The 72,089-nt window shown below is 37.6% G+C and overlaps 2 protein-coding genes, 1 long non-coding RNA gene and 1 other non-coding gene across 4 annotated transcripts in view; 2 read left to right on the forward strand and 2 right to left on the reverse strand.

Moving 5' to 3' along the window:
* WDR7 (WD repeat domain 7) overlaps positions 1–2,220 on the reverse strand; it is a 337,551-nt gene extending 335,331 nt beyond the window's left edge. The window contains exon 1 of the mRNA XM_040632480.1: positions 2,086–2,220. The gene's annotated coding sequence lies outside the window, so the exon portion shown is untranslated. The remainder of the gene's footprint in view (positions 1–2,085) is intronic.
* A 10,553-nt stretch (positions 2,221–12,773) lies between these two features.
* Positions 12,774–46,478, forward strand: TXNL1 (thioredoxin like 1). The gene is made up of 8 exons (XM_008692451.2): positions 12,774–13,021; positions 23,584–23,680; positions 25,579–25,752; positions 31,557–31,679; positions 35,330–35,399; positions 36,945–37,117; positions 39,657–39,761; positions 46,315–46,478. Exons 1-8 carry the CDS (start codon positions 12,924–12,926, stop codon positions 46,342–46,344), a joined length of 870 nt encoding a protein of 289 aa, XP_008690673.1. The 5' UTR covers positions 12,774–12,923; the 3' UTR covers positions 46,345–46,478.
* LOC121103292 lies at positions 15,216–15,320 on the reverse strand. Its single transcript, XR_005835450.1, has one exon. It is a non-coding gene; the product is annotated as a U6 spliceosomal RNA (small nuclear RNA).
* Positions 46,479–68,109: 21,631 nt separating the features above from the next.
* LOC121103222 lies at positions 68,110–70,348 on the forward strand. The gene is made up of 2 exons (XR_005835361.1): positions 68,110–68,477; positions 69,507–70,348. It is a non-coding gene; the product is annotated as an uncharacterized LOC121103222 (long non-coding RNA).
* The last annotated feature ends 1,741 nt before the right edge of the window (positions 70,349–72,089 follow it).

A 72,089-nucleotide genomic window follows, 5' to 3' on the forward strand; every position in this document is an offset into this window, starting at 1 on the left:
TATGAATGCCCTAAGATCCAGACATCACATTCCTGGATGTAAATCTCAAAGAAAGCATCATAGAGGTCTTGGAGGTATGTTCATTATAGAATTGTCTAGGTGGTAGGAAAATAAAGGTAAAATGGGCATCCACAAATAGGAGAGTAGATGGAAACCTGTAATGAATATACTCTCTGAAATACTGTGCAGCAGTCAGATGCAACGGACAGTGACACAGATAGATCTTTAAAATGTGGTAGGAAGAGAACAAAATTTCAATACACAGTATTATACAACATATGTGATATATAACATACAACATATAAAATATGCCATATCTCTAAAAATAAAAAATGTGGGCACCCAAAACAATATACATTTAGTAACACATACGAACAAAGGATACACATCACACATGTTAAAATGGTTTCCCATGGGTTGATGAGCAAGGGAATGGAGTGGGAATTGGAAATAAAACACAATGAATGGAAGGAAAAAAAAAAACAGGAGACAAACCTAGAACCGCCAAAGATGATCACTGAATTAAGAATAATTAATTCAATCCTCTTCACCTGAAGTCCAAAACAAACTTCAAGGACTCACACCTAACACACAGCACACTACTAAAGCTAAATGTTACCCGACTCTTCTCATGACAAAGGCACAAAAACTAGCCCACTACTTTTCAAGTGTTCACTGCTAAGCCTGTTACCTAGATAAACCACCCCACTCACTTTTCTTCAAACCAGAACTTATACCCAAGATAAAAATAAAAGGAAATTATAAGATACAAGACTCACTACTCAAAATGTAAGTTCCCACAATGATATTCAAATAAAGCAAAGCCTAGCCCCTTTGATTTATCTAATTATCAAGATCTTTTAAAATTTAGCTATGTACAGGTAGCAATAAGAAAAAGTGTATAGTCTAGTTTTAAGTAGAGCTCTGGCGTATCTTAAAAATAAAGATAGACATTTAAGCAAATAAATTCTCTATAATAATCTCTTGTTGAAATTAACAAGGCATTTACTATCTATTTACATTCTGCTTTCCCAATTTGAAATAACTAAGATCTGTTATTTTCAATGAAATCAAGGCAGTTTTGGATTCTTTATAAATAAAGAACTTTCAATACATTATTTTTACTTTTAAACTGCTCTCCACGTCCACTGTACAAGTAGCTTATAAAGCAAGAAAATCTGTGTTATACCAAAATTTCAAAAACTCAATTTCTCTTTTACACCCTGCGATTCTTGCCATCTTATCCAGAAAGTCCTAAGCAATAAGCATCCAGAAGAGTCATAGCCTGCCTTTTTTGGCTTATGTCAAATGTTACCATGAAAGCAAGCTGTTCCTCTCACTGAATTCTAAAATCCGCAGCATCAACATTGCCAATGCTAAGATGCAACTGTACCTAACATAATTTCGAACTCTAAGAACCAGCAAATTCTTCCCAGAGCCTAAGAAATTGACAAAGCACGTGAATCAAAACATAAAACGCAATTTTTGAATCAAGGGCAGGGTAATGCCTGCTCCAAACATATGGCTTCAGACGGCTGGGACGCAAAAGTAAGTAGGAGTACCAGGCATCCTTAGACCAAGTCCCTGGGCAAAGAGATGGAGGGCAGGCAGGTGGCACGCCAAAGATGAAACTCTAACAGACGTACCTTAGGCAAGGGCAAACTGGAGAGGAATACCAATAGGTAAGGAGAGACCATGCGTACCCCAAAAGCAAGCACATTATCCGAAAGCACTGTCAATAACCACACACTCATCATCACAAACCACCTCACTGTTTAAATTGCCACTGAGAGCAGGGCGCTCCCATCTCAAAACCAAGGCCAGTGTCACCTGAAGCAAATGTCATTCACCAGGCCAAGGAACCCCAAAGATCCCTGGCAGAACCCCCGCTCCAGGCAAAGGAGCCTAGCTGTGGGCCTGACCTGCAGGCTCGGCAAAGAACAGAATTTCCATCAGCAGGGCTCGAACAGCTGGCGCGGCCCCCGGCCAGAACGGGCTGTGACCCTTGAACCCCGGCCCCTGACCTCCACTGCGGGCACGTCCCACGCTGGGGTTCCCCCTGGGATAGCTCGAAATCCCCCTCACCTGTCACAGCTTCATCTCATGCCGCGATGTTGTCCGTCCCACCATCCGCGGGCGCCCCGTCAAAGGGGGACAAGGCGAGGACGTTATGTGAGGAAGATGTGGGGTGCTCAAATCCGGGTAGGCAAACCACAACCCGAGCCCAGCCGGCGTCTCCCCGCCGAGGTTGCAAGGTGCCGTTGCCGCCGCTGCCACTGCCGCCGCTGCAGTAAATCAGCTGACTCCCAACTGCCGTGACTTTCGCAGCAACTGTCGCAAAAATCAGGGGGAGGGAAACGATCATCATTTCCATACTTGCCTGGCGGAGGCTGGAGCCAGAGAAGCTGGCCATGTTACCAAGGAGACCGAAAGGAGGCTAGGGTGTCGCCTCTGGGCAAGAGTGCGCGGCCGCCATTTTTATTATGGGAAGTTCGGTCTAGGCTCTCGTCTCGCCTCCAATGCCCACCCTGGGATGACCAAGATGGAGGGAAGAATGAAATGGCAAGTCTAGGTGTTCCCGGGATGTTGCAAGTTTACTCTTCTGCCCTGCGACTCTGTCCAGACAGTAGAAAGTGTTAGCCCTGGAATTTGGTTACTGTTTCCCTTTCACCTCGAACTTACATGTTGCCCATGACACAGAGAGCCAAAGGAGGAACTCCGCTTCGGGACTAGAGGAAGTCTGACCTTGTGCAACATTCCTGTAGAGGAGAGTGAATGAATGTACACTCTGTGTGGGCGGCAGAGCCTGGTGGAGCGTGAGATCTGCATTCAGAGAGGCTTGTATTGGGATCCCGGGGCCTCCACTGTGCACTGTTATTGTCATCTGGGGCATGATGCTGCTTCTCTTCATTCTCCTCAAGTCCCCATAAGAAATAGGCATAATAACCTTATGGTTATCTAGGAGGCTAAACGAGCTCGAAAAAAATTACTTATTATGCTTGCCCATCTGCCTCCCAAATATTTGTTGAATGAATGAATAGTAGCCAAGGGCTATGGATGCAATGCTGGTAGACAATGGTCAGTTCTGTTAAAAAGATAAGCATTCCGTATCTTTGTTTTTCCTTCATAATCTCACTAATGGATTTATAGGAAAAGAATTCTATTGCAGTCCTCAAAAGTAAGCTGTGTAAACGAATCACCTGGGGAAGCTGTCAAAATGAAGTTTCTGATTCAGTAGGTCCAAAGTGGGTTTCTGAGATCCTCCACTTTTAAGGAGCTCCCAGGTAATGCCCTTTGCTGCTGGTCCTTGGACTGAGTCCTGGGTAGCAAAATCCTGGTGGATGGGTCTGAAGCAGGGGATTCACTAGGGGATTAGAACAGGGCAGAAACAACTCCTTGAGACACGATCATTTCCTTACTAATATGTCAAAAGAGACCTAAGAGTTGGTTTAGTTAAAAGGCTTCCTGTCAATTTACTATTCCTGCAAATGACAAACTTCTTCCTCCCCTTCTTTCCTGCTTAGACAGTCCTCCTCCCTGCAACACACTGCAGACCCATCAGCGTTCTGGGGGGCACACCCCCTTTTCCCTCACTAGGCCATTTAGCATCCTTTACGTCTCCAGTGTTGTTTCCTATATGCTGTTTATTTGTAGAGACCAGCTCTGCTGCCATGATGAGAAAAACTAAATCATAATGTTGACCAAGGAAGTCAATAGAACACTTGAAAATCAACAATTCCGAATTGTCTTATACAGCAAATTGGGATTCTACGATTTTCTTCAACTTTTGACTAACTGCCTTGCAATCGCATGGGGGCAGAGGAAGAACAGGGAAATTATGTTAAATAGAAGAAATTAATTCTTTGGACAGCTGGGTTCAATATAGTCGTTCATTCCATTGTGATGATGAATACATTTAAACCGTTAAGTTCATAATCCCCTTTACAATTTAGAAGAACTTTTTGGAAATAAAGGAAACACAGAGTGGTTACCATGGAATAATCTTAGGCTTTATTAAAGCTTGTTTGGTTTGTAAAGGAAATCTATAAAATATCCCTTCTAGATAAAGTTGACTTTTATTCAACAAATATTAATTGAACTTGCATGTTTCAAATACCTTCCTAGGAATACAAAGGTTAATAGGAAGATTAATGAGAAGCCTTCAGACTACTAACACTCTGGACCCTCTCTACCAAATTTACAAAACGTATTGCCGAAGTCTATATATAAATCATGCAATCTCCTGTTCCACAGGACTAAAATAAAGACTCAAATATTAATGAATAACACGCTTCTGTTTCAGAAAAACTCACACATTTTTATATGCACATATATGTTTTACATATGTAACCTTCCTGAAAATTAAGACTTGGACCTTCTTTATTTATTCCTGTCATCTAGAGGAATTATACAAAAATCTTAAAAGATTTACACAACCAAAAAAATTCAGTTCAATGTATATTTATTGAACCTTAACTGAAAGCAAAGCCAAGAAAGCAAGAATTTGGCACGTTCGGTTCTATAGAGGAAAGCAGGCTCTGCTTGAGTCGAACTACAATCTCATTTGGAGGCTCAACTAGAGAAGAATCTGAATCTGATTCCTGTCCTTGTGGATAAATGACTAAGGACCCTCACGTCCTACGGGCCACCTATAGTTCCTTGTCACCTGAGCCTTGCCAAAGACCTTTCACGTGTCACCTTACTTCTTCAAAGCAGAGCAAAGAGCATCTCTCTAGCGGGTGCAAGAAAGATAGAGTTAAATAGCTATAGATAGAGATAGATAAATCTGCAGATAATAACCTAACGAAGGGAGTGACAGCCCATCACTGGTGCCATATTCTACTGGTTAGAAGCAAGTGACAGATTCCACGTGCACTCAAGAAGAGAGGATTGTATAGAATGTGGCTCACTGGAGAATCCCTGGAGGGTGTGTCAGCCACAAAAAGTCAGTCCAGCTGCAATGCATCATGTACACTAGGTGGAAAAGACAGAGAGGCACGGAGACAAAGGAGAAGTTGTCATCATTGTTGTTTTAACCAAAAGTGTATAGTTGTTACCAGAAAAGAACCATAAACAGAACCCATGGTGTAAGGGTCAAAAACTTCAACATGCTATGTTTTAACGATACGAGCATTAAAAAAAAAAACTTAAGTATTACCCTGTCTTTAGAATTTACTGGCAATTACCCTACAACACACCAATACTTCCTGAACTTTGTAAGTTCCAAATTAGTTCTCCAAAAGGCAAGGAGATTTGCTCCTCCATTTTACAAATTTCTGCCTGGTGGTCTAACTGGCCTCATTATTACTGTCATGTCCAGATTGTTTCATGTGTGCTAGTATTTTTTCCTGTAGATTGTAAATCTGTGATTTGGTGTTCCCCCAGGGCCTAATACGTTGCTAATTCTGTCCCTTCCTTAGTGGACCCATTCGCCTAGAAGTCATGTCATGGTTGGGAGCTTCATGTTAGTACTAGGGGTCTTCACACTTTATCGTGTTGCCACAGAGTAGTTTAGTAAGTGTTCTTTGCATGGTTTTGTGTAATTATAATTCTTTAAGAGCTTCCCTTTGTTCTTTCTCATATGACATGAAAGTCAACTGGTGAGACTTCTCTTTTTTTCCTGTCTCATGACTTCTGCTAAATCAAACGATTTCTTCTAAGTAACAGGATGTCTTTTTCTAGAAATATCTCTATTTGCTCCATACTTACACCTTCTAGGAAAGAGTGAAGATGTTGAACTAGGGTGTGCCTGAGCTCCTCACAAATAAGGGTTTGGGGGCCCCTCAGCAAGCTACCAAGATCAGCAAGGAGAAATTAGGATAGTAAAGAAGGACGTGAGGGGTGTCTGGGTAGTGCAGTCGGTTGAACAGCTGACTCTTGGTTTTAGCTCTGGTTGTGATCTCAGGGTCCTGGGACCGAGCCCTGCATCAGGCTCTATGCTCATCAGTCTCTTGAAACTTTCTCCCTCTCACTCTGTGCCTCCCCCCTGCATGCGCACTCTCTCTCTCAAATAAATAAAAAAATATAAAAAAGAAGGGCATGTAACTTGTAAACCTGTCATGGGCTGTAGCAACAAAGGCTGTAGTTTGTCCTGCTAACCCCTCTCTTCTTTCTCCTGTCAGGATGAGAGGACCCCCCCAGAGCCCCAGGAGAGTTGTTCCTCAATCCTGTGCGAAGAAGAGGATCCATGTGTCACAAAGTGGACCATGGAAAATACAAAGATGCACTGCCCAGATTTTCCTTCCAGGAAATTCCACTTCCCAGCTCCGTGGAGAGGGTTTGCTTACTGCTCCTGCTACAAGCTTCTTCGGGGTCTCCTCAGCTTTCCAGCTGGAATTATCTAGTCTTGGGGGCAGCTCTGGCAAATATCTGAGCACAGCAAAGTGAGTCATGAGCACACTCTTCTTGGGGAGTCCCCAGTGAATGGCTACCAAGAAAGTGCACCCTCCTTCTCACCGTACCACCTTTTCCCTCTTCCTCCGTTTCTACTACTGCTACTTCTGTTGCTGCTGCAGCTTTTCTGTCCATTTGAATTGTTTCAAACAAAAATTCAGAAAAAAGAAATAAAGAAAGTTTTAATAAAAATGAGATGAGACAGGGTCACGTGGGTCGCTCAGTTGGTTAAGTGTCTGCCTTCGGCTCAGGTCATGATCCCAAAGTCCCAGGATCGAGCCCCCACATCAGGCTCCCCGCTCAGCAGGGAGTCTGCTTCTTCCTCTGCCCCTCACCTTGCTCATTCTTTCTATCTCTCAAATAAATAAATAAAATATTTTTTAAAAACCAGATGAGACAGATATCAACCAATGCGATGTATATACCTTATTTTGATAATGATTCAAATAAGTCATAAAATAAATTGGGGGAAAATGGAGAATTTTAACATTAAGTGGATATTTGATGATATTAAGGAAGCATTGTTAACATTTTAGGTGTGCTAATGGTATTTTGGTTATGAAGGTTATTTTTAAAGGAATCCTTATCTTCTAGACATGCAGGCTAAAATACTACAGATGAAATTCTATGATGCCTGGCATTTGCTCCACAATAATCTGGGTTGGGTGGCAGGGGGAGGGGGCAGTGTCTATGAGTACTTTAACTTTATTTCTATTTTCATGAAATAATACTTCTTTTACTTGTCTTAAATATAATTTGGCAAAGTGGAAAGTATCATTTATTCAACATCCAGTGGTATCAGGGGCTATGCTGAGCTGGACATTCAGGTAGTACAAAAACCTGGTTCTGTGGTCAAACTGCTCACAGTCTGGCAGGGAGACAGGTACATCTACCACGAGTGCAATGCAGTATGAAAGAGGTGTGCTTTGGTACTTTCTACCAGTTAGGTCTGATCCTCCTAATTTTCTTCTGATTCGAATATTCTGAATTTTGGTGGGAAATGTTGTTTTTACGTTGTGTAAGTAACCACTTCCTTACTGGAGAGAAGCTAACATACATTTTCTTTTCACTGAATGCCTGCGGTGCCTGGCCCTCCAAGGTACTGAGAGTGTGCACATGCTACCACTCAGAGCTGGGCTGATTGATGAGCTTGTGTATGCTTGGTGTATGTGTTTGCTCAAGGGCATGCCTGAGAGTGGGCTGTGGACACAGCAGAAGTCTTCACTGGGAGGCATTTCTTCTCCACCTGTACATTCTCATCAGACAACATCCACTACACTACCAGAAGCCAAAAAAGGGCTCTCTTTACGAGTAATTAAGTGAAAACATAGTTATGTGTACGCATGTGTAGTTTTTCAGTTTCAAAGAGTTAATTCTAACCCAGAACACACTCTTTAAAAAATTAAAATATAGATTTTTACCTCAGCGGCTGAAGTGATAGAAATATTTATCTATCTGGCTTTCTTAGTAGCAACTCTAGGCAGTTGAATGACTTCTGAACCTTAGATACAAATGTCAGAATAAAAAAACTATTTTACATTTCTGGCAAACACCCAAAGCTGACTCAGAATTGCTAGCAAGTTTCTTCAGTATGTTCTAGGAGGACGAGATTTATGACGGTGTTGGGTCACTCCATGATTTCCTAGAAAACTCTCTCCTCCAAGATACTGCCTAGCCTCCAAAACTAAGGAATATGGTGTTAGTGGGACAAATGGTCCATCTGGGGACTTGACAGCATTATTTAAAGAAGCATTTGATATCCAAAGGGAAATCTACGCCTTTGACTGAAAGACATTGTGCCACCTAGAGACAGCAATGGGAAATGGTATTCAATTTTCAAGGTCAATAGCGTACAACTAGAAAAGGTTTGGAAATCATGAAGCAGGATGTCCTTTCTATTTAATATTTATATTACACAAATTATATATTTTCCCCTCAAGACTTTAAGAATAAAACAAAGCTTATCTAAAATTAGTTTTTAAATAAATTACCCAGTTGATCAAATAATTTTTTTAAACTGATATAAAGTATTATGTTTTCCTCTTCTTCAGGAATAAGGTAACAGTAAGCTATTAAGTAAAAATTACTTTTTAAGGATTTATTTATTTATTTGAGAGAGAAGGAGAGAGAGAGAAAATGGGAGAGAGAGAGAGAGAGCGCGCACGAGGGTGAGGAGGGACAGAGGAGGAGATAGAGGGAGAGAAGCAGACTCCTCCCTGAGCCCAGAGCCCTGTACAGGGCTTGATCTCACATTCCTGAGATCATGACCTGAGCCGAAACCAACAGTCAGACGTTTAACCAACTAAGCCACCCAGGTACCCCAGGCAGAAGTTATTTGTATGTAGAATTTTGGAATAGTTGTAATTTTGATAAGTTAATGGGGGGATTTCATATAGTTTATGGAATTCATCAATAAATCTATATCCTTGGGCTTCTGCAAATACAAATTCAGTTATTTAAAGAGGTATATTATATCTCAGAGGAATTTATGAGGAATTTTTTTGTAGAATAAAAGTTCTCTCTACATTATATTCTTGCTATTGCTCTTCAAAAAATCAGAAAGTGACATTTCCTCCACTTTTTACAAGAGGACTACATTTAAAGAAAAACTTAGATCAGAGATTTTACGTTTATTGCATACTGCCACCCCAACAAACACTCACTATATATGAAACTGGAAAACTGTGCCTTTCTTTCCTATCATGAGAATACTTTTAAATTATTAGAATCAAATTGTCTCAAAAAAGGAGGATGGCAGATAAAATAAACGTAAAAGCTGGAACTATGAAACTCTTAATGAAAACGAGGGAAAATCCTTATGGAGGGGAGAAGGGAAGAAGTAAACACCCAGGGAGCAATGGCAGACTTATGCATCTAGGCAGATGGTTCCATAGGCAGCTTCAAACAAAGGGTCCCCATCCCTGAAGTAGTCACACAAAGCAGAAAGGGCTAGATTTCAAGATGATGTGTAGGAAGAGACAGTGCTCCTAGACATCTGCACTTCAAATCACCACCCCCACTCTGAACCCAGAAATGTGGTACAATTTCTGAAGCAGGTAGAGGAGGAGATAAGGTTGTTTTTGTTCTAGTTGAATTCAGAAGGAGGGTGAGAATTTAGAGTCAAAATGAAATTGAGTTATACAACAAAGTAATATTTCTTGTACTCTGTGGACTGTCATACTCATTATGCTTTCTAGCCATTCACTTATTCAACTAATACTTATTTTGTACCTACCATTGGCAAAGGGCTATGGGGGAGATAAAGCCACGGGTGATACATCTCTAACATATCTATTTGTAAAGTCAGCAAAGTGAACCCATGGCAGCTACGAGTCATGATAGAAAGCCTTCCTCTAAGTGACTGGCTGAGCTTGATAAAAGTGGGTGAGTCTAAAGTGTTGTATATTCTTGATGAGTTAAGAGGAAAGTCAGGAGTCATATCTGTGAATGAAGAAGCTTATGCATTTCTTATTTTTATCCAGGCCTGAATATTATAACATATTCTTTCATAAAGCATTCTCTGCTCATTCCAGCTGGCAATGTTCTTTTCCTTTTCTCAACCACTATGTTATGTTATCTATAGTTCTACCATGGCACTTACCACGTTTTACCTTGTATTATTAGCTTTTGTAGAAGTGTCTTATCTCCCCTTTGATGTCCCTGGAAGAAAGGTGTTTCAAAGCATTATCACAGTATCTTGTACATATTAAATGCATAGTAAATGCTCTGGGACAGTAGACAAGTAGTATCAATAATGGTTCTCAAAATATGGACTCCTTGCATCAGCTACTCTGGATGCCTGCTAAAATTCAGATTCCTGGGCCACGCACCAGCACTACTGAATCAGAATTTCTGGGTGCGACACCAGAAACTCAAATTTTAATGAGCTCTCTGCAGTTCAAGACCTATGGATTTCAAGATGTGACAGTTACAGTAAGATGTGAGATGATAAATAGGTTTCATCCTGACTGCTGACTCTGGTAGTGGGTGGAGCTGAATGGAATTCTGAGCCTGAGGCTAAATAGACCCTGGGAAACTGTGTCCTCTAAGAGTGATCCTCACCAAGTGAGGGATCGGGTGGAGAGAGTTTATGTACAGTGTATTCTGCATTTCTCATTATATTCATCTCAGGAATGGAGAAAGTGTATCATCCTTTTCAAAATAATCACAAGTCATCCTTGCAGAAATTTAATGTTAAGTTTTTTCCTAAAATTTTCATGGAAATTCCAGTAAATGGGATTTTCAGTGTGGTATATACAAACCAAGAAAAAAAAATAACATTTTTTTGGGAAAATTTCATCCACCAAAGGCTTATTTTACTTAATGATATTAAACATTACCTAAATTTATGCAAATATTAACTGTGAATATTAATTTTGTTTTAGTTACTACTAATAGGGTAAGGAAGAAACTTGGGCCTTCATTGTAGAATTTTTGTGTAGCACTTTTTCCCCCAGCCGAACCTTCTTTCTTTCTTCTTCTTCTTATATATACTATTTATAATTATCGAAGAGATTTGTAAAATATAGAGGAAAAAACACTCAGTAGAGCATCACCTTGCAATGACATCTGCTAAAAGTTTCTGTGCACATACATAAAGTCTGCTTCAATATAATGTTGGGTGCAATGTTGAGGGCTAAACAGCTGTACAATTGTATAACTGAAGAGTTACATGCTTCTTGAAAGTCAGCCTCTTCGTCAGAACAGGGACAACAATTGCCATCTGGCCTCCAAATTGTGTAATTGTGTTCCTGGGCTTCAGTTTTCACCCTTAAAACTAATGACTCTCAAATCTGCAACTTCAGCCTTTTTCTTTCGTCCAGACTCAACCTTCCTACTATCTGCTATACTCCTTACCTAGATGTCCTACTGGCATCTTAACTCAGTTCAAAGAGCCACAAGATTGAAATATTTGCACTATCCTAGACTCCTTCCTCTGTCATTGCTTCAAATTGGTCCAATTGGCCACTAAATCCTGTAATTTTTAACTGCTAGTTGTTTCTCAAATATATCATGTCCTCTTCATTTCCACTTTAGCTGCTCCCATAACTCACTTCCTGGATTACTACAGTAACCTAAACTTGTTTCACTGCCTTCCAGCCTCCTCACTGCTACCTCAGGGCTTTTTCTAAAGACACTTTTTTTTGTAATTAAAAAAAAAAAATGCTCTGCAGTGATTACTCCATTGCATTCACGTTAAAATACAAATCTCTTAGCTAGTCCTGATCAGACCTCTACCTTCCTCTTCAGTTTCATCACCCCAGCTAATTCCAAAAGCAAATCATTTGTCACGTAGCCTGACACTTAAAAGAACACACTGGTGTTAGACTACCTCAAATTGAACGCTGATTTGATCTCTTACGAGGTGTGTGAACTAGGGAAAATTAGTCGATCCTTGAAATAATAGAACCTACGTCACAGGGTTGTTGTGAGGATTAAATGAGCTAATATACACAAGTAGCGCATATCTTGTCTAGCGCATAATTTGTTAGCTGCTATTATTATTATTATTATTATTATTATTATTATTATTATTATTATTGCTATTAGCAGCAGCAGCCGCCCTCCCAAACCACGAATCGGTACTGCTGGTTCTTCTGCCTGTACCACTCTTGTCTCCTTTCACCGTCTGGCTCTCTTCTGTCAAGATTCGGCTCAGGGGCCACAATTGCTAGCAAGTTTACCCTGCCCCATCCTCCCGTCTCATTTGTCTCTCCCCCCCCCCCCCCCCGTTTCCTTTGCAAACTTATTTTAACTATTGCTGGAGTCTATCACTAGACTGTGTTTCTAAAGTAAGGATGATGCTTTCATTTTTTTAAGGCACAACTTAAAGACAGGTGCATGACATTTTGTGGTTGAGTGCACGGAGAGCACCCTTGTATGATGAGATCCGCAGATCATACCGAAAGTCTCTTTCAGTCTAGTGGGATGATCTGCCCCAAATATGAGACAAAGTACTTCTCCAGCACTTCCATGGAGAGGGGGTTAAAACCTTAGCCACGAACCTCGAGGAAAAATGGGTTCCCTTTTGACCTTCCCACCCCAGGAAACTCGGTAGAAGACGTGAGTCTTCGACGCGCGAAGGAACACACGAACATCTTAGTCGCAACCCACGTCTGAGCTTGTGACTGCTACTCTTCTGCGCCTGCGCCGCTCCAGCCGGCGAGGGGTTCCTCAGTCGAGGGTGGAGCCAGGGGTCGCGTTTTAGGATTGGGCGGTGGGAGTCAAAACGGACGACGCGGAAATGACGCCAACGTGCGCAAGCGCCAGCGGCCCTGTCGCGCGGTGGCTGCTGGGTGCCGCACGCCTTTCCTTCCCTCAGTCTCCCCTCCCCTCCCCCCTCCCGTCCCCACCCCCTCGGCCGCTCCGCTCCCTGGCGTGACTCGGCACTGAGAGTCCCGGAGAAGACGCCGCGGTCGCCACCTCCTGTGTTCAGGCCTTGGCCTTTCTGAGCCTCTCCCCTTCCTCTCCCGGGTCTTCTCCTTCAGTTTTGAAGCCGGTGGCGTCGCGGCCGCCCTGCCGGGCTGAGAATGGTGGGAGTGAAGCCGGTCGGGAGCGACCCAGATTTCCAGCCGGAGCTGAGCGGCGCGGGCTCCAGACTCGCCGTGGTCAAGTTCACCATGCGAGGGTGAGGCCGGGCGCGATCCCTGTGGGCCCTGTGTGTCCGTCCCTGCTTTCCCTTCACTTTTTCCGGGTCCCGACTCCCTTGCGGTCCCCTGCTCCGGAATGTCCGGCGCTGGCCGCAGCCCCAGACCGCTGCCCAGTTAGGCCTCAGCTCTTGGGTGTGAGCCTCCGTTTGTGCACAAGGGAGTCTCTGGAGGGCACGGAGGCCTGGCCATCCGCATTCCCTAGTCTAGGAGATCGCCTCCCGTCCCTTCTGAATCCTCGGACGAGCCCTGGACTTGGGGGTGGCCCACTTCTCTTCCTTCTAGTCTGTGGGAGTCTTCCTACAGCCGCCCCTGCTTTCGCCTGTCCCATTCGTTTCGGGGAGCCAGCTGTCATTTGCATTATAGAAATCCTATAATCTTAATTTACCGAACACTTCGGCTTTCTTCATTGCCTGCATTTAAAACCTTTAGAAAATTTAGATGGGTCTATCCAACTAATCCACGTAGTGTTTAGTTCCGAGGCTCATTTAATGCATTTTAAATTAATGTTGGGTCCGGGTGCTTTTTGATTTTCTTAATGGTTTTGTTATTCGTTTGGTTAGTAACTTTGTAACTTAGGCTCCCTCATGTTTGCGACTGCATCTGATCACAGAAATTAAGAGTGAGCATATATACAATGTAGATAATCTAAACATCTGGGTTTGGCCAAATAGACTCCATTTTTTACTTGATGGTTTAAGGGGACAGGGATCTTGAAAGATGCTTAACTGGCTTTGGTAAATCTCCACATAATTTATTGGTCGCAGAGCAGGTGGATTTTCTATTTTGAGTGTGCAGTGTACCTGTGTGAGAGTGACATGTTGGAACTAGGCCTTCAAAACCAAGATTTCAGCGACTGTATTTACTGACCTTCGCTTGTGTATGTCAATGCCTTCTAACTTAGAAGGATTAAAGGTCTGCATTTGATTTATCCTGATCCCTGGAGTTATTTACACTTAAACTAACCTGGAGAAATCTATAGGTATCACTATTTATGTAACACATTTAATTGTCCAGGTAACTATATAAACATAAGGCAGTATTTTGAATCAGGGTAAAAAGTGATTGATGGCTATTGAATATGATTCAATAAATGTTGAGTGTATAAGTGGTGGCATTAGGATTAGATAGTTTTAGTGCTTGGGGGATGCGGATAGAGATGAAAACAATTACTTATTCCTGCACCAATCTCTCTTACATAGAGTTGAAAAGGAACAGTGAATTGGATTTTCTAGGTTGGCGTAGAGTACCAGTTTGACACGTGGACTTTCACATTTACTAAATTGAAGAAGATAAAAATTTTATTATAAGGACATGTCTAAAGGGAATGTCAAAATTCTATAAATGTGCCCTCCCAGCTTTAGCAATTTTGTGTTGTCTGTATTTTTAATATGGAGGGATACCTGTACATTTGCTAAGTACCTAGGCCAAAGTTGGAATAGATGCTTTTAACAATGAATCTCATTTTTATTTCACTTTTCTAATTCTAGCTTGTGGGAGTGTATAGATTTTCATCCCCCAATAAAATACTCTTTTTCCCTTACCATAGTAGAACAGATGACAGACAGTGACAAATAACTTATTAATTGAAGTGGGGAAACTTTGATATTAAGGAAACACTTCCATTAACAACGAGGCAACATTTAACTGTAAACAATTGCAGACATTGGTAAAGCACTGTGTTATTTACTTTTAAAAAGGTATTTTGATGCAATGAAAATTTAATTTTTTTTGGAAAAACAGCGCAAAGAAAATGAATTTAGAGAATTTTTAAGTTCAAAAGCATGTTTGTAGATAACATCTGTAAATCTGGTAAGATTATATTTGCCTTAAAGTTCTTTAACATTTTGGCCATTAGTATTCCTATACAAACTATGTCAGTGTGATCCCGCTGGGGTAACTGGGCATCAGTATTAGACCCTCAAACAACTATATCCAGTAGATCATGTAGGAAACCTCTTAGATCAAAGTTAAGGTCTCATTTTAGGCCAAGAACATAGTTTTCTCCAGCAGCTGTTTCTTTTCCAACCCTCTTTGAGTGTGTTATTCCTCTTTCTCCACTTCAATGTTATACCTAACCTATTAATTTTAATAAAATGTTATGCAGATTGTCACTGTTCTGTTTAAGAATCTTCAGTGGCTCTCCAGTATTTTCAGTTTTGTTTTGTTTTGTTTTTTAATATGGAACGCTTCACAAATTTGCATGTCATCCTTGTACAGGGACCATGCTAATCTCTGTATCGTTCCAGTTTTAGTAATATGTGCTGCCAAAGCGAGCACTCAGTAAAATATATGTAACATGAAATTTACCATTTTAGCCCTTTTTAAATGTATAATTCAGTGGCATTAAGTACATTCACAGTATTGTACCAACATCATCACTATTTCCTAGAATTTTTTTCATTATCTCAGATAAAAGCATTAACCAGTAACTACCCATTAAACAAAAACTCCCAATACCCCCCAGCCTCCCACCCCTGGTAACTTCTTTCTGTCTTTATGAATTTGCCTATTCTTGATCCTCATGTAAGTGGAATTACATAATATTTGTCCTTCGTTTTCTGGCTTATTTCAGTTAGCATGTTTTCAAGGTTTATCCATGTTGCAGCATGTGTCAGAATTTCCTTTTTTAAGCTAAATAATACTTCATTGTATGTATACACCATATGTTGCTTATTCATCTATTGATGGACATTTGGGTTGTTTCCGCCTTTTGGCTATTGTAATATTGCTGTCAGCGTTGGTGTACAAGGATTTCTTTGAGTCCCTGCTTTCATTTCTTTCGGGTATATACCTGGGAGTGGAATGTGGTTGCACCATTTTGCACCAGCATTCCCACCAGCAGTGCAGGAGAGTTCTAATTTTCCACATACCTGCCAACCCTTTTTGTATTTTAATAGCCATCCTAAATGGGTGTGAAGTGGTCTGGTGGTTTTGGTTTGCATTTCCTTCATTTATCTTCCTTGGAGAAATGTCTCTTCAAGTCCTTAGCTCATTTTGAATGACTTTTTTTGTTACTGAGTTGTAGGAGTTCTTTATATATTTTGGGTATTCCTTATCTGATATATGAGTTATAAATATTTTCTCCCATTGATTTCCTTTCACTTCCTTGATAGTGTACTTTGTTGCGCAAGTCTTTAAATTTTGGTGAAGTCCGATTTATCTTGTTGCTTGTGCTTTTAGCGTCATATCCCAGAAATCATTGTCAAATCCAGTGTCATGAAGATTTAACCCCTATGTTTTCATTAAATAATTTTGTGATTTTAGTTTTCAAGTTTAGGTCTTTTGCCCATTTTGAGTTAATTTTTGTATATGGTGTAAAGGTCCACCTTCATTCTTTTGTATGTCGATACCCAGTTTTCCCAGCACCATTTGTTGAGAAAAGTGTCTTTTCCCCAGTGGATGGTCTTGGCACCCTTCTCCAGTATTTTTTTTTTTTTAACAATTAAAACAGTCAACATTTACATATTATTTACTTTTGTAAGAGACTTGTTTAAACGTTTATATTGACTTATTCAATACTGAAAATAATCTTTGAAATTTTCCCCGTTTTACAAATGAGGTTGTTGAGTCACGGGTTAAGTAACTTAAGGTCCCACTGCTGAATGCAGTTTGCATTGTAAAGTGCTGTCCTTGTTCTTCCCAGCCTAAGTAGAAAGGAAATGCAAGTTCATCTCTGTATTGCACAGAGCTTGCATTTTAAAATAAATTTTGCCTTGAATTATTTAGTTACAGCTGCTTGCAAGCTAATCTTATGACATAGGACAGTTCAGTTCACTCTCTCACATTCTTTTCCCTACCTGTAAAATGGGAATAATAACATGTAACCTAACAGTATTGTTTAGAGAGTGAAATTATTTATCAGAATTATATACTGTGGTAAGTTGTTTTGTAACTGTTATTTCCAAACTGTTACTCATTTTAGATATACTCAAATACATTTAGTGATTATAAGCAGTGACAGTTTTGTTGTTATCACTGGTGGGTAAGCCTCAGTGCTGAAAGAATATACATTTTCTTCCCCGTAAAACTTAGTATGAGTGATTTTTTTAAATTGAAGTATACTTGGCATACAATATTTTATTAATTTCAGAGTACAACATAGTGATTTAAGTTATATACTTTACAAAATGCTCAGCATGAAAAGTATAGTTACCATCTTTCACCATATATAGTTATTACAGTATTATTGACCATATTGCGTATGCTGTACTTTTCATCCCCATGACTGTTTTTTTATAACTTGAAGTTTGTACCTCTTGGTCCCTTCACCAGTCCCCTCCCCTCCACCACCAGTTTGTTTTCTGTATGTGTGAGTCTGTTTCTGGTTTTTTCATTTGTGCATTTGTTTAGATTCCACGTGTAAGTGAAATTACATGGAGTATGAATGATTTTTATCTTGAATTTATGAATGTATCATTTTTATACGCGTATTTACCATATATTCAGTTTTGTTAAAGCAGCTCCTACTTTGTATCTGGTTAGGTGTTGCTGTTACCATCTGGAAAGAATGTTAGTGTATATTAGGATGTTGAGTTCTAATGGTTATGGTAGCTTGTCCAAATAGTACATCATACATATTTTTATATATATGATATTAATTTTATGCTGCGCTATTGCTGCGGACTGAATTACAGAGATAGCAACCTCAGTAGTCCATAGGGACCAGGCAGATAATGAGAGAGGTAGGTAGCTTTAAGATAACTAGCGCATGGTGAGGCCTCAGAGAACATAGAGAACTTTTCTTAAAACTATATGTTTTAATTGAAGTATAACATGTATGCAAAAATGTACACAAATCATTTGTATATACTTTGATAAGTTTTTTTTTTATTTTAGAGATTTTATTTATTTATTCGACAGAGATCGAGACAGCCAGTGAGAGAGGGAACACAAGCGGGGGGAGTGGGAGAGGAAGAAGCAGGCTTCCAGCAGACGAGCCTGATGTGGGGCTCGATCCCAGAACACTGGGATCATGCCCTGAGCCGAAGGCAGACGCTTAACGACTGAGCCACCCAGGCGCCTCATACTTTGATAAGTTTTAACCAACAGGTAGATCAAGAATCTACCCCCCTCTTCTGCCGCTACACTTTCTTCTCCTCATTCTTGAATTCTCACACTACAGATTAATTTTGCCTGGATTTGAACGTCACAAAATGGTATCTATGTGGATTTTTTAAAAGAGCGTGTAAATAGTTTTAATCTTGGCAGTTAATTTAGAAATAACAAAAAGCAGTGTGTAGGCCTCTGTTTGGGGGTTTTTGGAATAGCTGTTAAGAGTTGGATTTTGTGATCAAATTCTAGCACTATACTTCATTGTTCTTGACTCTGAAATGAGGAATTGTAGGGCTTAAATGAATTTAAGGGTTTTGTAAATCGTATAACATACGGTAAATGCTCAATGAATGCTAACCATTTCGTGTTATTAATAGGACCAATTATGATTATGCCTGCCCTAATTAAAATATTATTAATCTAGACATTACCTACTTTAAAGTTGTGCCCTACAGAAAAATAGACTTTTAAAATGTCTCTTCAGAAAGCACATACCTTTTCCTTACCATTTATCAGCAATGTGTTTACACATGTTATTGCTCAAGGCAGAGCACTGACTACTTTAGCAAATAGTGAAGAGCGGCAAGTTCATAAAGTAGGATGTATTTATATTACGACTGTAAGCAAAAATCGTACTTATGAACCTGACTTGGTGCTTTCAAAGAAAGCTGATCTTGGATTGGATTAGGAGTTAATGTTCTGTTGTGGCCCTGCCATTGACTAGAGTGTCTGATCTCGGGCAGGTCATTTAACTTTTCTGCTCTTCAGTTCTTACTTATCCAATAATTGTGTTAGGTTAGGTCAGTTTTAAAGTTTTAGTTTTGTGGGTTTGGTTCTTTATGTATTGCAGAAAGCTAGAGAGTTGTCTGCTGTGTTCTTTTTCTCAAAAAGCATAAGTCAGAATCCTTCTCACATATCCATTTTATACATTAGATTTAATAGGTAACTTTTCTGTCAGAGAGGTTCGGAGGTAGAAAAAGAACTCTTTTTTTTTCTTTTTTAAACCTCTGGACTGGATGATCTCTGGTCACTTTTACAAGTTCAGAGGCTCTGTGACAGTATATTATTTAAGGGCTGTGAATCAAGGGTTGCACAAGAGAAAAATGTGATTCTGAAATTCAGGCATATTTGGGCCATAGTATTTTAAAGATTTATTTATTTATTTGAGGAGGGGGGTGGGGGCAGAGGGTGAGGGAGAGAGAGTCTCAAGCAGACTCTGCGCTGAATGTGGAGACTGACGTGGGGCTCAGTCTGATGACCCTGAGATTATGACCTGAGCCAAAACCAAGAGTTGGACACTTAACTGACTGTGCCACCCAGGTGTCCCTGGGGCATAATACTTTAGATGTGAGAAAGGTGCTAGAGAATCTAGTTCCTTCTCATTTTATATGGAGAAATCAGGTGACTTGCTCATGAGCTCAGCTAATAATGGAAATTTAAGTTTATTCTTAAATGCTCACATTAAGCAGGCAAACATCTTAAAATAACTGATCAATTCATTTGAATGATTATAGTGTGAAAGTATGCTGCTGTGTTTATTTGTGCTTCTATGTTCTAGGACTTATTTTGATTTTTGACTAAAATTACAACCTGTGATGGCTAACTAAAATTAAACAGAGGATCTAGATAAGGGTAAAGTTTGAAAGGAAACAGTTGTCTTTTTTTTTTTTTTTAAAGATTTTATTTATTTATTCGACAGAGAGAGAGATAGCCAGCGAGAGAGGGAACACAAGCAGGGGGAGTGGGAGAGGAAGAAGCAGGCTCATAGTGGAGGAGCCTGATGTGGGGCTCGATCCCATAACGCCAGGATCACTCCCTGACCCAAAGGCAGACGCTTAACCGCTGTGCCACCCAGGCGCCCCAAGGGAACAGTTGTCTTAGTACAGTTATTTTAGCTACAAGAAATGTTTTCTTTAAACTGGTTAGCTTATACATGTCTGGCGAATAGAGTGATGATGGTCAGTATGATGTGGAAGTTGTGTTGGTTCGTATTCTATTTTTCCTAGGTAGTGAGGAACAGAAATAGAACTAGAACCTTTAGCAGGAAGGAGAAAAATCCTCAGCCAGATAGGCAAGCTCCCTTCCATGTTTGTTGTAAGAGAGTTACTACAGTTTAACACGAGCACTTGCACCCGGCGCTTGTTCCCTAGAGGGCCTCATTGTCGGGTTTGCACTTCCTCGCGCAGCCCCATGGCTCAGAGCTACGCTTGCACCTGGATTGTCACGGCACCTGAAATGGGCAAACTTCCATTGTTTTTATTCATTTTACATATTCCCTGAAGTAACCTCTAGGTCTGAGCCACCTGCCCGACTGTCCAAGTATTTCTTGAGTACGTTACTGTTTTTTCTTAGGGATATTTTTACAAAGTTGTATTAGTTTAAACGGTTTTCCTCAGTCCGATTTTTCCCATATGTCTTATTTTGAATGCATGCTTTTGTAGAAGGGAGGTTTTTTTCAGGAATGAGTATGTTGTGGTGTAGCATAAATAGCTGTGCTTCATTTGGGACACTTGTTTAAATGCAGTTAATGTTAAATTCTCTAGTCTCAAGTTATTTAATATTTTAAAATAAAGGTACCTGTTCATCCTAAAGAAAAAAAAAGAATACAGAAGTATGAATAATTTAAAAAGTCTCCCCTAAACTCTCTCCCTTTTCCAGTCCTACTTTGTAGGAGTAATTAACTGATTATTGTGTGACACACCTAATGTGTGTATGTATACACATCTTTATAACGTATAATAGAGAATTTTATTATGAGACTTGGTTTTCTTTTAAACAATACACATTTATAAATTATCCTTATCCCGTTATGAATGTGTCATAACATTTTAAACTATTTTTCTATTGATTGCCATTTAGATTGTTTCTAATTTTTTTACCGTTAATAAACATTGCATTGAACTTTGTTATACATATTGTGAAAATGAGTATTAAGGTAGGATGGATGTATAGAAATAAGATTGTTGAATTCATTGGTGTGTTCATTTAAAATTGACAGGTAATGATTAATGGCCCTTCAGGAAGGATCTAACGGTTGGTACTCCCATCCATAATGTTTAAGACTTACTGATAACTAGAAGTGTTTTGCTAAACTAAACATAGGTTTAGTGACTGTAAATGTTTGTTTCTTTATAATTTGGTCTCAGGACCTATTTGAGGATTGTTAGATCCAAAAATCTACTTTCAGAAGCACCAGGTTTAATATTAAAGAACTTAATTGCATATTATCTTAGCTTTTTTGGTGCGAGGCTTAAGGATGGCATGGGATGAACACACTGATTAAAATTTTAAGACTGGAGAGGCAATTGCAGCTTGAGGAAGAACATCTGTGAGTTTGAACATTTTGTGCTTCAGAATTTGCCTTTCCTTGTGCTCCTGTCTGCTATTGCCAAGGTTTTTCTCTAAATTTTTATTGAAATACAACATAATACACAATTATAAATGTATAGCTTAATTAATATTCATAAACTGAACATACATGCCCATGTAATCAGCTTCTGGACAAATAGAGCATAACTAAACTAGCCTTTTGAAGTCTCTCTCATGGCCCCATCCTGTCTTTAACTCTCAGAAAGGTTGATTTGTTTTGCCTGTATTTGAACTGTGCATAGATGGAATCATATAATGTACTACTTTTCTCAGTATTATTTGTGAGGTTAATCCATGTTTTCGCATGATGTTTTACATCAGTCATTTTCATTGTTGTATAGTATTCCACAGCATGAGTGCAATTAATTTACTCATTCTGTGTTGATAGGAATTTGAGTAGTCTCCACTTTTGGTTATTAGGAATATTACTACTACCAGTATTTTTTCAAATGCCCTAAGGCAAACATGTAGACATTTCTGTGTTTACATACTTCAGACATGCTCATCAGGTAGGCATAGATCTTTGTGTAGCAGATACTGCCAGTTTCTTTTCTCTACCCCTAAAGTGGTTATACCCCAAAGTTTGCACAGTCGCCAACAGTTCAGTTGCTCCACATTCTTTTTTTTTTTTTTTTTTTAAAGATTTTATTTATTTAGTTGACAGAGACAGGCAGCAAGAGAGGGAACACAAGCAGGGGGAGTGGGAGAGGAAGAAGCAGGCTCCCATCGGAGGAGCCTGATGTGGGGCTGGATCCCAGAACGCCAGGATCACGCCCTGAGCCGAAGGCAGACGCTTAACCGCTGTGCCACCCAGGCGCCCCCAGTTGCTCCACATTCTTGAGCTTTGTTATATGTATTGTGAAATGAGTGTTCTTGGTTATTCTTTTTTGTTTTAGCTATTTTGGTGGGACTAGTTTTAATTTGCATTTCCCTGGCTTCCCTAGTGACTAATGAAGTGAGGTAACTTTTCATATTTTTCGACTGTTAGGATAACCTTATTCATCATGTACCGGTTTAAGAGTTGACCCATTTTCCTTTTGGGTGTCGGTCTTGTTCTTGCTGATTTGTAGGAATTCTTTACATATTAGCAGTGTAAGCCTTTCGATATGTTTTACAGATTTTTTTTTTTCTACCACTTTTGGGGGTCTTTTCATTCTCTACGGGGTATCTTATTAAACACAAAGGTCTTAATATTTTCCAGTTTATTAAGTATATTCCAGTATATCAGTTATTTCCTTTTTTCTTTGGTGTTTTTGTGTTTTAAGAAATCTTTGCTTACTCCAAAGTTTTGAAAGTAAACTTTGTATTTTTTCTTAAAATTGTTACTGTTTTACCTTTCACATTTAGATCTGTAATCCATCTGGAATTGGTTTTGTGTATGGTGTGGGGTATAGGGGCCAAGATTCACTTATCTTCCCATGTGAGTATCCAGTTGACATAGCACTGCTTATTGAAAAGACCATCGTTTCCCCACTGCTCTCCTGTGTCAAATGTTTGATAAATCAGGTTACTCTGTGTAGGATGGGTTTGTTTCTGGACCTGTTCTTTTACATTGGTCAGTTTGTTTATTCTTGTACCAGTACTGTACACTCTTAATTTATAAAGCTGTGTGATTGTTATTAATATTCAATAATGTAATTTTCTCAGCTTGGAACCTCAAAATGGCTTGGGTTATCTTTGGTATTTCCCTATAAATTTTATAATTTAAACTTATTAACTTCTGCAAGAAAACCTACTGGGATTTTACATTGACTCTAAAGATCAAATTTGGGAGAATTGATGTGTTGATACTGTTGAGTTTTCCAATTTATAAGTATTTTTATATTCCTCCTTATATTGCCATCTTTAATTTCTCTTAATGAGAACAAAGCCAGAATACTTAACAGTATTAGACTTTAAAACTTAATATAAATCTGTAGTCATTAAGACAATGTGGTATTGATGCAAGTGCATCTAAATAATCTAGTGGAAAAGACTAGAAAGACTAAAGCTAGGATGATCATTTTGTTTAATTTCATATTTTAATTAACAAATTCTTTAGAGTATAAATATTGTTTTTGGTGGGGTTTTTTGTTTTTCTCTTTGTGTTTACCAAGCATGTATTTTACCTTTCTCATAGGTGTGGACCATGTTTAAGGATTGCCCCAGCCTTCAGTTCTATGAGTAATAAGTATCCACAGGCAGTTTTCTTGGAAGTTGATGTACATCAGTGTCAGGTAAGGGAAAGGAGACCTTTAAAAAAAAAAATTACATTGGTTTGAAACTCAACATTGTTATCATCCTTCGTTTGTTTCTCTTTATGCACATAGTACTTCTTTGAAGGTGGGGAAATGTTATATGGACATGAATTATTACAAATGTCATTGTGGCTATATTAGTTAAGAAGGGTAGTCCAGTGTTAATTGCTTCTGGGCTTGTTAACATCTTTCTGATGTAAAACTAAATAGCTGTTCAACTAAGTCAGTCACGTAGAAGTACTTTTTTTTTTTTTTAACATTTTTTGTTTATCTTTTGCAAATTAAGAATAGTATCTTTTACTACTGAGGCATTGTTTGATTCGAAAGCCATGGCAGAGAATTCTTGGTTATAGTTTGATTTGAATTGATCAGATTGTAATCTTAGCTTCAAAGCTGCATACTGTTGATTGAACCACAGTGTTGTGGGGAGATTGCCCTTACGACTTAGTTGGAATGGCTCTGTGACACTTCTGTGTTTGCATATGTGGAAATATGGAGGTTAATGGGAAAAATTTTTGGAGGTTCCTTCCAACACTAAAAATGCAGTCTGTAGTTCTGACTTAGGAATAGCTGTGTGGCTCCTCTTTTTGGTGAGGTTTTGTCTTTGATACATTTCTGAGTGTGAATAGAATTTTTAAATGTTATAGTAGTTCATGGTGAGTAGGTTGGGGTTTGGTTTAAACCCTGTAATCTTGCTTAGTACTTCTGTCACATACTGCTGGACTCCCATCACTGGCCCTTATTTTAGTATTCACTGTCTCTACTCTGGAAGTGCTCTGTTCTGGAGCTTTTCTTGTCCAGTATGGTAGCCATGAGCGGCATGTGGTTATTGCACACTTGAAATGTGGCAAATCCAAATTGAGAAGTGCTGTGAGTGTAAAATACACATAGGATTTTGAAGGCTTAATATGAAAAGAATGTAAAATATGTTATTAACTTTTCACACTGACCGTGTTGAAAATGCAAATACTGGATTCACTAAAATATATTATTAAAATTGATTTCAGCTGTTTCTCTGTACTTTTTTTATTGTGGATACTGGCAACTTAAAATTACATATATAGCCCACATTTATGTCTTGTATTATTTTTGGACAATACTGTTCTAAAATGTCAGTCATGTTTTTTGTATTTTTTTTAAATTTTTGACGTTTAGAGAAGACACCTCTATATAAACTTCATGCTTTTTTTCTTTAAACAATGTAGTGGTACCTCTTCATAATATTTGAATATGCAAGATGACGTATTTGCTTTACTATTTCCTTTACTATTTCCTGTATACTTACAAAAAGTTTAAGTCCTGAGTCAGTGGTTAATTAGCTAATTTCCACTTAGTACTTAGTTTCATAATATTGTGGAGTTGGAGCAGAATTTTAAAAGGTAGATGTTGCAGTGTATTTGATAGGAGGCCAGAAGTCATTTCGATGAGTAGAGTGAGGATGTTAACTTCATTTTCATGGAGAGATAGGTTACTGTTTTTCAGATCTGTACTTTTTCCTAGTACCAGTGGTTTGTGTTGACATATCAATACCCTTTTGGGTTTCTCCATTTAAGAAACAGCACATACTTATGAAAGCACTAGCTGGTGGTATAAAGCATAATTTCTGTATTGGAAGCTAATTGTTTTACTGGTGGATGAAGTGTTTATCACTAAAACTGAAAAACGCATGTCGTTCTTCATTGGGAATTTAAAGGTAATGTAGTTGTGCCCTCAGTAATAGGCCTGCTTTTTCTTAAAGAACAATTGGGAGTTAATTATTTTATGTGGTTTTTGTTCATGCTTGTGATATTTAACTCCTTTAGAGATGTAGAATGCATATTCAAAGTGGTTTAAGATAAATTTTAATTCATTAACAGCATCTAACTTGCCAATTCTAGGGAACAGCTGCCACCAACAATATATCAGCAACACCTACATTTCTGTTTTTTCGAAACAAAGTGAGAATTGATCAATATCAAGGAGCAGATGCTGTTGGATTAGAAGAAAAAATCAAGCAGCACTTAGAAAATGACCCTGGAAGCAATGAGGACACAGATATTCCAAAAGGCTATGTAGGTAGACTTAAAAGTGAAATCATGATATATCTTTTCTCATTATTTGGTTAAAATGAAATTGACTGTTATATTTTACTAGTTAAGAATACTTGCAAATAAGATTTTTAAAAGTAATTTTATTAGCTGACTATTGGGTTTTTGCTTCTGTTGTATTATAATCTTAAGCCCTCATCAAAAACAGTTTTTCCTAAATAATTCTTTTTGCCACTTGTTTTTTCTTTTAAACCTGCTTTCTGCAGTGTGTTAATAGCCAGTTTTAAACATTTAATCGTTTTTAATGTATATATATGTGTGTGTTCAGTTTTCATTTTATTGCATATAATATATATGCTTTATTTATATGTAATTTTTAAATTATGCACATATATTTTTTCCCCAGAAATGTGAAGAAATGTGCATTGGAAAAATTTTTCAGGTTTTGACAATTGTGTCAAATGACATGTAAATTTTAATGTGTGACGTTTATATGCTGGACTCCCTTTCTTGCCACTTCCTATAGTTTTCTCTCTCTCTTTTCTTAATGTAACCCCTCTTTTATGGCACGTCTCTTTTTCTAAAAAAAAAATCTTATTTTGTTTTAGAGTCATGTGACTTTGGTATTGGATATGTTTTTCTGAGTTTTAAGAGTAAGTTATTATTCAGATAATAACTTGAAGACTTAGGAACTTATCTTTATCATTTGAGAGCTATTCAGGAAGGACCAAAATTCAGAAGTAGCACTTCATGGTAACTGACATTTATGCATATTGGTTAATCCTGCATACCAAAATATGTATTTGTATATATCTTTCCTAATTTTTCTTGTTACAAAGTTAATGATAATTGCAGATCAAAAATGAACTTTAAAAAAAAATTGTTACCTCAAGTTAAAGTTAATATATGAAAGAATGTGTATTAAGTGCAGTAAAGCAGATTGATGTCATGGGCTACACATCCTTTCTGTAAAGTCCCTTAAATTCGTGCTGAAAAAGGAGACTCTCTAGTCAGATAAACATGAGAGATTCTTTTTGTGTGTGGGGGGGTTGAGTGTTGTGTCTTCAAAAAGTGTCTTTAACATGTGGCACTAGAATTAATTAAGTTAGGGAAGCAGAACTTTTTTTACAGAACTTTTATGTAATAAAGTTCAGAATAAAGTTACAGAACTTTTATGTAATAATTTGAAATTGTAATATCCAGTTAGAAAGTGTGAACATGTCATATAAGTCAGGGTTGTGACACCTTTTGGAAAATTTTGGAAATTATTTGACTTGTAAACTGTTGTGTTTACATCTCTGTGTTTTTTTTCCTTTATTTACTAAGGGTTTTTGCATGAAAAGGTCTTATGAGTGCAACAGTCCTGTTGCTTAGCTAGAGGGATACTTCTTTACACATCAGCTAAGTGTGATTATCAGTGTTTTGGCCTCAAGTAGGAAATAGCAGGAAAAAATGAAGTTTTAAGAAATTAAAAAAATTTAGTTTTCATGCAAATGTTGAGTACAGTGTGAAAGGGTATTGAAAACATTTTCATTTTTTCCATCAGGTGTCAATCAAGACATTAAAAGTTTTGAACTATATGTCTACAAGGTTATTACATATTTAAGATTGGTAATGTGTTTCTAAGAATGTCATCATTCTCGCAACAAATAGAAAACGGGAGTAAGTCAGTGAATGAAAGCTGTATCTTAAGTAGATTTAAGTATTAGCATTGTAAAAATGTATTGACAATTTTAAAATAAAATTTTAGTTTTAAAGACTTCAGGTATGTTTTAACATTAAGAGGCTCTACAGTTACTGATTTTATACATCCTAGTTTTGGAGCTGCTAATTTGATTGAAGCCAGAGTAAGAGAGATATGCATATCTCTTTTAGAGGGGTTTGAAATATTGCAATAAATGTAGGTGTGATACTCAAAACGATAAGAGTCATAATAGTTCTTATTCAGAAGTTAGACAGTGGTTTTGTGAATATAATGATTTTTAGTTCTTAAAGCACTGATTGAAGCATTGGGAAAGTTTAAAACATTCTCTTTTCTCTCCCATATTTGCTGAGAGTACCTAGTATGGCTTTAAGTGGCAATGACAGGACCATCAATAGCAAGTCTGGCTCTCCTCCAGAAGTTTGAGTTCTGGGCAGTCTGGAATTGAACTTGGATTTGCATATGTTCTGAATCTTGAGGCTTATATGTATATTTTAGTATTCTGACCTCTGAACTGTAGATTTTGGTCTACAAATGTTGTCATCATTCATCAAAATGAAATGAAACCTTAAGTGACCCTAATTTGTATAGTAAGATCTTTCATTAAACCAAACTAGAAGCCTGGAAAGGTTTTTTTAATTTCCTGTGTGTCTTGTGTTAGATTTTCCCCCTCTAAAAAAGAAAGGTGAAGTTTATTAAAACACAGTTGACAGAGTAGTAGTACAGCAAACACATATGCCATTCACCTGTGTTCATCAGTTGGAATATTTTACTGTTTTTGCTTTCTTGATATGTATTTATCCACTTTTACCTTCTACAGAGTCATTTAAAAGTTAACTATAGACATCATGATGGCTTGTCTCTAAATATTTTATTAGCCTGTAGCTTCTAAGAGCAAGAACATTCATTTACATAACCGTGATACCATTATCACACCTAAGAAATTTAACAGTGGTACGATATCTCTAATACTAAAGCCTACATTCACATTTTCTTAATTATCTCCAGAATATTCTTTTTTTTTTTTTTTTAAGATTTTATGTATTTGAGAGAGAGCACAAGTGGAGGGAGGCGCAGAGGGAGAGGGAGAAGCAGACTCTTGACTAAGCAGGGAGCCTGATGTGGGGCTCAGTCCTAGGACTTCGGGATCATGACCTGAGCCAAAGACACTTAACCGACTGAGCCACCCAGGCACCCCTTGAGAATATTCTTTATAGCTTTTTTCCCCCCATCTGGGATCAAGTCAAGGATCATGCATTACATTTAAGCTGTTTAGTGTTCTGGAAACTTCTTTTTTTTTTTCCATTCATGACTGCCTCTTTTTGGAAGTTTAAACTGGCACCAGTCTAATATAGTAGCCACTAGGTACATGTGGCAATTATGCATTTGTTACATGGCTAGTGCAATGGAGGAACTGAATTTTAAATTTTATCTACTTTTAATTAATTTAATTTTAAATTGCCACATGTGGCTAATGGCTATCTTATTGTACAGCTCAGGTTGAGACCATCTGTCTTATAGACTGTCCCACAATCTGGATTTGTCTGGTTGTTTTCTCATTATTCTTTCCTCATTATTGGCAAATTGATTACATAGGTAGTGATAACTTATTTCCAATTGCATATTTCTAGAATATGTCATTTTGTAGTTAGGTCAGATATAATGCCAGTTTGTCCCCAGACAGTGTTGTATAACAAGGCACATTTAATGCAACTGTTCGTGATACTTGTTTTGTGTGCCCCACAATAAATAAATATTAAAATAACTTTAAGTAAGTCACCTAATTAATTTATTTTTCATCATTAAGATATTACAAGTATGACTGCAATGTTGTCTTCATGCCTGGGTCTTAATACTAGATATAATATTGAAGAGGCATTTTTGTAGGGTGGAAGACATAAGTGTTTAGAAGGTTTTGTCAAAACTACCCTTTCAAGGCAAATGTTCTTAAAATTTAGAGTAATTCTGTAATAGTAGAACTTTGCTTTATAGAGCTACTACACCTCTCTACCTCCCAACCCCCCCTGCTGTTTTTAAATTGGCTACAGATATTACCCTGAGTAATATCTAGTGCAGTATAACATTTAATATAATTCAAAATAACGTTTTGGCTTTGAAAGCATTAGGCCACTCCATGAATAATTAAGGGTCTATTCTAATGGATTATTATCATATTGATGATAATGATTTGACATGTAATTATTTGACATTAAAAAAGTTTTCTTTAGAATGATATACACTCTTTCAGAATGATATGCACATGTATTAGTATCCTCTGTATAATCCCAGGACCCTGGGATCATGACCTGAGCTGAAGGCAGACGCTTAACCGAGTGAGACACCCAGGCACCCCCAGACTTATGTTTTAGAAGAATAACTTTGTGACAGGTGAATATACAACTGATAGTCTGTAGTACTTGGTAAACTTTAAAATAGTCCTTATTTAGTAGATGAAATGGATACTTTTCTAGAAAAAGAGTTTATCAAAATCAACTCCCATTATAAGCAGAACTCCAGAATAGACCGATCACCATAAAGGAAATAGAGCAAATAGTTAGAGACTTCTACCATAAGGGTTAAGATGACTTCATAGGCAAGTTCTACCAAATCTTTGAAGATCAGATAGTCTAGTGTTACTCCAACTGCTTAACACCATATACAAAGATGGAAAACTTCGGAGGTTTTTTTTTTTTGAAGTAAATATGACATTGAACCCAGAATCCGACAAAATTTGCACCAAAAAGAAAAGCTATCAACCAGTTCCAATTAGGAACAATTGTTGTAAAGCTCTTAATATATTAGTTAACAAAATCCAGCGATGTAGAGGAGAAAGATTATGATCTCCTAATATGCAGAAAAGGCATTTAACAGAATTCAATACCTATTTATTCCTTAAATAAAATAAAAATAAAATCTTAATGGGGGAGCACCAGAGGCACTCTCACTAAAGTCAGAAACAACATAGGGGTGACCACTGTCACAACTCTGGCATTGTGTTGGACTATTAACACATACATAGGAGCCAGGAAAATGTTAAATGACCACCAGGGGAAGCAGTCAGCAAAATCTAGAATATTAGAAATCTATGGGTGCTAAATGACCATAGATTAAAGAAGATTTGAGAGACATTAACCAACTACAGTGTACGTTTTTTGGATTCTTATTCTAACAGTTCAACTGTAAAACATTTATGAGACAACTGAAGAAATTAGAACATGGATATTTGCTAATAATAAAGTATTACTCATTCTTTTAGTTGTAATAATATTGTAGACTTTTTTTAAAGATTTTATTTGTCAGAGAGAGAGAGCGCAGCACAAGCAGGGGGAGTGGCAGGCAGAGACAGAGGGAGAAGCAGGCTCCTCACCGAGCAAGGAGCCCAATGTGGGGCTCCATCCCAGGACCCTGGGATCATGACCTGAGCTGAAGGCAGACCCTTAACCAACTGAGCCACCCAGGCGTCCCAGCGGATTTTTTTTTTAGAGTCCTTATCTCTTAGAAATGTTCATGAACACACTGAAATGTTTATGAATGAAATGAAGAAATGCCTAAGATTTATTTGAAAATGGGAGGGGTGGGGACTGCTTGCAGGGTAAAGATGAAGCAGGAGTAGCCATGAATTGATTATTGTAGCTGGGAGGTGAGGACGTGAGGTTCACTGTATTATTTATTTATATATGCTTGAAATTTTCCATAATAACAAATGTTTTAATCCTTATTTGTTTTTCATCTTAAATGTAAACTCTGTGGATATGGGTTTAAAGAGTACATGACCACTAGAAGAGGGAGGTAGGCTTTCTTTGGATCTTATGGATATTTTAATTTGCATATTTTTCACTGTAAAACATTGGTAATAAAAAATACAAGTCAGCATTTTATAATCTTTGTGTTAAAGACTTGGTTTTTGATACTTTATCAAGTGGGCTAAGGCTAGATTGGCTTTAATAGTGGTAGATCTCAGTCAGAATTTCAGATGATAGGATTATTGTGAAAGTTTTAGTAACTGTTTTAAAAGAGAACTGTTTTCTTTAAAATTGCCTAATCTAGAGAGAATCATGTATTTACATTCAGATTGTTACACCAAATCCAAATGCTTTGCCTAAAGTCTTGATTTAATGTCTTTCAGATGGATTTAATGCCTTTTATTAACAAAGCTGGCTGTGAATGTCTTAATGAAAGTGATGAGCATGGATTTGACAACTGTTTACGAAAAGATACGACCTTCTTGGAATCTGATTGTGATGAACAGGTAATTGATACTTAAGTTAAAGCTTCTAGGGATCATCAATATTTATGCCCGCTCTGGATTCTTTATCATGTTTCTGTCTCATGGTTTTATGTTTCTCCTTCCCAGATGACCACTTCCTTTCCTTTTTGTAAGTTTCAGTTTCTTTGGTGGTGCAGACCCACCTCCTTTCTCTGTTCTACGCAAACTGCCAGGTGCATTATACAGAATTTCAGAATTTTGTGTTTTTTATTTTTTTTTTTTTATTTTTTTTTAATAATGATTTTTTATTATATTATGTTAGTCACCATACAGTACATCCCCGGTTTTCGATGTAAGGCTCGATGATTCATTAGTTGGACACAAACTCTTTAATTTTCTTCAAAAATTGATTTTTTTTTTAAAGAATCAGGTGAAACAGTTACCATAGTTGCACAACATTTTCAGTTACTCAAGGATTTATAATATTAGGGCCTGGACATGTCTCATTTCTCTTTTTGTTCTTTACTGGTCCAACCATGATGCCTAATCAAAGTTGGGCAATGCAGTTGAATACTCACAGATGACTTTCCCTATTTTCTCAATTCTAATATGAATGCGTTTTTCCTGTTTTATCATTTTTAAACTGAACTATCTATATTTAATTATTACAACGTTTCTCCCAAAGTATATTAATGAATCAATTGCTTCTTAAAATTGATAACATCTTAGAATAGGAGAAGAATGGAATCTGGAAAGACAAAAATTCTCTCATTCTTTCATACATCACTCTACCATCTCAAGATCCAGTTGAAATATTTCTCTTTCATAATCCGATAAAAATATTTATTGAGCCCTTTGCACCTGCCAGACACTGTGCTAGATTTGTTCTTGATTGGGAACTTTTTTTCCTTCATTTTAATCCAAATGCTTAGGTTTTTTGTTTTGTTTTTAAGGTGAAAAACCACTTCTCATAAGAGCTTTCCTTTCTCTCTCTCTCTCTTTCTTTCTTTGAACATTCTCCAGAATTGGCAGACACCAAATCATTCAATGCTAGATTTCCTTGACCTTGATTTTTGTCAGTCAGTCTGGGTTCTTTGATGACCCAGTCTCAATGGCTTTCTAAAACCCATGAAAAGCTCAGCCAGAAAGCCCTTACTCTGAAGTTGCAGTGATGTGGGCAGGTCCCACTCTACAACAGAGTCAATCTTTCCCGCAACTTGACAAATGAAGGAAGAGGGCTCTTGACTTGTCAGTACACTAGACTATGCATCCACATCTCTGAGCTAAGCGTTTGGTAGCATCTTGTGCTGCCTCAAATAGGAAGCAACCAATATCCTGGAGACAAGTGCTTAAAATCATCTGAAACATCTGCACGGAAACATTTTAGTATTTACCTTCTTTGCTCACCTTTTTAGGTTTTCTATATTCTCTTAGTCTTACTGCACCCATATTAAATGTTATAGCAAAAGGACTGGAAAGTAAAAAGATTTGTATATCTCTATTCTGTTCCCTTGGTCTATGTGTCTGTTTTTGTGCTAGTACCATGCTGTCTTTGTGATCACAGCTTTGTAGTACAGCTCGAAATCCGGCATTGTGATGCCCCCAGCTTTGTTTTTCCTTTTCAACAGTTCCTTGGAGATTCGGGGCCTTTTCTGTTTCCATACAAATTTAAGGACTATTTGTTCCAGTTCTTTGAAAAATGTTATTGGTATTTTGATTGGGATAGCATTGAAAGTGTAGATTGCTCTGGGTAGCATGGACATTTTAACTATGTTAATTCTTCTGATCCATGAGCATGGAATATCTTTCCATCTTTTTATGTCTTCCTCAATGTCTTTTAAGAGTGATTTATAGTTTCTAGAATAAAGGTCCTTTACGTCTCTGGTTAAGTTACAGAATTTCAGAATTTTGGATTGACTCCTCTACTGAGTTGAGCCTTCACCGCTCTTAAGTTCTTATATTCATTCTTGACTTCCATACTTTTTACTCACCCAACTGAGTTTGTACCTGAGAAATAGAGACTAATAGATGGGTAGTCCTGTGTGTGTGTTCCTCACTCCCAGATGTAAACCTGTCTTGTACTTCCCTATACTTCCCTACGTTGTTGTCATAGAGGAAGTAGTGTAGTACTGTCTTGATCAAGCCATCGTTATCTTCATCTTGACTCTTAACTTTCCTTAATTTACTTTCTAATCCACTGTCTCTGCTTTGTCCCCATTCTGGTTCATCTTTACAAAAGTTATTCTTCTAAAACATAAGTCTGGGGGCGCCTGGGTGTCTCACTTGGTTAAGCATCTGCCTTCAGCTCAGGTCATGATCCCAGGGTCCTGGGATCCAGCCCCGCATCAGGCTCCCTGCGCACTGGGGAGTCTGCTGCTCCTTTCCCTCTGTCCCTCCCCTCCACTTGTGTGAGCTTGCTCTCTCTCTCAAATAAATAAAATCTTTAAAAAAAGAACACAAATCTGATCATGCTTGTTTTTCTTAAAGGAGTTAAATGATTATTCTTCATAGACTTCAGGAAGAGGGTATCATATTCTTGCTGACTTGATCTGTTTCTAGCTTTCCATTCTCTTCACCTGTGGTTCAAGTTTCGATAAACATGTCATGCTTGTTATTTTTTGACACATTATTACAGGTCAATTATAAAAAGTAATTATATAACCAAAGGAAATAGTCTGGGTATTTTCTTAGGCAAACAGACCACAGTGATCCTGAAATCATAAATCCAAATTCCATCTTTGCTCCAACCATAGCTACTTTATCGAACGAACAGCTTTAAGAATATTGTCCACAGTTGTGTTCCTTGTAAATGGTGCCCTGAATATAATGTGATGATGCATATCCGCGGAACTGACCACAGCCTCCCTGAAATCTTCCTGCCAGGGAAGTCTTCCTTCTAGGGGAGAAGCATAGATATGTACATCAGACACGATTTCAGCTGGAAAGAAGATTGAGCAAATGACTCACGGTTTCTGAGAGAGAGGCATCCTGACAGTATTTCATATCCTGGTCCCTGATGTGGCCTTCTAAATTCAGTTAAGTCAATTAAGTTTAGGATGGAGGTTTGGAGGTTACTGTAGAGCTATTAAAAGTCTTATTCTCCTGAGTTTTGGACCAAATAGAGTGCATTTGAGGGGTAATTTCTTCACATAAACTGTGCATTGTCTCCAAATTGTCAAATGATGTGGGTAGATGCTTGACAAACCATTCTATAAAATGTTAAGCTTATATGCTAAAATACATAGTTTGAATTTTAATTTGGATTTTGTTTGACTTTTTGGAAGGCAAATTGCTTATCAGTTTACAGGTCACAAGACATTAGGTTCATATGCATCCCCCCCCTTTTTTTTAGTAGGCTCTATGGCCAATGATGGATTTGAGCTCAGTCTCTAGATAAAGTGTTGCATGCTCTACTGACTAAGCCATCGGGGTGCCCCCCTTATGCCTATTTTTAATTTAATTTATTCCACTAAATTTTGTCATTCCCTTACGTGAATAATAGATGATTGTATTTTTCAACTGTCGGTCTAATCAAGTTACTTTCAACTTACTGATTTTTTATACTACATTGGTTTTTTTGAATTAAATATTTTCTGCCTTTGAATTAATAATTTTAAGTCTGCATAGCTGTTGTGTGTATTCAAGGTTTTCAAGAGCCCTTTTAGAATGAAACTTTTTTATTTTCTTCACAGCTGCTTATTACTGTGGCATTTAATCAACCTGTTAAGCTTTATTCAATGAAATTTCAAGGGCCAGATAATGGTGAGTAATGGACAGCTTTTCTTTAACTTTCTGCTCTGTGGATCTGTTAGCACATACATAAAACTTTTTATTAAATAATAGAGGTAGATATTCCTTGTTTTGGGAAGAGGGAAATTGTTTTTGGAACAAAGCAAGGAGATAAATGAACGTGCAAATAATGTGATATTATTAGGAACTAAAAGGAACAGAAAAGGAAAATGTTATCTTATTTCTGAAAGTTTAATCTTTTAACCTAAAAACAAAGAAACTCTTTCTCCCAACTATTATTCTAAAACTCCAGGTTTGAAGTAGCCATTTTTCAGGATCAGAACCTGGAGAGAGATATTTCACTCTCCTCCTGTTATAGATGATAAATAAGGTTCTAGATCTTCCTACTTATGCACTATTAGTAGTTACCTCTTCTTTATATATATTATGATGCTGTAAACAGGATTGTACAGACTTGGTATTTCTCTTTCTATTAAATAAAGAATTTTCCCTACTCATCTCCCTCCTTTTTTTCCTGTCCCTATTGATTTTTTTTTTTTTCTAGTTGTGTGTTGGCAGGTAGTGGGGACTAGGATTTTTCTTGTTTTCTTTATAATTTATTGGGAGAAACGGCAAGTGGCCTATTTATCAGTTAGCATTCCCTTCTCATTTGTTATTTTAGATTTTTATGTATTAATATGTTTCATTAATAAAATTGTATCTTTATTCTGAAAATACAAAATATTTTTAAGGATTCCTTATAACTAAGGATTCCTTACTTAGACACCAAATATAGGTTTTGGATTATGCCCTGAAGTTAAAGGGACTAAGGCATTCTCTAAATGTGATCTAACCACTTAGCACTCTTAATCCCTAAGATGAAATTTGGCAATTTGTATAATTTTTTTTTAGGTTTCATTTATTTATTTAAAAGACAGTGAGCCAGAGAGAGAGCACAAGCTGGAAGAGGGGGCAGAGGGAGAGGGAGAAGCAGGCTCCCCGCTGAGTAGAGAGCCTCATGCGAGGCTTAATCCCAGGACCCTGGGATCATAACCTGAGCCAAAGGCAGATGCTTAACCGACTGAGCCACCCAGGCATCCTGGCATTTTGTATAATTAATCCCTTTTAGCTAAATGTTGTCACTGGTAATGCTTTTCTCCTAAATAACAAATGTACCAGTTGTTGGCAGCTGCAAGACCCAGCTCAAATGTTAACCTACATACGTTGTCAGACTGTATTGCCACCTTCCCTGTACCTCCTCACTAGTAGTATTACATTTATCATAGTATGGCTTTATAGTTGAGCGCAAGAAGTCTGTATATATATATGCGTTTGCATATGTACATATGCGTTTCAGTCTAGTATTCCTAGAACTTAGTATACTGCTAGCAGGCATTAAAAAAAACGTCCATTAAAAAATGGCTATGAAAATACTCAATTTCTTAAAGTTCCTAAGATTTAGGTAGGTATGTGCATATATGTAGATGTGAGACTGGTTGGATAGTGTGCATGTAATAGTGAAGGGAGGAAAGTATTACAAGTGTGGTTTAATATTAATTTTATTCTACCATTTTATAGGTCAGGGTCCTAAATATGTGAAAATTTTTATCAATCTACCCCGATCTATGGATTTTGAAGAAGCTGAAAGAAGTGAACCAACTCAAGCTCTGGAACTAACAGAGGATGATATTAAAGAAGATGGCATTGTCCCACTTCGTTATGTTAAGTTTCAGAATGTTAACAGTGTAACTGTAAGTAGTATTTCAACTATATTTAATGAGTTTGTGGGTAGCAGTTCATGCTGTTATCTTCAGTATCCTAGGTGATTCTAAATGATCCTTTAAAGTAGATTTTTGTCCACCTGATTTAGAATGAGTAAAAATGTATAATGAGCTAATTAAATTTTCTTCCTTTAAATTTATGTGCACTGAAAAGAAAGGACAGGTTGATTTTTTAAAATTTGTGAATTTGTCAGTTTACTTTATACATATTTGGCAGCTTCTGTTAAAAGTTTATTCTAGAATAATACTTATAGGTAAACTGAAGATATTTGTACATTGTCCTTCATACCTAGTGATGTTACAATTGTAAAATCCAATTTACTTTTCTAGAATGTAGGGTTTTTAATAGTATTGTGGTCATGATCTCAGTAAAAATGACTTTTTAAGAAGATTTTTTTTTACATTATCTTAATTTACATTAAGAAGTCAGCTGCTTGTTAGCAGATATTAATTGCTTTTGTGAATTTTAATAAACCCAGCATATGCTTTCCAAATCACCCCTTCCTCCTATCCACCCCTCCCAACCCAGTCCTTCAGAGGAGAGAGTAGGAGGGTTAAAATAGAACAGTGGAATACCTAGAAAAAAAAAGTGGGAATGAGCACAGAGTCACTGAGAACAAGTCATGCCAAACTAATGTGATTTCCTTGTTATTTATTGATTGATTAAAGATTTTATTTATTTTATTAGAGAGAGCGTGCAAGCGAGCGTGGGCAAGAGAGCGCAGGCAAGAGAGCACAAGCAGAGGGAGTGGCAGAGGGAGAGGGATAAGCAGGCTCCCGCTGAGCAGGGAGCTCCATTCAGGGCTGGATCCCAGAACCTTAGGATCATGATCTGAGCCCAAGGTAGCCGCTCAACTGACTGAGCCACCCAGGCACCCTGTGATTTCCTTGTTTTAATGAAATGATTCTGGTTTTTGTAAATTAGAGAATGCTATTATGTATTCCTTTCAGGTTTTTCACTGGAGTTTCACAGGATATACTTAGTAATAAGATGAAGGATTATAATTGAGATTTCAGTATTTGATATTCTATCCAAATGAAATGGATGAAAATGGTTATATTAAAGTAGAATACTAGTTATCAGATATTTTCCTGACTTATATTTGTACCATATCCTCAATTAATGCCAGTTGCTTTATTTAGTGATGGAAGCAAGGTATTTATTGGAAAAAGCCCTTTCAACCCAAACATCTTGACATAATCTCGTCTGTCATTGAGAATCACTGTACATAGTTATTTTTGTGATGGGCTCAAGTCTATATGTGCTGTGTCCTATCTCAATCAAACTTTTAGTCAGTGACTTAAGTCACAGAAAGCATGCCTATCAGTTTTTTGGTGATAAAATTGAAATCAAAATGACAGTTTTGATCATCAAGTCTAAGCAAAGTAAGTAGATGAATTTTAAAAGCTGTGAATATAAACTTGTGCTAATTTTCAAAGAGCATTACAAATAAATGGAGAGCTAGTTTAATAGTCTACCTATTAATAGGCTTGGAAGGTTTTTTTTGTTTTATTTTTAAAGATGTTATTTATTTGTCAGAGAGAGGGAGGGGGAGAGAAAGAGCACAGGCAGAGGGAGCAGCAGGCGGAGGGAGAAGCAGGCTCCCCGCTGAGCAAGGAGCCCGATGTGGGGCTTGATTCCAGGACCCTGGGATCATGACCTGAGCTGAAGGCAGACACCTAACTGAATGAGCCACCCAGGTGTCCCCAGACTTGGAAGTTTTAATTGATAAGCTCAGTTTGAGATGAATCTGTGCTTAACTATAAAAACAGCAAAAATCGATTAATGCCATCAGAGAATGAAAGAAGTATGTTGTCTAAATCAAGAGAGGCAATATTCTTAAGTAGACAGCATCTAGCGTATTGTGTTTTGTTTTGTTTTTTAAAAAAAGCATATAAAAATCCAAAATATTGAAAAAGAATCTGTGAGTAAAGCTGCTGTCTACTAACATGCTGAGGGGAGTTTTTACATAGAAAGTATAAAGAGTCAAGCTTTTAAAAAATGCAGGCTATAGTATAGTATAGTTTTAGGAGCTGATTTCCAATACTGTTTTTTTCTTTTAATATTTTAGGAAATTGAATGAATGAATGAGTATCAGAAAGAAATAACTACAGAGACCTTCCTCAGTCAAAAAACAATTTTAATAAAATTTCAGCAGTGGCTTGCCCACTGTAATAATTTCATACTCTCTGAACATTCTCTGTAAAGAATTTAGTTGTGACCCCTCTGCACCCTCACACTGAATTATCCGGAACTTGTGTATGTGGGTGTCTTGCAGTGACATCCTGGGGAGGGTGAGGATAACAAGAGCAAACAGTGGAATTAATAGTCTTATAGGAGCACTAGTCTAAAAGTAGTTTGGGTTAATCCTTAGAAAGAATGGAAGGTATTTTTATTAATTTTTATTAAAAATCTAACAAAATCAATTGAGTTAAATAAGCATGTTTATGAAAAAAGGATACAATTACTAATGTAAAAATTCTTTTTTCTTTTTGGCCGGGGGTGTAGATATTTGTTCAGTCCAATCAAGGTGAAGAAGAAACAACGAGAATTTCGTATTTTACTTTTATTGGTACTCCAGTCCAGGCAACAAATATGAATGACTTCAAACGAGTAAGTTTGTTTTAAATGGTGTTTAGGGAAAGTAAAAATATAATTTTAAAGAAATTTCATAAAGATCAAAATCATACCACATCATGAAGTTTTAGTTTAAACTAGGACAGTGGGTTCTCCTAATCACATTTTTAGATAATCCAACTAAAAGATAATTTCTAATAAAAATAAATCCTGATACAGTGTGTATTAATAAATGGTATCCAAATATGTTTCCAAATAATGGTATCCAAATAATGGTGTCCATTAATAATGATATCCAAATTGTATCCAAATAAGTGAGCATAGCATAAAATGTACAGAATTGTTGAATCACTATGTTGTACACCTGAAACTAATATAACATTGTATGTCAACCATACTTCAGTTAAAAAAAAAAATCCTTACCTCTAACGAAGTAAAAGTTAAATAAAAGGAAAGTAATTTAAACTAACTAAATATTTGGTTATAGAAAGTGGTTAGGAATAATGTCAAAATAGGAGTAAGTTAAAATCATTAGTGAATTTACTGGGCGTTATACACAACTAATAAATCATCGAACTTTACATCAAAAACCAGGGATGTACTGTATGGTAACTAACATAATATAATAAAAAATGTTATTATAAAAAAATTTTGCTGATATTAAGATTTTGATTATTATTGTTTCTGAAGAAAACATTTAAAATCACTTGAATAATTTTAATCAAAAAGAATGGACTACACTACAGATGAGATTACTACACTGAGATGCCTTTAAACCATTTCTGTGTACTTAAACACCACTTTACACAAGCAAAGAAATTATCAGTGAGCAGGCAGATTACATATATATGTATATGTACGTGTTTGTTTTGTTTTGTGGACATAGTCCTAAGGTTTGCAGAGGATTTATGAAATAAATGAGACCCCTAGGAATGAGAACATTTTGTCCATTCATGGAACAACTGTTACTTGGTCACAATTCCTTAGGGAGACAAAGTATTAAAACCACAGATCATGGAAGTGCTACTAGGAGCTTTCTCAGTACAGAACCCAGTTGCTGTACACAGATTAAATGTGCAGCAGCATGGGAAAGGTAGGTGTGGCCATGTTTCTATGGCTGCCTTTGACAGTCTAGAACTGGAAGTGATTATAAAGAGGTGATTATATGGGAGGAAGTTTCCCTAGGGCTGCCAGTGCCTGGAGGAAGAGGCACACAGCTGAACAGTTCAGACCCCTGTTTGGTGGGGAAGTGAAACCATGGAACATCCTGAAAACTCTTTTTCTTTTTGATGGTATCTACAGATCTCATTTTAATTCAATTACAGAAAAATTTGTAAAATTGCATAACAGTGGATAAGCTTATAAAATTGTATGCTGGCTTTTAAAAAACTGATAACCTTGACCGTAGATATTTTAACTGGTCATTTTTCAACTATCTTCCTGTCTCATAACTAACTTTTGGGAACTATAGGGCAATTATGTATTTAGATCTGTCATGTCAAATGTTTGCCATATGTATAATGACAGATCAGAAGGTCAGAAGAAGCAGAGATTAAACATCTACATTTTTATGATATGAGATATGCTGTACTGGGAAAATGTGTGAGCACCAAAGACATTTTGGCTGCCTGCTTTGTTATGTTGTTTGTTTGAATTAAATGTCATTGGATTTGGCTTTAACTGCCTTGCATAGTTTTTTAGCTTAATTCCGTTATAAGATCTATAAGCTGTATACCATTAATTCAACTCAAGTTCCCTGCTTCTCACCTCTGCTCATGCTGTTTGATTTCCATTTTTCTCTTTAAGTAACCACTGCTCCATCTTGACCATCTTTTTACCAGCCTGCCATTCAGTCAGTTTTTCTAATGTGTGTTAATAATCATCCATCTAAGAATCTGTCTCCACCTCTTTGGTTTTAACATCCTCCTCTCCTATGCCTTCTGGCCTAGCTCCTCTTTCTCTCTCTTGGCTCACCAAACTACTTTTTCTGGACTGGCTTTAGGATAGCAAAGATGTTAGACTTTTCTTGCTTGGGAGTATTTGTGTTTGTTTTGTAATTTGGCTATGTTTTCATTTAACTAAATACTTTTTTAATCTTAACATTATGTAGAGCAATCATTCTCAAACTTTTTGATCTCAGAACCCTTTTACACTATTAAATATTATTGAGGACCAAAAAGAGCTTTTGTTAATGTAGGCTATCTTTATCTAATATTTACCCTTTAAGAAGTTGAAACTGAAAAATTTAAAAATTATTTATAAATAATAAATTCATTATATGTTAACACAAATATTTTTAAGTTAAATTACATATTTTCCAAAATAAAAACCAATTAGCAAGATGAGCATTGTTTTACGCTTTACAAATTGTTTTACTGTCTAGCCGTTCATTCTCATGCCTGTTTCTACATTCAATCAGGTTTGCTATCACAGGTCATGTAGCCTCTGGAAAACTCCACCTGTGAGCCAGTGAGATTAAGAAGGCAAATAACGATTTAGCATTATTATGAACATAGTTTTGAATGTTCCCTGAAAGGGTCTCAGGGACCCCAGCCTAGACCACACTGAGAACTGTTTTGAGAATAATTTAATACTGTCATGGACTCCTTTCTTTGTGTTAGTCCCTTGCTTTTAATGTTTGATAAATTTTAATTGGTTGAATGATTTTCTTATATATGTTAATATTACATTGTATTTCCTTTTAATAGTTTCTGAACGAGACTTGTGTCATTCATTGAATTGTTCCTCAAAAGCAAGCTAATATTTCAGTGTTTTTTGCGTTCTGTTAAGTTAACAACATCGGTGTAGGAAAATTGCAATAAAAAATTATTTATTGTTTAACTGAAATTGGCCAGTTTAGATTTTGTATAGGTAGTCACTTATTAAAAATTATAAATGAGTTTGGTTTCTAGAAAAAGAAAGAATAAATACATGGTATGGTACTTGTTATCCCTGTAGTACTATGCGAGGTGTAATCATAATCCCTGTGTATAGCAAGTTTATCTTAAAGGATAACATACAAACATTTGGAAAGTTGATCAAAATTAATCAAAGTTAAGTCTCTTCCTCTACAGAGTATTCTCATACTTTCCTAGCTCAGTGATACCTCCTTCTTCCCAAGAATGGCTGGGAGAGGACAAGAATGTTTTGTGGAGGAGGGAGGGTCTTGAACTAAACTTTGGGAGTAGAAATGGATAACAATGGAGGAAAAGATAGCAGGGGGTACTCCAGGTAGAATGGAGAATAGGAACTTGGGCATGCAAATGGGAAGGTGCAGGACTTTCTTTAGTCAGTCTGAATTTCAAAGGAATTACACATAGTCATTAGAATTTAAAATTTCAAAATAGATTTGGCATGTATTTTATCAGCACAAGGGAACATTTTGATACCTCTTTGTGTAATGAAGAAAGCTATAAAAAATGGTTTAAAGAATGACAAAATAGAATTGTTTTGCATTTTCAGTTCACATTTTTATATTGTGTGAGTTGTTTCTAGATAATTTTAGTTTTCAGAGTGTCATTGATCTTCTCCTTATGTCACTAAGATGACAGAAGCTAAGGTAATGCTAATGAATCTTGGATGTGGATAGAAATCTTAGACCTCCTTGCATGCTATTACAACTTGAAAGGTTATACGTTTAAGATTTGGTACACTAGAACACAGCTCCCACTTGTCTGTTTTTGGCTATTACAGGCATTGTGCACAGATTATAATATACAGTTAGGCTATTTGTTGTCGTAAATGGATTCTTTGTGTTGCAGCATGAAAAGCTTGCCATCTTAATCGGAAGTAGATATTTTCTTTGCTAAAATATGCTCTGTACATGGATTGCTTTATTTTAATATGAAAGTAATAACATATGAGTGTACAAAAATGAGCAGAATTGAAGGGGCTTCTGCTTCTTAGGAAGTGAGGTGCATGTGAAAAGCAGAGCAGATTTTCTATCACTGTAATAAAAATTTTTCTAAACTGGCCATTCACCGTATCAGCTATTTTTGTAACATTTCTGTCTGTTTATTTTTCAGCTTTTTTAATGCAACTCAAATGAACTAAAAACAGAAGATTTTTAAAAATGAAGTAATATAAAGATTGACCTTATCTCACTCTACTCCCCTCCTTGCTTCTCTGCTCATCTAGCACCTGTCTGCTCTCACCCTTCCCATGTTCTCGCCATTGTTGGTGCAAGATTTCTCCAGCTTCTATCATCTGGATCAGCCTTGTAACCTAGATTTTTTTCAACCGTCTCTTTCTTCAGATCTTATTCTAGCCATGTGTCTCAGCTGGCCTTTTGTTTTGGTTTGCTTTTTATTTTGGGCTTTCAACTAGGTGCTTTAATTTCATTTTCATACCATGTTGCTCCCCTGTCTTTTATTTTTTTTACCTTCTCATATTTCATTTTTGTACTACATTTTGAGAAATCATATTGCAATAAAACGTTGTTGGAAATGCTTTCAGACGTAACTAGTTGTTGGATGTTTTAATCCAATCAAAAGTTTAAACTTTATTTTTGGGGAACTATAGAATCATTTTAGAAATCAAATATGAACAGTTTCATCAACTTCTTTTATACTAGAACTAGTATAATACATTGATTAGGCTGTAGTTAAGAGACATGGATTTTCTTTTCTCAATGGAACTGCAGCCCCAAAGAGTTTTTGCTGATTAATTATGGGCACATCCTCTGCTTTGTCTACCCAAGTGAGCTCAAAGCTTTCAAAGACGGACTGAATGTTAGGCTGGTTTAAACTCTTAACATAGAAGATCAGTGGACTCTTTACTGAATAGATATTTTTGACACCTAATTTTGATGTACCTAGACTGTTGTTTGAGGTGTAATATAAGCACTTAAAAATGAATAAAATATCTTCTTTATGTTTGGGATGAGAAAATCCATATTGGAATGCTGAATTTCTTCTTTTTTACAGAGAATACACATTGGCAAGTTGAGAGTTATCAACCTGTGAAACAGTATGCAGATTTGTGTCTTCTGTATCACATCTGCTAAAATTTTAATTTTTAATATTAGTTGTTTTTGTTTTCTTTTGCTTAATCTAATAGCTCTGTGTTTTGCGTGTTCCCAAGTGATAATAATGATCAATAATGCTTCCAGTGTTTATCTGCTTAAATTCACTTGTGATACAAATATTGCCGCCTTCCCTTCTTTCTTAAGAAGGTCCCCCCTTGGCTTTTAAATGCTGAATTTTTTACTCTTATCCACATACTTTCATGAGACTATCTCTTTAGTATCTTTCTGGCTTTTTGGGCTTTCTAACATATGGTTTTTATAGATGGAAGAGGAGATCTTTTAGAGTAATAAAACTGGTTTTCCTCAAGGTTGGGAAAACGGCATGTCTGACATATGATTGGGAATTAAGTGGAAGGGTTTTTATAATCTTCTCTCATGAATGGCACTAACCCGGCCACGTTCTGTTCTAGACCAGACATGTACTGAAGACCTTTAAGAGTTTTACTTGATTCAGACTACCATTTGGAACAGAATCAGTTAAAATATGAAAATTACATTTATAAATATACGTAGAAATCTTTTTTTTAAGGTTTTATTTATTTGACGGAGAGAGAGAGAGAGTGCCTGTGTGCACACACAGGCAGGGGGAGCAGCAGGCAGAGGGAGAGGGAGAAGCAGGCTCCCCACTGAGCAGGGAGCCCAATGCGGGACCTGATCCCAGAACCCTGGGATCATGACCTGAGCTGAAGGCAGATGCTCAACTGACAGCCACCCAGGAGCCCCATAGAAATCTTTTTGTATACAAATATATCTTCAATAGCTTGCAAGTAGATTTCTTTAGAGGCATTTCTGCTGTGAGAATATATTATCTAATGATAAACTTCAGGTTTTAAGTAAATTATTTGCTTAAATCATAATTGTAGAACTTTTCTACAGAGGATTTGTTTTCTAGCACTGTTAGTAGAAACCAAGTTTACTCTTACATTTTTATGCTGCCACATTTATAGCAACTAGGACATTTTTAAAGCCCTCTGATGGAGATTTTTCTAATCATTGGCAGAAACAAGATTTATTCTAACGTACTTTTGTAGCAGCCAGGGTTTTTTAAAAATAGAAATGAGGCAAAATTAGTCATTTTTAATCTCTTTTCATTGCATATCTACATATTGAGAGAAAAGTCTAGAAACCTGTCATCTTGGGCATTTAGACATAAGTTTAGCATACTCTTTTAATTCTAGAGTATTTTGTGATCGACATTTGATTTCTAATTGCCTAAAAATAGTTTGCCAAATATATTTCACTCATATAGCATCATCCTTTTATTAACTTCTCTAAACTGTCAACCTTGTTTTGAAAAATTGCATTACTTTTCCTTTAAACAGTGTGGGAAACCAAAAATAGCCTGCATGTGTTTTATTTTTAATTCCTTGAGGCTGGGAGGAAAGGGAAGGTCACAGTTTTGCTTCAACAGTGAAAATACGTTGCATGCCAAAAAAAAAAAATGCAGGGATAAAAATTAATACGAGGTTTTAAAGATGATTACCAATTAGTAATATTATTTTGAAAATAACACATATTTCTAAATCAATAAGATGTACATGTAAAGTTATTTTTGTTTTCTAGGTAGTTGGCAAAAAAGGAGAAAGCCACTAAGGTACAAAAGACACTGGAAGACCATATTGCAATCAGATCTACAGCTCCTGGATAATTGCTTGATTCTCGTCAGAGACTCTCAATATTCCATTCATTGCCATTACCAATAAATCATTGCTTTTGTTCGGATGGTATCACTAGTGTTTTTATTGTAATCTTGATACATGCAATTGTAAATAAAAGTCACTACTTTTGCCAAGCTTAATTTTTGTCATTCTAAATAAGTATTTTCTCTTTTCATTTATCTGAAAATTGGCCCACTTCTGATTTTTGAAGAGATTTATGTGTCTGGTAGCATATTGATTGGAAGCCAGTTTTTCTCTTTAGGGGAGCAAGACTATTTTAGGGAATTCAGGAGTGCGTGTGTACTCGTGTATACACGCGGAGCAAGTGATTTTGATAAATGGACTTGGAACAGCTAAGTATGTTAGAATGAGTACTAACTCATGTTTATTAAACATTTGGGTATCTGAGCTATAGAAATTACTCAAATTATAACCTACCAGAAATAAACAAGTTTAATGAGATTTAACTGTTCTCACTTAAGACTGTTAATGGGACCACAGATTTTAATCCCTTCTGGATGACCTTTAAAAATTTGAATCAGCCGTTTTCTTTACTGTTGAAATCTGACCATGGGGGAGGAGACACTGCTGTGAATTCATGCAGCAACAGGACTTAATATTTTTAATCAAATATTTATTATCTTAGCTACCAAAAGATGCAGTGTTAATATACAGAGAACATGATTTAAGGTTAAAAATGAATTGGCCAAATTACATGTTTGAAAGATGTTTCACAAAAGGCTAGCAAAACAAAACATCTGTTCCTTACTACTATTTTTAATCTTAAAACTAATCTAGAAAGTATTGGTAAATTTAAGTTTTTAATTTCTCTATTTTTAAAATTAAAATTTAATTTTAATTTCTCTGAATATTAAAAATTCAGTGTTTGAAAAGAGTACATAGACTATTAATTTTGATTCAGTTAATACCTTTGAGGGCATTTTTGTCTAGGAATATGGTTGAGATAGCATTTTTGCCTTTGGGAGACCAATGTATTTATACACGTTTATGGAAAAAATTATGCAGAATTTTTTGTGTTAAAATAGTCACTTTCTCAAACACCCAGTGTCATTACATGGTGTTTAGTTCTTCTCTATGTAAGCACATTAACTGGTCTGTGATGATGTCTATATACTTATGTATTTCATAGTTACTTTTCTTGGGTCAAATGGAGGGGGAAGGGCAAGAAATAAAAATTCATAACATTCCTTAATATAGACCATGTCAGATTAATTACGTCTGAAATTAGGGGTGCAATTAATATCAAGAGTTTTGTTTTACACTTTTGTACACTTAACCTTTTTGGGTAATTGTTAAAGTGCCTCATCTTAAGTATTGCTGACCTCATTCTATTTATACTTGACAGTTTGAAAACCCAGTGAAAGTAATTTCGTACGTGTAAAGGATTGGGCATCAGGTTTATATTGTTTATGTGACTTTTCTATAACTCAGCTGGTTGCATTATACAAACATTCCATGATTATTCAAATTGTAAATAGTGAAAAATGAATGTTTATAGGTAACTATAACATGTTTCACTATGGGAAATTTTAAAAATAAACATACGTAGTTGATATTACTTAAATCACCAAGCTGAAATGCTGTTTTCTCCTAAAGCAGTATGTGTGTGTGTATACACACACACACATATATATACATATATATATATATATATATACACACACATGCTGAATTTTCCAGATGAAAAAAAAAGAGCATCAGAAAAATATAAGCCTAGTTATTTTAACCAAAACCATCCCTGAGATAATGTTTTCTAGAAAATTAATATTAGGTTTATTATTTGTCAGGCATAGCAGAAAAAAACAAAAACAGCCCACAAAACTTTTCCCTTTATTTGCTATGTTTTGTTATATTTCACATCAGGATGCATTATCTGATTTGAAACAATAAGGAAATAACCCATAGTAGAAACAAAAGTATCTGAGTACAGAGTCTTGCAGCATAAGGCTGAAGTCAAGAGTAACACATGCTCTTGTGCCCCTCGCAGACCTTTATGATCTATTTTGGCCAGATTATCCCCCAATCTCATATTGGAGGTAGCTACATCATCCATTGGAGTTGCCATGTGAGTTGAAACCTGTTTGCCACTTGGAGATGTAAACTCTGTTTCTTGCAGCATTTGCAGGGCGGTGTGGATATGGCACATTTGGCCTGAGTATTTTATTTATGGCTATTAATTGACCTGAAAAAAAAGAAAAAAGAACCTACATCAGATACAGAGGGTGGGGGGCTTTTTACCTAAAATAGTTCAGATCTTCCCATGTTCCCCTTAATGTCTAAAGTAAATCTTCAATTCTGAAATAAAAAGAAAACATTGGAATTTGAGTGAGTTAGGCAACTTAAACCCTCTCCTTTGTAAACGTTAGAGGACAAAAGAACATTAGGCCTTCCGTGTTGCTTGTATTAATATTCATACTTCAAATTGGTAGATTGGTTTTGTCTGTAGGATATATATGGAATTGGTGTTTTCTAACCTTAGATAATTTTTTTTTTAAAGAAAAGCAACTTAGGATAAATCCATTCACCGATCACTGAAGGGAAACCTTGAAGGAACACTGCATTCATTTAGCTTAACACCATTATTAGAGGTATTCTGCATTTTTTAAAGTTTTCCAAACACATGTATGTTCTATAGCATACAGCATGTTTGTTAGGCAAATGAGTTTTAAAATAGGGAATCTCTTTATCACCCAATGAAGCCTATATTGCTTAATAGTGATGTCGTTTTAAACATTTTCACTTTGTTTTTAGATCAATGCTTCGTTCTTTACATGCCCAGCACTGTAAGTGGGCACAATGGGCAGGTTAATAAGATTACTTTTAGACTTTGTGGCCCATGCAGAATTACTAATTGGGAGAATGTGTAAATAATTTGTCCATAAAATAACTTTAGAATTTGGATATACTACTAAAATTGTAGACAGCCTGGAATAATATTGAAATCTTACCATATGTAACCCTAAACCTGCTAGAGTCTGTCTCCTTCCTCTACACTTGCTATGCTTCTCTATGGGAAGAGGAAGTTTATTTAGGAATCAATTCTGATAGGTCGAACAGGCCAGAATTAGTTGTAAAAACATGATTTGTTGATTTATACTTGGACATGCATTTGAGATTTTGGCACATTATGCTACTTTGGAGCATGATCTTTGAAGCTTGAATCTCTGCTCCTTCTACTTGTAAGCTGTGTCATCTTGAGTAAGTAACATTAGGAGTTTGAGTCCTCTTGTGTAAAAATAGGAACATCACCTCTTAGGCTTGTTATGAAGATTAAATGTGTTACTTTGTATCTGCAGCAAGGATAAGTGTTTCTTCTGTACCCTGCTGTCCCATCTCACTGCCACTGCTTTTTAAAGGCTATCATTTCTTGCAAGGCATGATGCAGTAACCTCCAAATTGTCTCCTTGCCTCTGTAATGTGCCCTCCTATGGCTGCTAGTTATCTTTCCTTTTTGAGGTCTTCATAATGTGATTCCCTCCAGCCTTATACCTTACCCCTTCATTTCCGGCACTAGTAGTTCCCACGGTGTACCTTGATATCTAATGCCTTCCTCTGACCTAACTGGTCCACCTGACGAATTCCTACTTATCTACGAGGCCCAGTCCAAGCAAAACTGAGAGTGGTAACACACGATGATTGTATGCCTCCCTTGCTGCCACAGCACCCTGTGGTTATTTCATCCTGGTACTTAGCAAACAACACTGTAATTACTTGTAGTCTTATTTGCTCTACTAGCTTATGAGCAGTAAGGCAAGGATTTTTCCCTAGTACCAAACCGTTACTTTGATCTATCATCAATAAACACAATATTAAACAAATTCTCAGGTTCCAAGAAGAGAGATGCTTGAGGTCTGAGAGACCGTAGAATTTGCAGTTTAGTAAGGTAAGGAAGAGAATTTAGCAGTAGTCAAGGAAAAGTGCGTGTTGTGTGATAGAATGACGTTTAAATAAAAGATTTCTTAGGTGAAGGAGGAGATAAAGCTGGAAGAGCAAGTAGAAACCATGACGGGAAGCTCCTATTGCCATGTTAAAGAGGTCAGACTATTCTTAGTTTATGGGAGGAGAAGGTAGTTGAGAGAGGAGCCCACACTGACTCACAAGTGTGTCATTTTTACACTTGGATGTAGAAATCTTGCTTCTGAGGAAAAGCAGCAAGTCGGGAGGGGACGATGAACATGATTTTCCTTTGAGCAGTATATCTGAAATGCTTTTTTGGCTCTGGTGGAGATGTGTCATAGGTACACAGGCAGGAATGTGGTTTTAGAACCTAGAGCTAGAAATAGGGAACTAGTAGTCACTTAGGTGATGAAAATGAAAATAGGTATGTGAATGGGAGTGTTTAGAGAGTATAAAGGGGAAGAAGGAAACTAGGGAACAAATGCTAGGGAATATGAATAAATACTAAGGAATTAACATAAGAGGAACCTGAAAAGCGGAATATTCATCAGGAATGTAGAAGGGAAAACAGGAGGATTTGGTATAGTGAATGCTACGTGAAAGAGAGTAGTTATCATTATCATGCATAGAAATACTGAAATTAGTAGACCTATCCAATTGTCAACCCGCCAAGTTGTGGAAACAATTTTGTAGTGCTTAATTATTAGAATCATTGATTATATTAATAATCCTATGGTTGAAGGGAGCGTCAGCAGACAGAATGTTTCTGAAATCCTTCTGGCAAAGAAATTTAGAAGCTTTCATAGTCTACCATTGAACACAGTTTTACATGACAGTTAGCAAGGCGTGGAGATTGATGGCAACATTCCATAAGAATATGAAACACTGCTTTGAAGTTGTCATTAAAGGCTTTAGTACTTCCTTATAATCAGGTGCCTTTTTCCTGTGTTTTGTTTTTAATTATAAATTTTGTCCCATCTGTTATTCTAGAACATTCTTTCATGACTGCTTTTATTCTCTTAAAAGTTCCTTATTTCACAAAGATCATTTCTCTGACAGAGTCCTGGATGGGTCATTTAGGTTTCTTAGTAATTAAGATTTGTAATTTTATAGGGTAATATTGAATGCGTAAATTGTTAATATCACTGTTCAGAGTTTTTGAGTAATACACAATTTCTTCATTAGATCCCTATAGTCTTCCTGTGACCAAGGGTAGTAAAAATAGTGTCGCAGTTTCATTTCCCTGGCCACATAATTCTTTCAAAGGAATCAGCACACTGACAGCATTAGGAATGCTTCTGCATGGGTTCAGCTTTAACTGCAGAGGACATTTTCAGTTTAAAGATGGGTATTAACTTCAAAATGGACAATGTCAGGAAGCCTGGGCATAAGTGGATAGGCCAACTCAAACCACTGGGATAGGCTTGTACAGAAGTAAATAGGTGTGACTTCATCTGATTTTTTGACTGAATCTAGCAACTGCAAGGGGAAGATATTTGGGTATTCCCATTTTGGTTTACTTAAAAAAAAACCTTTTTTTTCTGGAAGTTAAAAATTCTTAATCCACAATTTATGTAAAAGGAAGCTTTGTTGCTTTGTTGTTTACTCATCAAAATATGGAATCCATTGAATTGGGGAATTGCTAAAAACTTTGGTCCAGCATAACTTGGTTTAAGAGTATCCTAATGCCATGGTGACTGGGACTCTAATATATGTTTGCCATTTCAGGAATTAGCTGTTTTTATGGACATAAAACTCCATCATTCTTGCTGAAAATAACGAACCTATTTCTGGGCTCTCCATTCTATTCCATAGATCTGTTTGTCTGTTATTACGTGAATAGCATTGTTTGATTCCTTGAGCTTTGTTAGTATGTCTTGAAGTCAGGTAGTATAATTTCTCCAACTTTCTTCTTAAGATTTTTTTGTCGTTATTCTGGATCCTTTGCATTTTCACTTTAGAATCAGCTCATCAGTTTCTTAAAAAAAAAATAGCTTTATGGTTGGATTGCCTAGAATATAACGTCTTAACAATATTGAGTCTTCCAATCTGTGAACAGAATATATACACACTACACACACACACACACACACACACACAATCTCCATTTGTTTAGATCTTCAATTTCTCAAGCCAATGCTTTATAGTTTTCCATATAGAGGCCCTTCTTTCATTAGATTTACTCTCAGCTATTTGATGTTTGTCGACATTATTGCAAATAAAATTTTAAACATTTCATTTTCCTGGGTGTTCAGAATGATTTGATAGTTATCTAGCTGGCTTTGAGGGACAAGGCAAGCTTAGGGTCCCCCTAGTCCTCTGCCATCTTAACTCTTCCTAAACATTTTATTTTCCAATTGTTTGTTACTACTCTATAGTAAAACAGTTAATTTTTGTATATTGACCCTGTAGTCCTGGGACTTTCATGAACTATTTATCAGTTTTAGCAATTTTTTAATGGATTTCTTAGGACTTTCTATGTAAATAATCATTATATGCAAATAGAGTCCATTTCAACTATCCTTTCCAGACTTTATATCTTTTATTTCTTTTTTTTGCCTTATTGCACAGCCTAGGGATAAATGTACAATGTCGAATAAAAGTAGTGAGAGTAAACATCTTTGCTTAGTTCTTGGTCGTACAGGGATAGCATTTAGTATTCACTATTAATATTAGTTGTAGATTTTTGAACGGTGTCCATTATTGATGAAGTTGCTTTCTATATCTGATTTGCTTGAATTAAAAAAAAACATGAATGGGTGATAAATCTTGCCTAAATACTTTTTCTGCGTCTATTGAGATGGTTATGTGTGTTTCCTTCTTTATTCTGTTAATATGGTGAATAATATAAATAGATTTTCAAATGTTAAACCAACCTTGTTTTCCTTGGATTAACTGCACTTGGTCTTGATGTATTATCGTTTTCATACATTGCTGAATTAAATTAGCTAAATTAGTTTGCTAAGGATTTTTTGTGTCTATACTTATGGAGGATTTTATTCTATGCTCTTCTTATGTTGTAAGTTTTTTGTCAGGTTTTAATATCAGGATTATGCTGGTTATTGTTTAAATGTGTGATGGAACTCACCAGTTTTTGGGTGAAATATTCTTTTTTTTAAAGATTATTTGAGAGAGAGAGCATGCAAATGCGCGAGTCAGGGGGAGGGGCAGAGGCAGAGGGCCCCCCCCCCCCTACCCAGGGCTCAATCCCAAGACCCGGAGATCATGACCTTTGTCAAAGGCAGAGGCTTAACTCACTGAGCCACCCAGGCGCCCCTTCGTGGAATATTCTTACGTACATATTTGATAGATATTAGAGTTGTTGAGATTTTCTGCATCACTCTGTGTCCACTTTGGTAAATTTTGTTCCAAGGAATTTGTCTTTCATTTATGCTGTCAAAGTTAGTAGCATTGTTTTTCATAATACCCCCTTATTATCTTTTAATGCCTGAATCATTTGTCTACCCCTCTTTCATTTCCATTATTGGTAATTTTTTTTTCTTTTTTGTAAATCAATGTTGCATAGGGGTTATAAATTTTATTAATCTTATCAAGAATGAACTTCTGGCTTTGTTATTTTATTTTATTAATGTATACATTTCTCTTTATTTTCTTATTTCTACTTAATTTGTGTTTAATTTGCTCTTCTTTTTCTATCTTACTAATGTAAAAACTTTGATCATAAATAGGAATCTTTCTTCTTTTCTAATATAAGCATTTATCGTTGTAAACTTCCTGCTGAGCTATGCTTCAGGTAAATACCAAAATTTTTGATATATTGTTTTTTATTGTCATTCAATTAAAAATATTTGAAAGTTCTCTTATAATTTATTATTTGATTCACTTAGGGTAATTTAGAAATATATTGCTTAATTTCCAAATATTTGGGGATTTTCTAAATATCTTTAAAATTTTTTAAAATTTAATTCCATTTTAATAAGAGAACATACTCTAAGATTTCAATCATTTGGAATTTTTTGAGACCCATTTTCTGTCTCAGCATAATTATCTTGATGAATATTCCATGTACACTTAAAAAATGTATATTCTGCAGTTATGAGTTTGATATTTTTTATAAATATCAGTGAAGTCAAGATGATTGATAATATTGCTCATCTATACCCTTATTAATTTTATTGTTTGTTGTTTTATTAATTACTGCGGGCATAGTGTTACAAACTCCAATTGTGAGTGTATGTTTGACTTAAGCACATATATATTGTGTCTTCCTGGTGAATTGACCCTTTAACCATAAATGTTTCTTTATATCTCTGGTAATACTCCCTGTCTTGAGGTTTATTTATTTTGTCTGAAATTATAGTCACTCCAGTTTTCTTCTGATTGTTTGAATAGCATAGCTTTAACCTTTAACTTTCAATGTATCTGTGTCTGTATTTAAAATATGTTTCTTGTAGAAACCATTTAGTTGGGTCTTTTAAAATCCAGTCTGACAATCTCTGCCTTTTAATTGGAATTATTTTATTTACATTTAGGTTAATGATTGATGTGACTTATTTATGTCTACCATTTTGTTATTTGTTTTCTAGTTGTCATATCTGTGTTTCGTTCTTTTCCATTTTTTTACCTGCTTTTTTATGTGTTAATCAAAAATTTCATAATTCAATTTAAATTTCTCTTTCTTTAGTGGCTACTCTAGGGAATGCATTATGTATTCTTAATATATCACTTAGATTTAACATACTGTTTCACAAATTACAGCAAAGTTGAAGCACTCTTCTTCTCTTTAGCCTCCATTATTTGTGGTAGTGTTGTCACATTATATTTATAAGTTATAAACCCCATAATTTACTATAACTTCTACTGAACGTCTTCTAACTGTTGTACACATTATGTGCCATTATCTCCTCAAATACTGCTTCTGTTCCATTTTCTCTCTCCTGTCCTTGATTCCAGTTGCATGCATACAAGTCCTCTTCACTGTGTCTTGCCATTTCTTCTGTATTCATCTTTTTACTTTCTGCAGTGCAGTCTACATATTTTCTACTGATACCTCTTCTAGTTGTCTTATCCTTTCTGCTAGTATCCTGATCTTACATTAAACCTATCAAGTTCTTAATTTCAGTATGTAGATTTTTCATCCCTAGAATTTCTATTGCAGTTTTCTCAAAAAATGCTAAATCGCTGGTGATTTTCTCTATTTTTTCCCCATCTCATTAAAAACATTTTCATTTTTTCCCTCTAACATAGAAATTGTATTTATTTTAAAGTCCTTTTCTGCTAACTCCAATATCTGAATCATTTTGTCAGTTTGTTTTTATTGTTTATCTTTTTTCTTTTGGATTTCAGTCATTTGGTCCTATCTCTTGACAGACCTGATCCACCATTTTATTAATATTTATTTAACACCTGTTGTGTCCTAGACATTGTGTACGAACAGTTAGTAAAGCCTCTGGATGATACTGTCATCCTTCAGAGTGAGTTGACAATTTCCTCTGCTAGGTAGACACAGTGGGGCAGATTGCTTTATCCATGCGCTTATCCAATAAGCTGAGTGCAGGCAGCGCAATGTATTCACTGAAACCTCTCCCCTTGAAAGATTTGAACCTTAATTCTTACCTCCTTAAAACTGTGAGACTCATGAGCACTCTGCTTTCAGAAATTCTCTAACTTCTTATCTGTAGTTTCATGTAGCTTCATAATTTGGCTAAAGTCTTGAGGGAAATATCAGCTGTATGTCAAGATTTGTTTTCTGTTCCTCCCTTCTCAATGGGATCCTGGGTCCTCAAATCTCAAGTTTTTGTCTGTCCAGTTCTGGGAGATGGCCAAAAGCTTCTGGCCTCTCTGCTTCTCAGCAAGAGCCTTTGCCTGTAACCTGTTCAGACTTGTAGCCTCGTGCAGCAATTAAAAATGTGACTATACGATGTTGACACTCCTTTCAGTAGTTCCTCCCTCTGTGACCATAGCCTCTCAAGTCTTGGTTGCCTCAAGGGCTCTCCAGTGTGGATGCAATCACATTTTATCTGGGTTTCTAGTTGTTTTCATGGGAGCATTGGTTTGCTACAAATCATTCCATAGTAGAGCTGGAGTCTATAGATAATAAGAAGTGTAAATAGAGCTATTTTATTTTTTTAAATTTTTAAAAAAGATTTTACGTATTTTTATGACAGAGCACAAGCAGGGGGAGCAGCAGAGGGAGAGGGAGAAGCAGCCTCTCTGCTGAGCAGGGAGCCCCGCATGGGGCTTGATCCCAGGACCCTGAGATCATGACCTGAGCTAAGGGCAGATGCTTAACTGTCTGAGCCACCCATGTACCCCAATAGAGTTATTTTAAAGTTTGTGTCGAATGACTCAATTATCTGCAGTCCTTGTGAGTCTGTTTCTGTGGACTGCTGTTTCTTTTCATTTTTATTCATGTGTTTGTTTTTTTAATGGTTTTCTAAATAACTTTAGGTATAATTGATACAGTAAATTATGCATAGTGTATGGTCGGATATGTTTATTTTATCTTTTTTTCCCTACTTTTTGTAGTGGAGATTTACTTCATTAATTTTCAGCTTTATTTATTTGTTTTTTATTTATTTAGAGCAGGTGAGTGAGCGAGTGAGTGTGGGAGAGGGAAAGAAAGAATCTTAAGCAGCTCCATGCCCCATGTGGAGCCCAAGGTGGGGCTCGATCTCATGACCCCACAGAAAACAAAAGTCAGATGCCCAACCGACTGAGGCACCCAGGAGTCCCTTCAGCTTTATTTTTTAAATATGTGCTTTAAACCTAGGTATTTCTAAGAACTGGTTTAACTGCATTCCACAAGATCTGTTGTCTAGGCCAAAATATTTTCTGTTTTTCTCTTTGACCCATGAACTGTTTAGAATATCTATTAATTTCCAAACAAGTGGGAGGTTTTCTAGATATGTTTGTGTTTTATTTCTAGCTTAATTACATTGAAGTCAGAAAACATATTCTGTATGATTTAGCTAATGAAATCTGTTGAAATTTTACTTGTGACCCTATATATGTATCATAATACATATTATAATACATACACTTTAATACAGTTATTTAATAAAATCTGTATTAATTGGTATAATATAATGAATGATGATACTACATTTTTGGTAAATGTTTTATAAATGTGTTTTTTGGATACCTCGTGTATGTTTATTTCTATTTCATACCTTCTTTTCACAAAAGGCCATGTCTTTTGTGGTTCTTACTCAGGTCTTCAGATGGTTTCTTATCGTTCTTGTCCATGATATGCCCCAAGTTTCATTGCTACTTCCCCAGGAGGGTGCAAAAATGCAACTCAGTTACATAGCTTCTTCCGCAGGATTGACAAATGCTGTCAGGGAAAGTTAGCCTCGTTGATTTTGCCTAAACTCTTGGCGGTTTTCAAGAAGATTCTAAACATTTCGTCTAGCATATTTAGTCGTCACCAGTGGATGGCTGATCTGAATTACCTATGGCATCATTACAAGAAGTAGAAGTTTCAAATGAATGCAATTGTTTTACAGACTGTGCCTGAGATTGTTTAATCCATAGTAAAAAATAATTGTGAATTTAAAGTCAGATCCTTCTATACTAGCTATATTTTAGCCATCATTTAGGTTGATAAAAGTGTATGTTCATGAAAAATAAGGTTTTAAAATATTACATGGGTGCCTGAGTGGCTCAGTCAGTTAAGTGGCCAACTCTTGATTTCAGCTCAAGTCATGATCTCAGGGTCCTGGGATCAAGCTCCACGTCGGCTCCATGCTCAGCACGAAATCTGCTTCAGGACTCTTTCTCTTCCTCTGCCCCTCCTGCTCCCCCCAACATAAATAAATAAATCTTTAAAAAATATTACAAGAAAATATAGATATTCAAATAAGAAAGATAGATATTACTTAGCAATAGAATGGATTAGGATAGGAGACACTTTTAAAGATCACCCCATTCCCTTTAGCTGTCAACCTCCTATCCCTCCATTACCCCCACTCCTACATAACTATTAATTTACTTTTGTCTCTGTAGATTTTCCTATTCTGGATATTTCATATAAATGGAATCACATGACATGTGGTCTTTGTGACTGGCTTCTTTCACTTAACATCTTTCAGGGTGCATGCATATGTATCAGTACTTTTTAAAAATTCTTTTTTAATTTTAATTTTATTATTTTTTTTCATCATGACAAGTATACTCTTTAATCCTCATTACTTACTTCACCCATCCTCCCACCCCTTCTGCCTGGTAACCCTCAGCTTGTTCTCCAGAGTTAAGAGTCTGTTTCTTGGCTTCTCTTTTTTTCCCTTTCCTCATTTGTTTCTTACGTTCATACATATGAGTGAGATAATAGAGTATTTTCTTTCTCTGACTTATTTTTCTTAGCATTATACTCTCTATCTCCACCTATGTTGTTGCAAATAAACAATTTCATTCTTTTTTATGGCCAAATAATATTCCATCACACGCACACACACTCCACACCTTCTTTATCCATTCACCTACTGATGGACAGTTGGGCTGCTTCCATAGTTTGGCTATTGTAAATAATGCTGCAATAAACATAGGGCTGCATGTATCCTTTTGAATTAGTATTTTTTATTTTTTGGATAAATACCCAGTAGTGTGATTACTGGATCACATGGTATTTCTATTTTTAACTTTTGAGGAACCTCATTCCTGTCGTCCATGGTGGCTGCACCAGTTTGTTATCCCATCAGCTGTGCATGAAGTTTCCTTTTTCTCTACATCCTCGCTAACACTTGTTTCTTGTGTTTTTGATTTTAGCCATTCTAACAGGCAGAAGGTGATATCTCATTGTAGTTTTGATTTGCATTTCCCTGATGATGAGTGATGTTGAGCATCTTTTATGTGTCTGTTGGCCATCTGTATGTCTTTTTTGGAGAGATGGCTGTTCATGTCTTCTGCCCCTTTTTTAATTGGGTTGTTTATATTTTGGGTATTGAGTTGTACTGGTTCTTTATATATTTTGGATACTAACCCTTTATTGGATAAGTCATTTGCAAATATCTTCTCCCACTTAGTAGATTAGCTTTTAGTTTTGTTGATTGTTTCCTTTCCTGTGCAGATACTTTTTATTTTGATATAGTGTCAATAGTTTATTTTTGCCTTTGTTTCTCTAGAAAAATGTTGCCATGGCCAATGTCAGAGAAATGACTGCCTGTGCTCTCTTCAAGGATTTTTATGGTTTCAAGTCTCACATTTAGGTCTTTAATCCATTTGGAGTTTATTTTTGTGTATGGTAAAAGAAAGTGGTCCAGTTTTATTTGCATGTAGCTGTTCAGTTTTCCCAGCACCATCTGTTGAAGAGACTGTCTTTTTACCATTGTATATTCATTCCTCCTTTGTTGAAGATTAATTGACCATATAATTGTGGATTTATTTCTGGATTTTTAATTCTATGCCATTGATCTATGTATCTATTCTTATGCCAATACCATACTGTTTTAATTACTACCACTTTGTAATATAACTTGAAGTCCGAAGTTGTGATACCTCCAGTTTTGCTTTTTTTTTTTTTTCTTCCCAGATTGCTTTGGCTATTTGAGGTCTTTTTGGGTTCCATACAAATTTTAGGATTGTTTGTTCTAGTTCTGTGAAAAATGTTGATATCTTGCTAGGGATTGCATTAAATATGTAGATTGCTTTGGGTAGTAGAGACATTTTAACAATATTTGTTCTTCCAACTCATGAGCATGAAGTATTTTCCATTTCTTTTTGTTGTTTTGAATTTTTTTCCTTAGTGTTTTATAGTTTCCAGAGTATAGGTCTTCCACTCTTTTGTTAAGTTTATTCCTAGATATTTTATTGTTTTTGGTGCAATTGCAAATGAGATTATTTTCTTAATTTCACTTTCTGCTCCTTCATTTTTAGTGTATAGGAATGCCACAGATGTCTGTACATTGATTTTGTATCCTGCAACTTTAGGCTAGGACTTTCAGTACTATGTTGAATAAAAATCGTAAGAGAGGACACCCTTGTCTTGTTCCTGAACTTAGAGGAACAGTTCTCAGTTTTTCATCTTCAAGTATGGTGTTGACTGTGGGTTTTCATAGAAGATCTTTATTATGTTGAGGTTTGTTCTCTTTAGACCTACTTTACAGAGGGTTTTTATCATGAATGGATGCTGTATTTTTTTGATTGCTTTTTCTGCATCTATTGAAATGATCATATGGGGACGCCTGGGTGGCTCAGTCGTTAAGCGTCTGCCTTCGGCTCAGGGCGTGATCCCAGCATTCTGGGATTGAGCCCCACATCAGGCTCCTCCACTGGGAGCCTGCTTCTTCCTCTCCCACTCCCCCTGCTTGTGTTCCCTCTCTCGATGGCTGTCTCTCTCTCTGTCAAATAAATAAAATCTTTAAAAAAAATGATCATATGGTTTTTATCTTCTCTTTTATTGATGTGACATCATATTGATTGTTTAGTGAATATTGAACCGCACTTGCATCCTGGGAATAAATCCCACTTGATGGTGGTGTATGATTTTTAAAAATGTATTGTTGAATCTGGTTTGCTAATATTTTGTTGAGGATTTTTTACTTCTATGTTTATGAGAGATATTGCCTTGTAGTTCTCTTTTTTTGTGGTATTTTCATGTGGTTTTGGTATCAGGGTGATACTGGCCTCATAGAATGAATTTGGAAGTTTTCCTCCTATTTTTTGGAGTAGTTTGAGAAGATGGTATTAACTTTTCTTTAAGTGTTTGGTAGAATTTGCCTGTTAAGCCATCTTGTCTTATACTTTCTTTTTTGGGAATTTTTTTATTGCTGATTTAATTTCATTGCTGGTAACTGGTCTATTCAAATTTTCTATTTCTTCCTGCTTTAGCTTTGGTAGGTTATATGGTTCAAGGAATTTATCCATTTCTTCTAAGTTGTCCGATTTGTTGGCATAAAGGCTTTCATCTTATTCTGTCACAGTTGTTTGTATTTCTGTGGTTTTGGTTGTTATTTCTCCTCTTTCATTAGTGATTTTGTTAATTTGGGTCCTCTCTCTCTCTTTCTCTGTTTATTTTGATGAGTCTGGTTAGAGGTTTATCAATTTTGTTGTTTTTTTTAAAGAACCAGCTCCTGGGGTACCTGGTTGGCTCAGTCGGTTAAGCGTCCAATTCTTGATTTTGGTTCAAGTCATGATCTCAGGCTCATGAGATCAAACCCCAAGCTGGGCTCTGTGCTCAGCGCAGCGTCTGCCTGAGATTCTCATTTTCTCTCTCTCCCTCCTCCTGACCCCTCCCCCTACTCATGCTCTCTCTCTCTCTTTAAATTAATTAAAAAAGAAATCTTTAAAGAACCAGCTCCTGGTTTCATTGATATATTCTATTTTTTAAGTTTATATTTCATTTATTTCTGCTCTATATTATTTTTTGTTTTGATGGGTTTGGGTTTTGCTTGTTCTTCTTTTTCTAGCTCCTTTAGGTATAGGTTAAGTTGTTTATCTGGGATTTTTCTTGCTTTTTGAGGTAGGCCTATGTTACTATAAACTGCCCTTTTAGAACCACTTTTGCTGCATCCCAAAGATTTTGGACTATTGTGCTTTCATTTCATTTGTTTCCATGTAATTTTTGATTTTGTGTTTGAGTTCTTGGTTGACATAGTCATTGTTTAGTAGTGTGTTATTTAACCTCCATGTATTTGTGCTCTTTCCAGAATTTTTCTTATAGTTGATTTCTAGTTTCATAGAGTTGTGGTCAAAAAAGATGCATAGTATGACTTCAATTTTTTGAATTTGTTGAGACTTGTTTTGTGGCCTAATATGTGATCTATTCTGGAGAGTATTCTGTGTGCGCTTGAAAAGAATTCTGCTGTTTTAGAATGAAATGTTCTGAATGTGTCTGTTAAGTCCGTCCAGTCCAGTGTGTCATTCAAAGCCACTGTTTTCCTTGTTGATTTTCTGTTTGAATGATCTGCCCATCAATGTAAGTGGGGTGTTAAAGTCCCCTATTCTTTTATATGGCTGAATAATACTCTATTGTATGAATGTACCACATTAATTCATGTATTCATTAGCTGATGGACATTTGGGTTGTTTCCATTTTTGGCTGTTATAAAACTGCTGCTATAAATATTCATATATAAGTTTTGAGGGTTTTGTTTGCTTTAATTCATATATAAGTTTTACATACACATATATTTTCATTTCTCTTGGGTACATACCTAGGAGTAGAATCACGGGTTCTTGTGATATTTCTGTTTAACCATTTGAGGAACCCCAGACTCTTTTCCTAAGTGCCTACCTCATTTTACAGCCCCACAAGTAGTGTGTGAGGGTTCTTGTTTCTCCATATCCTCACCAAAACTTGTTTTTAATGACTTTTTGATTCTAATTATCCTAGTAGTTATGAAGTGATGTCTCGTGGTTTTGATTTGCATTTTTGTGATGACTAATGAGGTCTAGCATCTTTTTATGTGCTTATTAGCCAGTTCACTGATATAATGTCTTTAGTATAAGATCCTTTGCCCGTTTAAAAAATTAGGTTATTTGTATTTTTATTATTGAGTTGTAAGTGTTCTTTATAGGAACTAGAGTGACGTTAGCAAAATGATGGCATAGGAATTCCCAGTGCTCATCATTCCCCAGAAATGCCACTCTGAACAAATACCCACATGCAAAAATACCTTCACAAGAACCAAAGATTCCAGATGAGGGATTATAGCACCTGCGTGACGTACAGACACCAGAGATGTGTTCAGGAGCGTAGGAAAAATTGACACTACCCTCATCCTGCCTCCCTCAAGCCTAGGCAGCCCAGCCTGGAGAGAGACACCCCCCTTGTGGGAGAAGGAGAATGAAGTGAGCAGGTGAACCCCAGAGCTGGCCTGTCCAGCACCAGGCCCACTCTGGTGACTCACATCCCCAGCTCACCCTGGTACCAATCCGGCCCCATGGACCCAAGCTATAGACCTATTCCCCCAGCACCAGGCCAACACCCACGGACCCAGGCTCCTGGCCCATGCCAGTGCCAAAGCAGCCCATGCAGACCCGAATCCAGGCTGGCCTCTGAGACCCCAGGTTATTTGGTCAATGCCCATAGCCCCAGGGTCCAGAGTTATCCTAGTACCAGGCTGGCCCCTGTGGCCCCAGCTTTCAGCCCTGCTTGAATGAAACCAGGATCTAGGCCTATTCCAGTATCAGACTGGCTTCCACACACACCTAGATGGTGGCCTACCCCAATGCTCCCCAGTGCCTGGTTAGCTCCTGTGGACCCAGGATTCAAGTCGACCCCCATATACCCAGGTCCCAGGCTCTTCTTTGGAGGCTCAAACACCAGGTCCGACCCAGTGAACCCAGGCTCTAGGCCTGCCCTGTGGACCCAGGCACCAGCCCCATCTACCCAAGGGCTCTAGCAACAAGCCCCTAAGAAAACAACTACACAGAGCACACCTGGAATGTCTGGAAGAGCTGACTGGTGAAAGGCTTTGTCACCGAATTAAATACTTACATTTAATTAAAAATATATTAAATATATATTTAAATTCAACAGAAACTGGAATAAATAAATCCTCTTGCTTTTGAGGTAGTGATTAGATATATCTTTTCATAATTACTTTTCTGTTTACCAGAACCAAGAAGCCAGTACAGCCCGTTCGCATTCTCCTTTATTGCCAGGGTAAGAATATATTTCCGTCTTACAGGGGGCATTGTAGGTAGAGAGCCACAGGCCTGACGCTGACAGTGCTCGCGTCAAAGCCTCAGTATGCCAGTGTGTCGTCGCTGGCACGACCCGTCCCCCGTGCCCGGGAAGCCAGTGCGGCGCGGGGACGAGAATGCCAGCATCTGACGCACACGGCTGCTTCCTGCTCCCCCTTGGAGTCCTGACAAGAAATGACCTTGTTCAATCCTGCTGAGCTTCCTAGATTTACGGGGCTTATAGCAACACATGGGAAGGAGATTATGTTTATTTTTAAAACGTAAAAAAAATGCAACCTTCCCAAGGCCTTTGTAGTGTGTGTGCAACAACACACACACACACACACAAACACACACATGCAATGTATGTATAATCACTTCTAATTAACTTCAGCTCTTCCTGCAAAACTAAGTGTGAAGTCTTAAAGACTTGTCAGCTTCTCTGCCTGTGAAATTTATCTACTTCTAATTGTGAATAACAATACATTCAAGGTTAGCTATAAATGACTCAGATTTCACAGGAATCCAAAGTCTTAAAACCACATTTGAAGATGAGTGCATTTACACAAAACATTTTCGTAGTATGCTTCCAGATCAAAATATAGTTATTTACGCTGATCCAAAATGCCTTTTTTTCTGAAGGAGGATGGCGTGTTTCTCTGATACCTGTGAAAAAAAGAGACTTGATTGATTTCAAAGTAAATTCAGATGTAAAAGGTATAAAGCAGTAAAGATGCCTAAAATAAGGATGAAGATATCATTATGGTGGACTGAAAAACGGATTCAGTTTACAGTTTCACAAAATAAAATATCCAAAGAGCAGATATTAAATAAGATTAAGATCCCCCCCCCCCATGTTCTCAATAGCTTTTAGAGTACCGAAGACTCTTCCAGCCTTTACCACTAGATGTCATGAAGAGCCCAGTGAAATATAACAGGTTTCCCGAGTGCGGTCTGTTACAGAGCCTTTACAAGTTTTCCCCAATTTTGTACTTAATTTGGATAGGAAGTAATTTCCTTTGGGGTTTGTGTCAAAATATTCATTGTGGATTAATGTTAAGTAAGATGTTAATAACTATTAGAAAATGCGATCAGTTATCAAATGATGGGAAGCACAGCTATTAAAGCATGGGGAGTACCTCTGGGGAGAATGTTGTCTGCCCCATGGGGTATCCGAGCTGTGCTTAAGGTCTGCTCTGGACTACAGTTCACTTAGGATCCCCTGTCTTCCTTTCCTTTTGAAATAGGCACGGGCTTGTCACATGTGCAGTCATCAAGACTTCATAGGATTTTTGGTAAAATTAGGTCAGTGAAAGGAATGATAAAGGGGGGGGGACCTTGATATCAGGTGAGCATGTTTGAATGTAGACCTTGAGATCCACTCAGCAGAGTCATTCTGGAGGAAGACAAGTGGATGGGTGGAAGTTTAGAGAGAGAGAGAATTTGACTCAATATAAGGAAGAACTTTCTAAATAAAAAATAGCCCATCATTTAAACCCAGTGCTCTAGGAAGCAGTGGTGTCCCTTGTCACTGGAAAGATTTAAGCACCAATAGAATGGCCCTCAGTGGGCCGGAAAGAATCTCTGTTTGGGGTGGAAAGTTGGACTAAGTGACCTCTAAGCTTCTCTAAGAGCCACAATTCTATACGCAGGGATGTCCATCATGTAACAACTAAGAAGGCAGCAAGGAAAGAGCCGAAGATGTGTCCTTAGGTAAATACAAATACATATTTGAGTTTACTTAACCAGGAAACATTGAGTTCTTGAAGCCACACGGGGGAATTACAATGAGACTGCCTGGGAAAAACTGGCAAGAAGGCACCATTGGACTTTGCTGTTTCCAGCCTCTGCCTCCTGAATCCTCTCCATCCCCGGGGCCCATCTCCTCTCTCCCAAGAAAACACGCTCCACTTGCTCCTTCTAACCAAAAGCTGATCTGACTCAGTCTTTACAAACGTAGATCTGGGAGTAACTTCAGTGACAATCTTTTTAACGTGCTGCATTTTCTTAGGGAATAATGCCTCAAGGCTACGCTAACGGAATAAAAGTCAGTCTGGGGATGGAAGGTGTCCACCGGCCTGCAGGGGAGGAAAAGGGCCCTAGTTTGACCCCCTAACATTTGCCTTTTCTGCCAAGACCATTAACTGCAGAGTATGGCTGGCGCTTACGTATATCACTTGGGCTCCAGAGACTGATAAAAAACAAAACAAAATATTTCCACGTATTCTTTGCTCTTGAACGCAAAACAAAAACAAATTACAGCTGAGCTATGACTTAAGCCCACCCAAGACCTTGAGGTATATATATAGCGAATGACCCCATATATTTCAGGAGTATGACCTGACTGTCCATCAATTTCATTCAATAAAAGGCAGGTTTTATCACATCTTTCTGAACTGAGAGTTTGGTAAACATCACATGGTTAGCCTGTAAGATGGATTTAAAATCTCCTTCTTATGCCGAGCCTGAAAAAGATTTACACATGCTCACATTTTTTAGGTGCACAGAAGAGTTAAGTGCTGGACTGTTTACCTGGATTCCGGACCAGATGTTAAATGAAATCCTTTCTTTTCTGTTCCCCATGGACAGAGACCACCCACAGTATCACAGATACTTAGAGCAGAGGTGAACCACAGGGACCCTTTAGCTCAATCTCTTAATTCCACAGATGAGGAAACTGAGGCCCAGAGTCACTTGTTCTACCTGGCAACACACTGTCTCTCCACCGCGCTGTCTCCTTCCCAGAGGGCGTGTGCTGGAAATGCAGACCCACATTTGCGCAGACCTAGGTACATGCCTTCACCTGCCCCGCCCCAGGAATCAAGAGCAGAGGAACAGAGATAGCTGTGTGGGGGTGGAAAGGGGGTCTGTTGCCATCAGCTACCCCAGTGGTTCTTCCTATTTTATCACCGAGAAATGAACATAGTAACTGCCAACTATAGTGGGCCCCATGCATTGAAAAATTATTTCTACGAAACAAACCCCGTTTGTTAAATATTCAGTTATTTTCCTGCTAAAAAGAGGAATTGAAGACAGGCATTCTATTCTGATCAGCACGGAGAGCCAGGGTGAGGCAAACCCAGCTCGTTGCAAAGAAACGCGGCGTGCTGGCCTCAGCAACCTTCCAGATGGTTTCCTTTAGAAGTATTGAAACGTAGGAACCAGTCAAGGACCTTCAGAAGTCTGGAAACTCAGGTTGGTAATACTGGCCCGAAGGACACTCCCACGACTCCTTGGCCTCGACTTCATCACCACCACGTCTGAGTTAACCGCGGTTCTGCACGGGCTAGGTGCGAGGTGAGGGCCCGCCGCGAACCACCATCATCTTGCACCTGGATTATTGAAAGGGCTCCGCAGGGTCTCCTGCTCCCACCCGGCCCATCTCCCTCGAGTCTGTGCTCAACGGAGCAGCGGGTAACGTGGTTGAACACGCCACTGCTGTAAACAGTGCTGGCTCCGCATTTACTCAAGCAAGAGTGAAGTCCCTAGAGGGATTCACAAGGCCCCCCCCCTCCCCCAGTTTGGCTCCTGCCCCTGCCCGCCCCCTGCTCCTCTGACTCTACCTCCCCCTCCTTTCTTCAAATTGTTCTGCTAACTGGGCTGAGTCACACTGGCCAACCTGCTGTTTCTCAGTTATTCCAGGAAGAGCCCCAACTCTGGGCCTTTTGTGCTCGCTGTTGCTACTCTCCAGAACTCTCTTCTCCCAAGCAGCTCAAAGCAGCCCCTCGTCTGCTTCAGGGTTTACTCAAATGCTGCCTTCTTATTTGCTCTCTTCTTGGCTGTCCCCTCTGCAATTGCAACACCCCTCTCCCCACTACAACCCCCTCACGCCAATTCCCCCCCTTTCCACCCCTCTTCTCTGCTGGGTTTCTCTCCTTATCAGTCTAAGAGGCCAGATATGTTCCTGGTTTACTGTCTGTCTTTCCCAGCAGAATGTAGACTTTATGAGAACAGAAATCATCATCTCTTCTGTTTCCTGTAGTGTTCGGTGCCTGGACGTGTGCGTGGCACATAGCTGGCACTCCATAAACTTTACTGAGGGAAGGCACGAATGAATGCACACCATCTCGCCATGTTCCAGGCTAGGAGCTTCAGGGGAAGTGATGAGACGCTGCAGTGAGCTCTGGGTGCCCCATTCTGTGGGTGGGAGACCCTGGGCTGTCAACCCTGCGAGTATCTCACTGTGTGACTTTAAGCCACTTGTATAACCTCTCTGTACCTTGCTATTCCTACTTTACACCTGAGAACACTAATACTAGTCTTAACTCTCTCACGAGGATTTATAGGAATAACACGAGACAAGGCGTACAAGCACTTTGAAGTCAGACATTCCATTCAGCTGTAAGAGATTATTGTTCTTTCAAAGATTAATTGCATGTTCAAGAGAGAAAGATTGAAGAGAGCTTCGGGATCTAGTGTTGAGAGAGGGATCTGAAGAGCAGTGAACGTGTATGTGGATCGCTCAGTATGTGACATCACAAACGGAAATAATTTGGGAGCCAGGAGGCTGAAAGTCTGTGGTCTTGCAACCCACCCCAGAAATCCACAGCCGTGCCTGCAACGGTAGGTTATTCTTCGCCCAAAGCACTTTAGGCCAAGTGATGAGAAGGATTGATTCAAGCTGTAATAATGACCACTTACTTTAATAATAGTAGCTACCACTTACTTCCCTGTCTATTGTGAGCTCCGTTCTATGGGTTTTAACTGAGTTAGTTAATCCTCGCTACACTACGCCGTAGGGATTATGATCTCTGTTTGATGGGTCAAAAATTGAGGCTTAGAGAAGTGAAAGAATCTGACCAAGGGCACACAATCGAGTGAACCTGTCTCTGTTCTGCCTTGCTGCCCTGCTTTCCATTCATTCGCAGGCAAGTTCGAGAGAAGAAGGCGGAATCAGGATTCCAGGTCCAATATCTGGAATTTTTATAAGGTTAAGCTCTTATTTTCTTTCTCATAATCAGCCCCTCACAGGGTAGGATCTAATGCGATACCATCTTTCTTCCTTCTCCAGTGTTTGCATTTGCGTTAATCTTGTCTCTTTCAACAGCTTTGAGTTGCGCGTAGTACTAACACACTAGTACTTCACGGAGTTGAACATCTCCCATAACCCCTGCCATGCTCGATTACTGGTTTGGTTAAATGACTTCAGTTTCCTGAATGCTATTAAACGGCCACATGACCATTTCTGGGAGTCTCCTTAATCGCCTCCCCCAACCCCCCAAAAGGAAATGAATATTCAATTAGAGAAATTGGTGAGGTAGAGAAGGTTTCCATTTAAGGATTTTTATAAGAGTGAGTTGGTGGTGGTGGTCTTGACTTTTCTTTGTACATCTAAACCGGCACAGGAAACTTAGATACTTTCACCTAAAACACACTGATGTATCAATTCGTTTTTGCACTTTCCAGCTTAGAAAGGGGAAGTTATTCATTTTCCAAAATATGAACAATATATAAAAAAGAAGTTGATCTAATTTTCCACCCAATTGTACAATTCTGGGATCTTCATGGTTTAAGGCACCTAAAATGCACTTGAACTCTGGAAAAAGAGAAGCCAACTTTCAGAGAGCTGATGTGTCTTCTTTCCTTCCGCAGGATTGAATTGGGAAACCACCACAGACTATTATAGTCTGAATTACTGCTTAACCTAAAGGCCTTTTAACTGACTAGAAAATGATTGCCCACAACTTGGCATTGAGAAGCCAGAAAACCACAGCGGACATAGCTAGAAAAAAAAAAGAGGAAAAACATGTAATGAAGATGTTTATATTCATTCAGAAGTCTACATATGTATTTAAACAGAAGTTGTAAGCCAAGCCTGTCTTTCAAGAGGTGCTGAGGAAGTGTTTTTTGAGGGGAGAAGAGCAGGGACAAGCTATGTTCTTCTAAACCTAAAACAACCCCTGGGGTACGCCCCAACTCCACGGGAGACAGACATTTTATTTAGATGTATTTTATACCAAAGGACATACTATAGACATTGCAAATCAATCTCACATTTCTTCTTAATTGTTTTCACTATACGCAGTGGAAACAACATGTTCTTTTTTGTTCTACAGGTGGGGAGGGAAGGAGGCAGTCTGTATGTGTGTGTATATATATATTTGCTTTCTCTCTCATTATAACTTCCTTATAATATGGACATTGAGTGACATCACTAACACTCGTGTTGAAGACAAGGGGGATTTTAGTGACTGCTTTCTCCTCTTAGGTCTTGCAATACTTAAGCTGACTTACACCCTTTCTCTGTGGTAGTAGGTTCCAATTTGTATAAATGAATAAAAGTTCGGGAGTTTAGATCGTCAGTGTTGCACCATCCCCCTAACCAACAGCTGTGATGTCTGGAAGAAAAATAAAATCAGCAAGCTAGATGGAATGGAAAGAAAAAAAAAGCAAGAGACATTTCCTATTGACTCCAATTAAAGAATTTTTGCAAATCGTTGCCTCCATCTTGGGGTGTGCACTGTGCTGTCCACACTGGCTTTTAATCTGCTTTCAAGTGCAGTTCAAGGTGTGGATATTGATCTATAAACCCCTGACGGTTGATCCCTGGGTACCAAGCTGCATCTCTTTGTTTACCATTGTGACAGCTGAGGTCAATTAGAGCGCGGGCTAACAATCCTCATTTCCAAACACCCTGAAGAGCTGTCCTTGCTAAAGTACCCCTAGCTCACGAATCTCCTCTCCCTGGATCTCCTCCTCCGGATGGCCTGCGTCCAAAAGATTTGCAAAGCAAGGCCATGTAGCCCAAATCTCCATTCCACCCACTCACCATCTCTTAGGTCATTTTACCGACTCAGGGTGGGGTACTAACCCTTTCTTAAAAGCTCAGTGTATTTGATTCTGGGCATCACAAACAGTTGCTGCTGAGACTGTCTTCCGGTGTCCATGGAGCACACGGTGTCCATGTCTGTGCAACTCAAAGTGTGGTTCTCCAACCAGCAGCCGCACCTGGGAGTTTGTTGAACGTGCAAATTCTTGGGCCCCATCCCACACCTAATGAATCAGTAACCCTGGGGCTGGGGCCAGCAATCTGTGGCTTAACAAGCCCTCCAGGTAATGCTGATCCACGCTCACGATTAAAAACGACGGGTATAGGTGATGATTTCAGTGACTCCCCCCCGCCCTGCCTCCCTTCGCACCATTCAAATCTCCCTCCACCTGTTACACACCTGAACTTTCACGGACTAACATCTTCTCTCTCGTTTAAAGCTTTGGATCCTGCAAGACACACATGGCTACAAGCATTTTAAGCTACCATCCGTTACTTATATCTTAGTATGAACAGTTTCATATTTTTCTGTTTTTATAGAAAGACTCAAGATGCTGAACTTCAGATGGGGAGGGATCTCTCCAGCCCTTGAGAGGAAAATAGGAGGGAGCAGGGACCTGAGCAAAAGTCCCTTCGAGCTATGGTTTTACTCAGCGTGAGCTTTGCGTCTTGTTCATCTGAGACAATGTGCAGAGGAACGTCAAAGGACTAAAAACTCCTGGGCACACAGCACAGATATTGAAGGATCCAACACACTAAACAGGGCAGAGTCGTTGCTTAGAGGTGAAAAAGTGAAGGTTGGCCAGTGTGGCCCCAAGTACTAACAATGAGGAAGAGAACCTAACACGGAAAATGGAGTGGGGACAGATACACGGGGGAATGATCGTTTGTCTAGATCGTTTTTACACAGGATCCTTCGAAGGCTTTAACTCCACCACAGAAAGAAAAAAGAAAGAGGTTATAATCAAATTTCAACCAGTATCACTATAGCTTGCATCTGCTATGGAGACAGAGGGGAATTTCCCTTTTCCTCGCTGACTCTCACTGCGCAGCTGAGCCGTGGTCCCAGAAGGCGACGGCTTGCCTGGTGGGCTAAGCATGGCAATCAGAGACAGGGAACCCAGCCTTCTTAATCCTAACTCTGCCATCCGTTCAGGCAAGCCCGGGGCTGGTCTCTTAACTTCTCTGTGGCTGTTTCTTCCCTGTAAACCAGGAATAAAAACATTCACCTGCCCCTCAGGGCGACTCTGGGGGACTGACTGGCAGATGACAGGGCTGCCCTTTACGTTTTCAATGTGCCACATAAAAGCTGTTTTGCTTGTTGGGGGCGCTCTTTTGTCTGGTTTCTCACAGAGCAACCTTTCATGATGCTTTAGAAAATCAATTCCGTTTGTAAACTCTATCAA

Source organism: Ursus maritimus, unplaced genomic scaffold (assembly GCF_017311325.1).
Source record: "Ursus maritimus isolate PB19 unplaced genomic scaffold, ASM1731132v1 scaffold_18, whole genome shotgun sequence".
NCBI classification, from domain to species: Eukaryota; Metazoa; Chordata; class Mammalia; order Carnivora; family Ursidae; genus Ursus; species Ursus maritimus.

Coding starts and splice junctions, on each gene's coding strand:
- TXNL1 (XM_008692451.2), top strand. CDS start 12,924: ATGGTGGGAGTGAAGCCGGTCGGGAGCGACCCAGATTTCCAGCCGGAG. Junction 23,681..25,578: donor TTGATGTACATCAGTGTCAG/GTAAGGGAAAGG, acceptor TGCCAATTCTAG/GGAACAGCTGCCACCAACAA. Junction 39,762..46,314: donor ATATGAATGACTTCAAACGA/GTAAGTTTGTTT, acceptor TTTGTTTTCTAG/GTAGTTGGCAAAAAAGGAGA.